This window comes from Durio zibethinus, chromosome 5 (assembly GCF_047325235.1).
Source record: "Durio zibethinus cultivar Kanyao isolate XHJ-2024 chromosome 5, ASM4732523v1, whole genome shotgun sequence".
Lineage (NCBI taxonomy): Eukaryota > Viridiplantae > Streptophyta > Magnoliopsida > Malvales > Malvaceae > Durio > Durio zibethinus.
Genome location: NC_143166.1, coordinates 17,192,596 through 17,264,684, shown reverse-complemented (window position 1 = coordinate 17,264,684; position 72,089 = coordinate 17,192,596).

Here is a 72,089-nt window from a genome sequence, read left to right as displayed (position 1 = left end):
TCGAATTTTTAGCTGAATTTTTTTGTGCCTGCCAAAAAAAATACAAGGATCACGTCTACCAAGTTTGGGGCCAAAACCCCTTCCGAAAAAATTTTAAAAAATCCCAAACCGTAAAAAGTTTCAAAAATCGTGAAAAATAGAAAACGAGTCGTCTTGCCATGAAACTTCACATGAAGGCTTAAGGGACCATTGTATGAATTTACAAGCCATAAAAATGGCATTGGCACATAGAAATATGAAGATGTGCCTAAACCCACCTACCACCCTATGGATCCACGGCTTGCACATCCCGTCTCTCTGGCTGACGTACTGATCGCCCGCCTGCTCGCCCGCTCGTTTTGTCAATCGGCTTAGGTATACAGAGTTCTTTCCCAGTCTAAGATTGGACCAGACTGAGGGTTACCATAGTAGGATCGACAGCTTGCAGAGGGGGACCCGGCCAATCCTCGGCTTGCGCATCCCGCCCCTCTGGCCGGCTGAGCACCCGTACACTCGTTCCGTGGGTTGATTTAGGCATACGGAGTTCATTCCCAGTCAAAGCATACGAAGTTCATTCCCAGTCTAAAATCGGACCAGACCGAGGGTTGCGACAGGACATGCTGGGCTCGGGCATGTGCTGGTGCCACATTTTTCTTCGTCGGGGCACCATCACCGGAGCATCGCCGGAGAACCTGACCGGCAGCATTGGGGTTCTAACGTTCGGGGGGGCCGGGGGTGTGCGCACATGATGTGCGATGGGTGCTGGTACTTGGCCCTTATATTGGCCTCCTATCCCTCATCAAACCTCGAGAACTCACACCCCCTTAAGGAGCATTTGAGATTTTACAGGTTTGCTGCCAGTAGCCATTCAAGTGTATGAAATGGGGACACTTTTTTCAAATCGTCACAAAATCTTGTTCACTTCGAGTTTTTAGCTGAAGTTTTTTGTGCATGCCAACAAAAATACAAGGATCACGTCTACCATGTTTGGGGCCAAAAATCCTTCCGAAAAAATTTTAAAAAATCCCGAACCGTAAAAAGTTTCAAAAATCATGAAAAATAGAAAACGAGTCGTCTTGCCATGAAACTTCATGTGAAGGCTTAAGGGACCATTGTATGAATTTACATGCCATAAAAATAGCATTGACATGCAGAAATATGAATATGTACCTAAACCCACCTATCACCCTATCGATCCATAGCCTGCGCAACCCGTCTCTCTGGACGACGTAGTGCCCACCTGCCCGCCACCCCGCTCGTTTCGTCGGTTGGGTTAGGCATACGGAGTTCATTCCCAGTCTAAGATCGGACCAAATGGAGCATTTCGGTAGTAGGATCGGTAGCACGCAGAGGGGGTCTCAGTCGATCCCGCGCTTGCGCATCCCGCCCCTCTGGCCAGCTGAGCGTCTGAATGCTCATTTCGTGGGTTGACATAGGCATACGGAGTTCATTCCCTATCTAAGCATACAGAGTTCATTCCCAGTCTAAGATTGGATCGGATCGAGGGTTACGACAGCACATGCTGGGCTCGGGCATGTGCTGGTGCCACATTTTTCTTCGTCGGGGCACTATCACCGGAGCATCACCGGAGAACCTGACCAACGGCATTGGGGTTCCGGCGATCGAGGGGTCGGGGGGGTGTGCGCAAATGATATGTGAAGGGTGCTGGTAATTGGCCCTTATATTGGCCCCCTCTCCCTCATCAAACCTTGAGAACTCACACCCCTTTAAAAAGCATTTGAGGTTTTACAGGTTGCTGCCAGTAGCCATTAAAGTGTCTAAAATGGGGACACTTTTTTTGAATGGTCACAAAATCTTGTACACTTCGAGTTTTTAGCTGAATTTTTTTATGCATGCCAACAAAAAATACAATGATCATGTCTACCAACTTTGGGGCAAAAAATCCTTAGGAAAAAATTTTAAAAAATCCCGAACCGTAAAAAGTTTCAAAAATCATGAAAAATAGAAAACGAGTCGTCTTGCCATGAAACTTCACGTGAAGGCTTAAGGGACCATTGTATGAATTTACAAGCCATAAAAATGTCATTTGGCATGCAAAAATATAAAGATGTGCCTAAACCCACCTACCACCCTATCGATGCACGGCTTACGCATCCCGTCTCTCTGGTCGGCGTAGTGCCTGCCCGCCCGTCCGCTCGTTTTGTCGATTGGGTTAGGCATACGGAGTTCATTCCCAGTCTAAGATCGGACTAAATGGAGCATTCCGATAGTAGGATCGATAGCACGTAGGGGGGTCTCGGCCGATCCCGGGCTTGCGCATCCCGCCCCTCTGGCCAGCTGAGCGTCTGAACGCTCATTTCGTGGGTTGACTTAGGCATACAGAGTTCATTCCCTATCTAAGCATACAGAGTTCATTCCTAGTCTAAGATTGGATCAGCTTGAGGGTTGCGATAGCACATGCTGGGCTCGGGCATGTGCTCGTGCCGCATTTTGCTTCGTCGGGCCACCATCACCGGAGCATCACCGGAGAACCTGACTGACGGCATTGGGGTTCCGGCGATCGGGGGGGCCGGGGGGTGTGCGCACATGATTTGCGATGGGTGCTGGTACATGGCCCTTATATTGGCCCACTATCCCTCATCAAACCTCGAGAAGTCACACCCCCTTAAAGAGCATTTGAGATTTTACAGGTTTGCTGCCAGTAGCCATTAAAGTGTCTGAAATGGGGACACTTTTTTCAAGTGGTCACAAAATCTTGTACACTTCGAGTTTTTAGCTGAATTGTTTTGTGCAAGCCAACAAAAATACATGGATCATGTCTACCAAGTTTGCGACCAAAAGTCCTTCAGAAAAAATTTTCAAAAATCTCGAACCGCAAAAAGTTTTGAAAATCATGAAAGATAGAAAACGAGTCGTCTTGCCATGAAACTTCACGTGAAGGCTTAAGGGACCATTGTATGAATTTACAAGCCATAAAAATGGCATTTGCACGCAGAAATATGAAGAAGTGCCTAAACCTACCTACCACTCTATCGATCCATGGCTTGCGCATCCCGTCTCTTTGGCCGGCGTAGTGCCCGCCCATTCGTTTCGTCGGTTGGCTTAGGCATACAGAGTTCATTCCATGTCTAAGATTAGACCAGACCGAGGGTTGCGACAGCAGGATCGGCAGGACATAGAAGGGGACCCGACTGACCCCCAACTTGCGCATCTCACCCCTCTGGCTAGCTGAGTGCCCGCACGCTCGTTCCATGGGTTGTCTTAGGCATACGGAGTTCAATCCCAGTCTAAGCATACAGAGTTCATTCCCAGTCTAAGATCAGACCGGACCGAGGGTTATGACAACAGCTGCTAGGCTCGGGCATGTGCTGGTGCCGCATTTTTCTTCGTTGGGGCACCATCGCCTGAGCATCATCGGAGAACCTGACCGGCGGCATTGGGGTTCCGACGATCAGGGGGGCCGGGGGGGTGTGCGCACATGATGTGCGATGGGTGCTGGTACATGGCCCTTATGTTGGCCCGCTATTCCTCATCAAACCTCGAGAACTCACACCCCCTTAAAGAGCATTTGAGATTTTACAGGTTTGCTACCAATAGCCAGTAAAGTGTCTGAAATGGGGACACTTTTTTCAAATGGTAACAAATCTTGTACACTTCGAGTTTTTAGCTGAATTTTTTTATGCATGCCAACAAAAATACAAGGATCACTTCTACCAAGTTTTGGGCCAAAACTCCTTCCGAAAAAATTTTAAAAAATCTTGAACCACAAAAAGTTTCGAAAATCATGAAAAATAGAAAACGAGTCGTCTTGCTATGAAACTTCACGTGAAGGCTTAAAGGACCATTGTATGAATTTACAAGCCATAAAAATGGCATTGGCATGTAGAAATATGAGGATGTGCCTAAACCCACCTACCAGCCTATCGATCCACGGCTTGCACATCCCGTCTCTCTGGCCGGCGTAGTGCCCGCTCGCCCGTCCGCCCGTTTCGTCAGTTGTCTTAGGCATACGAAGTTCATTCCCAGTATAAGATTAGGCCAGATTGATGGTTACGGCAGCTGGATCGACAGCTAACAGAGGGGGACTCGGCCGATCCCCGGCTTGCGCATCCCGCCCCTCTGGCCAGCTGAGCACCCGCACGGTCGTTTCATGGGTTGACTTAGGCATACGGAGTTCATTCCCAGTCTAAGCATACGAAGTGCATTTCCAGTCTAAGATCGGATCAAACCGAGGGTTGCGGCAGCACATGTTGGGCTCGGGCATGTGTTGGTGCCGCATTTTTCTTCGTCGGGGCACCATCGCCGGAGCATCATCGGAGAACCTAACCGGAGCTATAGGGTTCCAGCGATAGGGGGGCCGAAGGGGGCTATGCCCACATGATGTGCAAAGGGTGCTGGTAGTTGGCCCTTATATTGGCCCCTATCCCTCATCAAACCTCGAGAACTCGCACCCCCTTAAAGAGCATTTGAGATTTTACAGGTTTGCTGACGGTAGCCGTTAAAGTGTCTGAAATGGGGACACTTTTTTCAAATGGTCACAAAATCTTGTACACTTTGAGTTTTTACCTGAATTTTTTTGTGCATGCCAACATAAATACAAGGATCACATCTACCAAGTTTGGGGCCAAAACTCATTCCGAAAAAATTTAAAAAAATCCTAAACCATAAAAAGTTTTGAAAATCGTGAAAAATAGAAAACGAGTCGTCTTGCCATGAAACTTCACGTTAAGGCTTAACGGACCATTGTATGAATTTACAAGCCATAAAAATGACATTGGCATGCAAAAATATGAAGATGTGCCTAAACCCACCTACCACCCTATCGATCCACGGCTTGCGCATCCCGTCTCTCTGGCCGGTGTAGTGCCCGCCCTCCCGCCCGCCCGCTCGTTTCGTCGATTGGCTTAGGCATACATAGTTTATTCCCAGACTAAGATCGATCCGAACTGAGGGTTGCGGCAGCAGGATCGGCAGCATGCAGAGGGGGACCCGACCGATCCCTGGCTTGCGTATCCCGCCCCTCTGGCCGGCTGAGTACCTGCACGCTCATTTCGTGGGTTAACTTAGGCATACGAAGTTCATACCCAGTCTAAGATCGGATCGGACCGAGGGTTGCGGCAGCACATACTGGGCTTGGGCATGTGCTGGTGCCATATTTTTCTTCACTGGGGCACCATCACCGGAGCATCGTCGGAGAACCTGACCGGTAGCATTGGGGTTCCGGTGATCGGGGGGGCTGAGGGGGGTGTGCGCACATGATGTGCGATGGGTACTAGTACTTGGCCCTTATATTGGCCCCCTATCCCTCATCAAGCCTCGAGAACTCACACCCCCTTAAAGAGCATTTGAGATGTTACAGGTTTGTTGCCAGTAGCCATTAAAGTGTCTGAAATGGGGACACTTTTTTCAAATGGTCTCAAAATCTTGTACACTTCGAGTTTTTAGCTGAATTTTTTTGTGCATGCCAACAAAAATACAAGGATCACGTCCACCAAGGTTGGGGCCAAAACTCCTTTCAAAAAAATTTTAAAAGACCCCGAACCGTAAAAAGTTTCAAAAATCATGAAAAATAGAAAACGAGTCGTCTTGCCATGAAACTTCACGTGAAGGCTTAAGGGACCATTGTATGAATTTACATGCCATAAAAATGGCATTGGCATGCAAAAATATGAAGATGTGTCTCAACCCACCTACCACCGTATCGATTCACGGCTTGCGCATCCCGTCTCTCTGGTCGGCATAGTGCCCACTCGCCCGCCCGCTCGTTTTGCCAGTTGGCTTAGGCATACAGAGTTCATTCCCAGTCTAATATCGAACCAAACTGAGGGTTCCAGCTGCAGGATCGACAGCACGTAGAGGGGCACCCAGTTGATCCTCGGCTTGCGCATCCCACCACTCTGGCCGGCTTAGCGCCCGCACGCTCGTTTCATTGGTTGACTTAGGCATACAGAGTTCATTCCCAGTCTAAGATCAGACTGGACTGAGGGTTACGGCAGCACTTGCTAGGCTTGGGCATGTGCTGGTGTGACATTTTTCTTCGTCAGGGCACCATCGTCGGAGCATCGCCAGAGAACCTGACCGACGGCATTGGGGTTCCGACGATCGGGGGGGTCGGGGTGGAGGAGTGCACACATGATGTGCAATGGGTGCTGGTACTTGGCCCTTATATTGGCCCCCTATTCCTCATCAAACCTCGAGAACTCACACCCCTTTAAAGAGCATTTGAGATTTTACAAGTTTGCTGCCAGTAGCCATTAAAGTGTCTGAAATGGGGACACTTTTTTCAAATGGTCACAAAATCTTGTACACTTCGAGTTTTTAGCTGAATTGTTTTGTGCATGCCAATAAAAATACAAGGATCACGTTTACCAAGTTTGGTCCCAAAACTCCTTCCGAAAAATTTTTAAAAAATCTCAAACCTTAAAAAGTTTCAAAAATTGTGATAAATAGAAAACAAGTCGTCTTGCCATGAAACTGCACGTGAAGGCTTAAGGGACCATTGTATGAATTTACAAGCCATAAAAATGGCATTGGCAGAAAAAAATATGAAGATGTGCCTAAGCCAACCTACCACCCTATCGATCCACGGTTGCGCATCCCGTCTCTCTTGCTGGCGTAGTGCCCGTCCGCCCGCCCGTTCGATTCGTCGGTTGGCTTAGGCATACGGAGTTCATTCCCAGTCTATGATAGGACCGGATCGAGGGTTGTGGCAGCAGGATTGGCTGCACGTAGAGGGGGACCCGACCAAACCCTGGCTTGCGCATCCCGCCCCTCTGGTCGGTTGGGTACCCGTACGCTCATTTCGTGGGTTAACTTAGGCATACGGAGTTCATTCCTAGTCTAAGCATACGGAGTTCATTCCCAGTCTAAGATCGAACCGGACCGAGGGTTGCGGTAGCACATGCTGGGCTCCGGCGTGTGTTGGTGCTGTATTTTTCTTCACTGGGGCACCATCGCTGGAGCATCGCCAGAGAACCTGACCGGCGGCATTGGGGTTCCGGTGATCGGGGGGGCCGGGGGGTGTGTGCACATGATGTGCGATGAGTGCTGGTACTTGGCCCTTATATTGGCCCCCTATCCCTCCTCAAACCTTGAGAACTCACACCCTTTTAAAGAGCATTTGAGATTTTACAGGTTTGCTGCCAGTAGCCATTAAAGTGTCTGAAATGGGGACACTTTTTTCAAATGGTCCCAAAATCTTGTACACTTCGAGTTTTTAGCTGAATTGTTTTGTGCATGCCAATAAAATTACAAGGATCACGTCTACCAAGTTTGGGGCCAAAACTCCTTTCGAAAAAATTTTAAAAATTCTCGAACCGTAAAAAGTTTTGAAAATTATGAAAAATAGAAACGAGTCGTCTTGCCATGAAACTTCATGTGAAGGCTTAAAGGACCATTGTATGAATTTACAAGCCATAAAAATGGAATTGGCATGCAGAAATATGAAGATGTGCCTAAACCCACCTACCACCCTATCGATCTACAGCTTGCGCATCCCGTCTTTCTGGCCGGCGTGGTGCTCACCCGCTCGTTCGGCCGCTCGTTTCGTCGGTTGGCTTAGGCATACGGAGTTCATTCCCAATCTAAGATTAGACTGGACTGAGGGTTGCGGTAGCAGGTTCTGTAGCCCGTAGAGGTGGACCTGGTCGATCCCTGGCTTGTGCATCCCGCCCCTTTGGCCGACTGAGCGCCCGCACGCCCGTTTCGTGGGTTGCCTTAGGCATACAGAGTTCATTCGCAGTCTAAGCATACGGAGTTCTTTCCCCGTCTAAGATCATACCAAATCGATGGTTGCGGCAGCACATGCTGGGGTCGGGCATATGCTGGTGCCACTTTTTTTTTCGTCGGGGCACCATCGCCGAAGCATCACCGGGGAACCTAACCGGCGGCATTGGGGTTCCGTCGATCGGGGGGCCAGGGGGTGTGCGCGCATGATGTGCGATGGGTGCTGGTACTTGGCCCTTATATTGGCCCCCAATCCCTCATCAAACCTCGAGAACTCACACCCCCTTAAATAGCATTTGAGATTTTACAGGTTTGCTGCCAGTAGCCATTAAAGTATCTGAAAGGGGGACACTTTTTTCAAATGGTCACAAAATCTCGTACACTTCGATTTTTTAGCTGAATTTTTTTGTGCAAGCCAAAAAAAATACAAGGATCACGTCTACCAAGTTTGGGGGAAAAAATCCTTCCGAAAAAATTTTAAAAAATCTCGAACCGCAAAAAGTTTTGAAAATCGTGAAAAATAGAAAACGAGTCGTCTTGCCATGAAACTTCATGTGAAGGCTTAAGGGACCATTGTATGAATTTAAAAGCCATAAAAATGGCATTGGCACACAGAAATATGAAGATGTGCCTAAACCCACCGACCACCCTATCGATCCACAGCTTGCGCATCAAATCTCTCTCGTCGGCGTAGTGCCCGCCCGCCCGCCCGCCCGCTCGTTTCGTCGGTTGGCTTAGGCATACGGAGTTCATTTCCAGTCTAAGATTGGACCAAACTGAGGGTTGTGGCAGCATGCAGAGGGGGACCCGACCGATCCACAGCTTACGCATCCCGCCCCTATTGCCGGTTGAGCGCCCGCACGCTCATTTCATGGGTTGACTTAGGCATACGGAGTTCATTCCCAGTCTAAGCATACGGAGTTCATTCCCAGTCTAAGATCAGACCAGACTGAGGGTTGCGGCAGCACATGGTGGGCTCGGGCATGTGCTGATGCAGCATTTTTCTTCGTCGGGGCACCATCGTCGAAGCATCACCGGAGAACCTGACCGGCGGCATTGGGGTTCCGGCGATCGGGGGGGCCGAGGCGGTGTGCGCACATGATGTGTGGTGGCTGCTGGTGCTTGGCCCTTATATTAGCCCCTTATCCCTCATCAAACCTCAAGAACCCACACCCCCTTAAGGAGCATTTGAGATTTTATAGGTTTGCTGCCAGTAGCCATTAAAGCGTCTAAAATGGGGACACTTTTTTCAAATGGTCACTAAATCTTGTACACTTTGAGTTTTTAGGTGAAATTTTTTGTGCCTACCAACAAAAATACAAGTATCACGTCTACCAAGTTTGGGCCCAAAAATCCTTCCAAAAAAATTTAAAAAAATCCTGATCCGTAAAAAGTTTCGAAAATAATGAAAAATAGAAAACGAGTCGTCTTGCCATGAAACTTCATGTGAAGGCTTAAGGGACCATTGTATGAATTCACAAGCCATAAAAATGGCATTGGCATGCAGAAATATGAAGATGTGCCTAAACCCACCAACCACCCATCGATCCACGGCTTGCGCATCCCGTCTCTCTGGCCAGCATAGTGCCCGCCCGTCCGCCCGCTCATTTCATCGGTTCGCTTAGGCGTATAGAGTTCATTCCCAGTCTAAGATCAGACGGATAGAGGGTTGCAGCAGTAGGATTGATATCACGTAGAGGGGGACCCGACCGATCCCCGGTTTGCGCACCCCACCCCTCTGGCCGGCTGAGCACCCGCACGCTCATTTCGTGGGTTCACTTAGGCATACGGAGTTCATTCCCAGTCTAAGCATACGGAGTTCATTCCTAGTCCAAGATCGGACTGGACCGAGGGTTACGGCAGCACATGCTAGGCTCGAGTATGTGTTGGTGCCGCATTTTTCTTCGCCAGGGCACCATCACCAGAGCATCACCGGAGAACCTGTCCGATGGCATTGGGGTTCCGGTGATCGGGGGGGCCGGGGGGGTGTGCGCACATGATGTACGATGGGTGGTGCTACATGGCCCTTATATTGGCCCCCTATCCCTCATCAAACCTTGAGAACTCACACTCCCTTAAAGAGCATTTGAGATTTTACAGGTTTACTGCCAGTAGCCATTAAAGTGTCTAAAATGGGGACACTTTTTTCAAATGGTCACAAAATCTGGTACACTTTGAGTTTTTAGCTGAATGTTTTTTGTGCATCAAACAAAAATACAAGGATCACGTCTACCAAGTTTGGGGCCAAAACTCCTTCCGAAAAATATTAAAAAATCTTGAACCGTAAAAAGTTTCGAAAATCATGAAAAATAGAATACGAGTCACCTTGCCATTAAACTTCACGTGAAGGCTTAAGGGCCCATTGTATGAATTTACAAGCCATAAAAATGGCATTGGCATGCAAAAATATGAAGATGTGCCTAAACCCACCTACCACCCTATCGATCCACGGCTTGCGCATCCCGTCTCTCTAGCCGGCATAGTGCCCGCCCGCCTGCCCGCTCGCTCGTTTCGTCGGTTGGCTTAGGCATACGGAGTTCATTCTAGTCTAAGATCAAATAGGATTGAGGGTTGCACCAGCAGGATCGGCAGCACCCAAAAAGAGACCCGACCAATCCCTGGCTTGCACAGCCCGCCCCTCTGGCCGGCTGAGCACCTGCACGCTCGTTTCCTGGGTTGACTTGGGCATACGGAGTTCATTCCTAGTCTAAGCATACAGAGTTCATTCCCAGTCTAAGATCAAACCAGACTGAATGTTGCGACAGCACATGCTGGGCTCGGGCATGTGTTGGTGCCGTATTTTTCTTCGTCGGGGCACCATCGTCGGAGCATCACCGAAGAACCCGACCGGCGGCATTGGGGTTTCGGCGATCGGGGGGTGTGCACACAAGATGTGCAATGGGTGCTGGTACTTGGCCCTTATATTGGCCCCCTATCCCTCATCAAACCTCGAGAACTCACACCGCCTTAAAGAGCATTTGAGATTTTACAGGTTTGCTGCGAGTAACCATTAAAGTGTCCGAAATAGGGACACTTTTTTCATATGGTCACAAAATCTTGTACACTTCTAGTTTTTAGCTGAATTCTTTTGTGCATGCCAAAAAAAATACAAGGATCACGTCTACCATGTTTGGGGCCAAAACTTCTTCCGAAAAAATTTTAAAAAATCTCAAACCATAAAAAGTTTTGAAAATCGTGAAAAATAGAAAACGAGTCGTCTTGCCATGAAACTTCACGTGAAGGCTTAACGGACCATTGTATGAATTTACAAGCCATAAAAATGGCATTGGCACATAGAAATATGAAGATGTGCCTAAACCCACCTACCACCCTATCGATCCACGGCTTGCGCATCCCGTCTCTCTGGTCGGCGTAGTGCCCGCCCGTCCGCCCGCCCACTCGTTTCGTCGGTTGGCTTAGGCATACAGAGTTCATTCCCAGTCTAAGATCAGACCAGACTAAGGGTTGCGACAGTAGGATCGGCAGCACGGAGAGGGGGACCCGATCGATCCCCGGCTTGCGCATCTCGCACCTCTGGCTGGCTAAGCACCCGCACGCTTGTTTCATGGGTTCACTTAGGCATACGAAGTTCATTCCCAATCTAAGCATACGGAGTTCATTCACAGCCTAAGATCAGACCGGACTGAGGGTTACGACAGCACATGCTAGGCTCGGGTATGTGTTGATGTCACATTTTTTTTCGTCGGGGTACCATCGTCGGAGCATCACCGGAGAACCTGTTTGGCGGCATTAGGGTTCCAGCGATCGGAAGGATCGAGGGGGTGTGCGCACGTGCGATGGTTGCTGGTACTTGGCCCTTATATTGGCCCCCTATCCCTCATCAAACCTTGAGAACTCACACCCCCTTAAAGAGTATTTTTGTTTGATGCACAGAAAAATTCAGCTAAAAACTCGAAGTGTATAAGATTTTGTGACCATTTGAAAAAAGTGTCCCCATTTCAGACATTTTAATGGCTACTGGCAGCAAACCTATAAAATCTCAAATGCTCTTTATGGGAGTGTGAGTTCTCGAGGCTTGATGAGGGATAGGGGGCCAATATAAGCTCCAAGTACCAACATCCATCGTACATCATGTGCGTAAACCCCCCCGACCCCCCCAATCATCGGAACCCCAATGGTGTCGATCAGGTTCTTCGGTGATGCTTCAGTAATTATGCCCCGACGAAGAAAAATATGGCACCAGCACATGCCCGAGCCCAGCATATGCTGTCGTAACCCTCGGATCAATCCGATCTTAGACTAGGAATGAACTCCATATGCCTAGAAATAAACTTGGTATGCCTAAGTCAACCCATGAAATCAGCGTGTGGGCGCTCAATAGGCCAGAGGGGCGGGATGCGTAAGTAGGGGATCGGTCGGGTCCCCCTCAGCGTGCTACCGATCCTGCTACTGCAACCCTCGGTCTGGTCTGATCTTAGACTAGGAATGAACTCTGTATGCCTAAGCCAACCGACGAAATGAGCGGGTGGGTGGGTAGACAGGCACTACGTCGACCAAAGAGACAGGATGTGTAAGCCGTGGATCGATAGGGTAGTAGGTGTGTTTAGGGACACCTACATATTTCTACGTGCCAATGCCATTTTTATGCCTTGTAAATTCATACAATGGTCCCTTAAGCCTTCATGTGAAGTTTCATGGCAAGACGACTTGTTTTCTATTTTTCATGATTTTCAAATCTTTTTACGGTTCGGGATTTTTTAAAATTTTTTCAGAAGGAGTTTTGGGGCCAAACTTGTTAGACGTGATCCTTGTATTTTTATTGGCATGCACAAAAAAATTCAGCTAAATACTCGAAGTGTACAAGATTTTGTGACCATTTGAAAAAAGTGTCCCCATTTTAGACACTTTAATGGCTACTGGCAGCAAACCTGTAAAATCTCAAATGCTCTTTAAGGGGGTGTGAGTTCTCAAGGTTTAATGAGGGATAGGGGGCCAATATAAGGGCCAAGTACCAGCACCCATCACACATCATATGCGCACACCCACCCCGACCCCACCGATTGTCGAAACCCAAATGCCGCCGGTCAGGTTCTCTGGTGATGGTCCGGCGATGGTGTCCCGACGAAGAAAAATGCGACACCAACACATGCCCGAGCCCAACATGTGCTGCCGCAACCCTCGGTTCAGTTCGATCTTAGACTGGGAATGAACTCCATATGCTTAGACTGGGAATGATCTCCGTATGCCTAAGTCAACCCATGAAATGAGCGTGCGGGTGCTCAGCAGGCCAGAGGGGCAGGATGCGCAAGCGGGGATCGATCGGGTACCCGTCTGTATGCTACCAATCCTGCTATGAGGACCCTCAGTCCGTTCCGATCTTAGACTAGGAATGAACTCCGTATGCCTAAGCCAACCGACGAAACGAGCTAGCGGGCTGGCGCTCGGGCACTACGTCGACCAGATAGACGGGATGCGCAAGCCGTGGATCGATAGGGTGGTAGGTGGGTTTAGGGAAATCTTCATATTTCTGCATGCCAATGCCATTTTTATGGCTTGTAAATTCATACATTGGTCCCTTAAGCCTTCACGTGAAGTTTCATGGCAAGACGACTCGTTTTCTATTTTTCACGATTTTTGAAACTTTTTGAGGTTGGGGATTTTTTAAAATTTTTTCAGAAGGTGTTTTGGCCCCAAACTTGGTAGACGTGATCCTTGTATTTTTGTTGGCAAGCACAAAAAAATTCAGCTAAAAACTCGAAGTATACAAGATTTTGTAACCATTTGAAAAAAGTGTCCCCATTTTAGACACTTTAATGGCTACTGGCTGCAAACCTGTAAAATCTCAAATGCCACAACCCTCGGTCTGGTCTGATCTTAGACTAAGAATGAACTCTGTATGCCTAAGCCAACCGATGAAATGAGCACACGGGCAGGCAGGCGGGCACTATGCTGGCCAGAGAGATGGGATGCGTAAGTCGTGGATCGATAGAGTGGTATGTGGGTTTAGGCACATCTTCATATTTCTGCATGCCAATGCCATTTTTATGGCTTGTAAATTCATACAATGGTCCTTTAAGCCTTCACGTGAAGTTTCATGGCAGGACGACTTGTTCTCTATTTTTCATGATTTTCCAAACTTTTTGTGGTTTGGCATTTTTTAAAATTTTTTCGGAAGGAGTTTTCGCCCCAAACTTGGTAAATATGATCCTTGTATTTTTGTTGGCATGCACAAAAAAATTCAGCTAGAAACTCGAAGTGTACAAGATTTTGTGACCATTTGAAAAAAGTGTCCTCATTTCGGGCACTTTAGTGGCTGCTGGCAGCAAACCTATAAAATCTCAAATGCTCTTTAAGGGGGTGTGAGTTCTCAAGGTTTGATGAGGGATAGGGGGCCAATATAAGGGCCAAGTACCAGCACCCATCGCACATCATGTGTGCACACCCACCTCGACCCCACTGATCGTCGGAACCCCAATGCCGTCGGTCAGGTTCTCCAGCGATGCTCCGACGATGGTGCCCTGACGAAGAAAAATATGGCATCAGCACATGCCCGAGCGCAGCATGTGCTACCGAGACCCTCGGTCTGGTCTGATCTTAGACTGGGAATGAACTCTGTGTGCTTAGACTGGGAATGAACTCCGTATGCCTAAGTAAACCCATTAAATAAGCGTGCGGGCGCTTAGCCGGCCAGAAGGGCGGGATGCGCAAGCCGGGGATCGGCCGGGTCCCCCTCTACGTGCTACCGATCATTCTACTACAACCCTTGGTCTGATCTGATCTTAGACTGGGAATGTACTCCGTATGCCTAAGCCAACCGATGAAACGAGCGTACGGGGGGGCAGGCGGGTGGGCACTATGCCGGCCAGAGAGATGGGATGCGCAAGCCATGAATCGATAGGGTGGTAGGTGGGTTTAGGCACATCTTCATATTTCTATGTGCCAATGCCATTTTTATGGCTTGTAAATTCATACAATGGTCCCTTAAGCCTTCTCGTGAAGTTTCATGGCAAGACAACTCATTTTCTATTTTTCACGATATTCAAAAATTTTTGCGGTTCAGAATTTTTTAAAATTTTTTTGAAAGGTTTTTGGCCCCAAACTTGGTAGACATGATCCTTGTATTCTTGTTGGCATGCATAAAAAAATTCAGCTAAAAACTAGAAGTGTACAAGATTTTGTGACCATTTGAAAAAAGTGTCCCCATTTAAGACACTTTAATGGCTGCTGGCAGCAAACCTGTAAAGTCTCAAATGCTCTTTAAGGGGGTGTGAGTTCTCGAGGTTTGATGAGGGATTGGGGGCCAATATAAGGGCCAAGTACCAGTACCCATCGCACATCATGTGCGCACACCCCCCAGGCCCCCCAATTGTCGAAACCCCAATGCCGTCGGACAGGTTCTCCGGTAATGCTCCGACGATGGTGCCCCGACGAAAAAAAATACGGCACCAGCACATGCTCGAGCCCAGCATGTGCTGCTGTAACCCTCGATCCGGTCTGATCTTAGACTTGGAATGAACTCCCGATCTTAGACTGGGAATGAACTCCGTATGCCTAAGTCAACCCATGAAATGAGCGTGCGGGCGCTCAGCCAGCTAGAGGCGTGGGATGCGCAAGCCGAGGATCAGCTGGGTCCCCCTCTGCTTGCTACCGATCCTGCTGTCACAAACCTCGGTCTGGTCTAACCTTAGACTTGGAATGAACTTCGTATGCCTAAGCCAACTGATGAAACGAGCGGGCGGGAGGGCGGGCGGGCGGGCACTATGTCAGCCAAAGAGACGGGATGCGCAAGCCTTGGATCGATAGGGTGGTAGGTGGGTTTAGGCACATCTTTATATTTCTACGTGCCAATGCCATTTTTATGGCTTTTAAATTCATCCAATGGTCCCTTAAGCCTTCACGTAAAGTTTCATTGCAAGACGACTCATTTTTTATTTTTCATGATTTTTGAAACTTTTTATGGTTCGGGATTTTTTTAAATTTTTTTGGAAGGATTTTTGGCCCCAAACTTGGTAGAGGTGATCCCTGTATTTTTTTTGGCATGCACAAAAAAATTCAGCTAAAAACTCAAAGTGTACAAGATTTTGTGACCATTTGGAAAAAGTGCCCCCATTTTCAAAGGCTTTAATGGCTACTGGCAACAAACCTGTAAAATCTCATATGCTCTTTAAGGTGGTGTGAGTTCTCAAGGTTTGATGAGGGATAGCGGGCCAATATAAGGGCCAAGTACCACCACCCATCACACATTATGTGCGCACACCCCCCTGGCCCCCCGATTGTCGGAACCCCAATGCCGCCGGTCAGGTTCTCCGGCGATGGTGCCCCGACGAAGAAAAATGCGGCACCACCACATGCCTGAGCCCAGCATGTGCTGCCGCAACCCTTGCTCCAGTCCGATCTTAGACTGGGAATGAACTCCATATGCTTCAACTGGGAATGAACTCCGTATGCCTAAGTCAACCCATGAAACGAGCGTGCGAGCACTTAGCCGGCCAGAGGGGCAGGATGCGCAAGCCGGGGATCAGCCGGGTCCCCCTCTGCATGCTGCCGATCCTGCTGTCGCAACCCTCGATCCAATCTTAGACTGGGACTGAACTCCGTATGCCTAAGCCAACCGACGAAATGAGCGGGCGGATGGGTAGGTGGGCACTACGCCGGCCAGAGAGACGGAATGCGAAAGCCGTGGATCGATAGGGTGGTAGGTGGGTTTAGGCACATCTTCATATTTTTGCATGCCAATGCCATTTTTATGGCTTGTAAATTCATAGAACGGTCCCTTAAGCCTTCTCGTGAAGTTTCATGGCAAGACGACTCATTTTCTATTTTTCACGATTTTTGAAACGTTTTAAGGTTTGCGACTTTTTAAAATTTTTTCGGAAGGAGTTTTGGCCCTAAACTTGGTAGACGCAATCCTTGTATTTTTTTTCACATGCACAAAAAAACTCAACTAAAAACTCGAAGTGTACAAGATTTTGTGACCATTTGAAAAAAGTGTCCCCATTTCAGACACTTTAATGGCTACTGGCAGTAAACCTGTAAAATCTCAAATGCTCTTTAAGGGGGTGTGAGTTCTGGAGGTTTGATGAGGGATAGGGGGCCAATATAAGGGCCAAGTACCAGCACCCATTGCACATCATGTGCGCACACCCCCCAGCCCCCCGATCGTCGTAACCCCAATGCCGCCGGTTAGGTTCTCCGGTGATGGTGCCCCGGTGAAGAAATATACGGCACCAGCACATGCCCGAGCCCAGCTTGTGCTACCGTAACCCTTGCTCCAGTCCGATCTTAGACTGGGAATGAACTCTGTATTTCTAAGCCAACCGATGAAACGAGCGGGTGGACGAGCGGGCACTACGCCGGCCAAAAGAGACGAGATGCGCAAGCCATGGATCGATAGGGTGGTAGGTGGGTTTAGGCACATCTTCATATTTCTGCATGCCAATGCCATTTTTATGGCTTGTAAATTCATACAATGGTCCCTTAAGCCTTGACGTGAAGTTTCATGGCAAGACGACTCGTTTTCTATTTTTCATGATTTTTAAAACTTTTTACGGTTTGGGATTTTTTAAAATTTTTTCGAAAGGATTTTTGGCCCCAAACTTGGTAGACGTGATACTTCTATTTTGTTTGGCATCCACAAAAAAATTCAGCTAAAAACTCAAAGTGTACAAGATTTTGTGACCATTTGAAAAAAGTGTCCCCATTTCAGACACTTTAATGGCTACTGGCAGCAAACCTATAAAATCTCAAATGCTCTTCAAGGGGGTTTGAGTTCTCAAGGTTTGATGAAGGATAGGGGGCCAATATAAGAGCCAAGTACCAGCACCCATCGCACATCATGTGCGCACACCCCCCGGCCCCTCGATCGCCGGAACCCCAATATCGTCAGTCAGGTTTTCCGGCGATGCTCTGACGATGGTGCCCCGGTGAAGAAAAATGTGGCGCCAGCACATGCCTGTGCCCAGCATGTGCTGCCGTAATCCTCGGTCCGGTCTGATCTTAGATTGGGAATGAACTCCATATGCTTAGACTGGGAATGAACTCCGTATGCCTAAGTCAACCCACGAAATGAGCGTACGGGCGCTCAGCCAACCAGAGGGGTGGGATGCGCAAGCCAGGGATCGGTCGGGTCCCCCTCTACGTGCTACCGATTCTGCTGCCACAACCCTCAGTTCAGTCTAACTTAGACTAGGAATGAACTCTGTATGCCTAAGCCAACCGACGAAACGAGCGGGCGGGTAGGCGGACGGGCACTACGTCGGCCAGATGACTCGTTTTCTATTTTTCATAACTTTCAAAACTCTTTACGGTTCGGGATTTTTTAAAATTCTTTCAGAAGGAGTTTTGGCCCCAAACTTGGTAGACGTGATCCTTGTATTTTTGTTGGCATGCACAAAAAAATTCAGCTAAAAAATCGAAGTGTACAAGATTTTGTGACCATTAGAAAAAAGTTTCCCCATTTCAAACACTTTAATGGCTACTGGCAGCAAACCTGTAAAATCTCAAATGCTCTTTAAGAGGGTGTGAGTTCTCGAGGTTTGATGAGGGATAGGGGGCCAATATAAGGGCCAAGTACTAGCACCCATCGCACATCATGTGCGCACACCCGCCCCGGCCCCCCCGATCACTGGAACCCCAATGCCGTTGGTTAGGTTCTCCGGCGATTCTCCGGCGATTATGCCTCGACGAAGAAAAATGTGGCACCAGCACATGCTCGAGCCTAGCATGTGCTGTCGCAACCCTCGGTCCGGTCTGATCTTAGACTGGGAATGAACTCCGTATGCTTAGACTGGGAATGAACTCTGTATGCCTAAATCAACCCACGAAACTAGCGTGTGGGTGCTCAACCGGCCAGAGGGGTCGGATGTGCAAGCCGGGGAACGGTCGGGCCCCCCTCTGCATGCTGCTGATCCTGCTGTTGCAACCCTCAGTCCGGTCCGATCTTAGACTGGGAATGAACTCCGTAAGCCTAAGCCAACTGACGAAATGAGCAGGCGGCCGGGCACTACGCCGGCTAGAGAGACGGGATGCGCAAGCCATGGATCGATAGAGTGGCAGGTGGGTTTAGGCACATCTTCATATTTCTGCATGCCAATGCCATTTTTATGGCTTGTAAATTCATACAATGGTCCTTTAAGCCTTCACGTGAAGTTTGATGGCAAGACAACTCGTTTTCTATTTTTTATGATTTTAAAAACTTTTTGCGGTTCAGGATTTTTTCAAATTTTTTCGGAAGGAGTTTTTGCCCCGAACTTGGTAGACGTGATCCTTGTATTTTTGTTGACATGCCCAAAAATATTAAGCTAAAAACTCGAAGTGTACAAGATTTTGTGACCATTTGAAAAAAGTATCCCCATTTCAAACACTTTAATGGCTACTGGCAGCAAACCTGTAAAATCTCAAATGCTCTTTGAGGGGGTGTGAGTTATCGAGGTTTGATGAGGGATAGGGGGCCAATATAGGGGCCAAGTACCAGCACCCATTGCACATCATGTGCGCACACCCCCCCGACCCCCACGATTGTCGGAACCCCAATACCACCAGTCAGGTTCTCCAACGATGCTCCGACGATGATGCCTCGGTGAAGAAAAATGCAGCACCAGCACATGCCCGAGCCAGGCATATGCTGCCGCAACCCTCGATCATGTTCGATCTTAGACGGGGAATGAACTCCGTTTGCTTAGACTGGGACTGAACTCCGTATGCCTACGTCAACCCACGAAATGAGCGTACGAGTGCTCAGCCGACCAGAGGGGCGGGATGTGCAAGCCGGGGATCGACCGGGTCCCCCTCTACGTGTTGCCGATGCTGCTGCCGCAACCTTCGGTCCAGTCTGATCTTAGACTGGGAATGAACTCCGTATGCCTACATCAACACACAAAACGAGCGAGCGGGCGGGCGAGCGGGCACTGCACTGGCTAGAGAGACGGGATACGCAAGCCGTGGATCGATAGGGTGGTAGGTGGGTTTAGGCACATCTTCATATTTCTGTGTGCCAATGCCATTTTGTGGCTTGTAAATTCATACAATGGTCCCTTAAGCCTTCATGTGAAGTTTCATGGCAAGGCGACTCGTTTTCTATTTTTTACGATTTTGGAAACTTTTTACGGTTCGAGATTTTTTTAAATTTTTTCGGAAGGAGTTTTGGCCCCAAACTTGGTAGACATGATCGTTGTATTTTTGTTGGCATGCAAAAAACAATTCAGCTAAAAACTCAAAGTGCACAAGATTTTGTGACCATTTGAAAAAAGTGTCCCCATTTCAGACACTTTAATGGCTACTGGCAGCAAACCTGTAAAATCTCAAATGCTCTTTAAGGGGGTGTGAGTTCTCGAGGTTTGATGAGGGATAGAGGGCCAATATAAGGGCCAAGTACCAGCACCCATCGCACATCATGTGCGCACACCCACGTCGACCTCCCCGATCGCCAGAACCCCAATGCCGTTGGTCAGCTTCTCCGGCGATGCTCCATCGATGGTGCCCCGATGAAGAAAAATATGGCACCAGCACATGCCTGAGCCCAGCATGTGCTGTCGCAACCCTCGGTCCAGTCTGATCTTAGACTGTGAATGAACTCCTTATGGCTAAGCCAATCGACGAACCGAGTAGGCGGGCGGGCGGGCACTACGTCAGCCAGAAAGACAGGATGCGCAAGCCGTGGATCGATAGGTGGTAGGTGGGTTTAGGTACATCTTCATATTTCTGCATGCCAATGCCATTTTTATGGCTTGTAAATTCACACAATGGTCCCTTAAGCCTTCACATGAAGTTTCATGGCAAGACGACTCGTTTTTTCTTTTTCACAATTTTTGAAACTTTTTGCGGTTTGAGATTTTTTAAAATTTTTTCAGAAGGAGTTTTGGCCCCAAACTTGGTAGAGGTGATCGCTGTATTTTTGTTGGCATGCACAAAAAAATTCAACTAAACACTCGAAGTGTACAAGATTTTGTGACCATTTGAAAAAAGTGTCCCCATTTCAGACACTTTAATGGCTACTGGCAGCAAACCTATAAAATCTCAAATACTCTTTAAGGGGGAGTGAGTTCTCGAGTTTTAAGGAGGGATAGGGGGCCAATATAAGGTCCAAGTACCAGCACCCATCACAGATCATGTCCGCACACCCCCCCGGCCCCCCCGATTGTTGGAACCCCAATGCTACCGGTCAGGTTCTCTGGTGATGCTCCGGCGATGGTGCCCCGACGAAGAAAAATGCGGCACCAGCACATGCCCAAGCCCAGCATGTGCTATCGCAACCCTCGGTCTTGTCCAATCTTAGACTGGGAATGAATTCTGTATGCTTATAATGGGAATGAACTCCGTATGCCTAAGTTAACCCACGAAACGAGCGTACGGGCGTTCAGCCGGCCAGAGGGGCGGGAAGCATAAGCCGTGGATCGGTCGGGTCCCCCTCTATGTTGCGGCTGATCCTACTGTCGCAACCCTCGGTCTGGTCCGATCTTAGACTGGGAATGAACTCTGTATGCCTAAGCCAACCGACGAATCGAGCGGGCGGGCGGGCGTGCAGGCACCACGTCGGCCGGAGAGACGGGATGCGCAAGCCGTGGATTGATAGGGTGGTAGGTGGGTTTAGGTACATCTTCATATTTCTGCGTGCCAATGCCATTTTTATGGCTTGTAGATTCATACAATGTTCCTTGAAGCCTTCACGTGAAGTTTCATGGCAAGACGACTCATTTTCTATTTTTCTCAATTTTTGAAAGTTTTTGCGGTTCATGATTTTTTGTTGGCATGCACAAAAAAATTCAGCTAAAAACTCGAACTGCACAAGATTTTGTGACCATTTGAAAAAAGTGTCCCCATTCCAGACACTTTAACGGCTACTGGCAGCAAACCTGTAAAATCTCAAATGCTCTTTAAGGGGGTGTGAGTTCTCGAGGTTTGATGAGGGATAGGGGGCCAATATAAGGGCCAGGTACCAGCACCCATCGCACATCATGTGTGCACACCCCCCGGCCCCCCGATCGCCGGAGCCCCAATGCCACCGGTTAGGTTCTCCAACGATGCTCCGACGATGGTGCCCCGACGAAGAAAAATGCAGCACCTGTACATGCTCGAACCTAGCATGTGCTACCACAACCCTCGGTCCGATCCGATCTTAGACTGGGAATGAACTCCGTATGCTTAGACTGGGAATGTACTCCGTATGCCTAAGTCAACCCACGAAATGAGCGTGCGGGTGCTCAGTCGGCCAGAGGGGCGAGATGCGTAAGTCGGGGATCGATCGGGTCCCTCTCTACATGCTGCTGATCCTGCTAGTGCAACCCTCAGTCCGATCTGATCTTAGACTGGGAATGAACTCCGTATGCCTAAGCCAACCGACGAAACCAGCGGATGGGCGGACGGGCGGGGACTGTGCCGACCAGAGAGACGGGATGCGCGAGCCGTGGATCGATAGGGTGGTAGGTGGGTTTAGGCACATCTTCATATTTCTGCATGCCAATGCCATTTTTATGGCTTGTAAATTCATACAATGGTCCTTTAAGCCTTCACGTGAAGTTTGATGGCAAGACAACTCGTTTTCTATTTTTCATGATTTTCAAAACTTTTTGCGGTTCAGGATTTTTTCAAATTTTTTCGGAAGGAGTTTTTGCCCCAAACTTGGTAGACGTGATCCTTGTATTTTGGTTGACATGCCCAAAAAAATTAAGCTAAAAACTCGAAGTGTACAAGATTTTGTGACCATTTGAAAAAAGTATCCCCATTTCAAACACTTTAATGGCTGCTGGCAGTAAACCTGTAAAATCTCAAATGCTCTTTAAGGGGGTGTGAGTTATCGAGGTTTGATGAGGGATAGGGGGCCAATATAGGGGCCAAGTACCAGCACCCATTGCACATCATGTGCGCACACCCGCCCGGCCCCCACGATCGTCGGAACCCCAATACCGCCAGTCAGGTTCTCCGACGATGCTCCGGCGATGATGCCTCGGCGAAGAAAAATGTAGCACCAGCACATGGCCGAGCCCAGCATGTGCTGCCGCAACCCTCGGTCCGATTCGATCTTAGACTGGGAATGAACTCCGTTTGCTTAGACTGGGACTGAACTCTGTATGCCTAAGTCAACCCACGAAATGAGCGTACGGGTTCTCAGCCGACCAGAGGGGCGGGATGTGTAAGCCGGGGATCGGCCGGGTCCCCCTATACGTGCTGCCGATGCTGCTGTCGCAACCCTCGGTCCAGTCTGATCTTAGACTGGGAATGAACTCCGTATGCCTACGTCAACCCACGAAACGAGCGAGCGGGCGGGTGAGCGGGCATTGCACTGACCAGAGAGACGAGATACGCAAGCCGTGGATCGATAGGGTGGTAGGTGGGTTTACGCACATCTTCATATTTCTGCGTGCCAATGCCATTTTTGTGGCTTGTAAATTCATACAATGGTCCTTTAAGCCTTCATGTGAAGTTTCATGGCAAGGTGACTCGTTTTCTATTTTTCACGATTTTGGAAACTTTTTACGGTTCAAGATTTTTTAAAATTTTTTCGGAAGGAGTTTTGGCCCCAAACTTCGTAGACGTGATCGTTGTACTTTTGTTGGCATGCAGAAAACAATTCAGCTAAAAACTCAAAGTGCACAAGATTTTGTGACCATTTGAAAAAAGTGTCCCCATTTCAGACACTTTAATGGCTACTGGCAGCAAACCTGTAAAATCTCAAATGCTCTTTAAGGGGGTGTGAGTTCTCAAGGTTTGATGAGGGATAGGGGGCCAATATAAGGCCAAGTACCAGCACCCATCGCACATCATGTGCGCACACCCACGTCGACCTCCCCAATCGCCAGAACCCCAATGCCGTTGGTCAGCTTCTCCGGCGATGCTCCATCGATGGTGCCCCGATGAAGAAAAATATGGCACCAGCACATGCCTGAGCCCAGCATGTGCTGCCGCAACCCTCGGTCTAGTCTGATTTTAGACTGTGAATGAACTCCTTATGCCTAAGCCAATCGACGAAACGAGTAGGCGGGCAGGCGGGCGGGCACTACGTGGGCCAGAAAGACAGGATGCGCAAGCCGTGGATCGATAGGTGGTAGGTGGGTTTAGGTACATCTTCATATTTCTGCATGCCAATGCCATTTTTATGGCTTGTAAATTCACACAATGGTCCCTTAAGCCTTCACATGAAGTTTCATGGCAAGACGACTCATTTTTTCTTTTTCACAATTTTTGAAACTTTTTGCGGTTTGAGATTTTTTAAAAGTTTTTCAGAAGGAGTTTTGGCCCCAAACTTGGTAGAGGTGATCGCTGTATTTTTGTTGGCATGCACAAAAAAATTCAGCTAAACACTCGAAGTGTACAAGATTTTGTGACCATTTGAAAAAAGTGTCCCCATTTCAGACACTTTAATGGCTACTGGCAGCAAACCTATAAAATCTCAAATACTCTTTAAGGGGGAGTGAGTTCTCGAGTTTTGAGGAGGGATAGGGGGCCAATATAAGGGCCAAGTACTAGCACCCATCACAGATCATGTCCGCACACCCCCCCCGGCCCCTCCGATCGTCGGAACCCCAATGCTGCCGGTCAGGTTCTCTGGTGATGCTCCGACGATGGTGCCCCGACGAAGAAAAATGCGGCACCAGCACATGCCCAAGCCCAGCATGTGCTGTCGCAACCCTCGGTCCTGTCCAATCTTAGATTGGGAATGAACTCCGTATGCTTATAATGGGAATGAACTCCGTCTGCCTAAGTTAACCCACAAAACGAGCGTGCGGGCTTTCAGCCGGCCAGAGGGGCGGGATGCACAAGCCAGGGATCGATCGAGTCCCCCTCTACGTGCTGCCGATCCTGCTACCGCAACCCTCGGTCCAATCCGATCTTAGACTGGGAATGAACTCCATATGCCTAAGCCAATCGACGAAACGAGCGGGCGGGCGAGCACTGTGCCGGCCAGAGAGATGGGATGTTCAAGCCGTGAATCGATAGGGTGGTAGGTGGGTTTAGGCACATCTTCATATTTCTGCACGGCAATGCCATTTTTATGGCTTGTAAATTCATAGAATGGTCCCTTAAGCCTTCACGTGAAGTTTCATGGCAAGACGAAAGACGACTTGTTTTTTATGTTCCACGATTTTTGAAACCTTTTGCTGTTCGGGATTTTTTAAAATTTTTTTGGAAGGAGTTTTGGCCCAAACTTGGTAGACGTGATCCTTGTATTTTTGTTGGCATGCACAAAAAAATTCAGCTAAAAACTCAATGTGTACAAGATTTTGTGACCATTTGAAAAAAGTGTCCCCATTTCAGACACTTTAATTGCTACTGGCAGCAAACCTGTAAAATCTCAAATGCTCTTTAAGGGGGTGTGAGTTCTCGAGGTTTGATGAGGGGTAGGGGGCCAATATAAGGGCCAAGTACCAGCACCCATCGCACATCATGTGCGCGCACACCCCCTCGCCACCCCCCCGATCGTCGAAACGACAATGCCGTCGGTCAGGTTCTCCGACGATGCTCCGACGATGGTGCCCCGGTGAAGAAAAATGCGGCACCAACACATGCTCGAGCCCAGCATGTGCTGCCGCAACCTTCGGTCCGGTTCGATCTTAGATTGGGAATGAGCTCCGTATGCTTAGACTGGGAATGAACTCCGTATGCCTAAGTCAACCCACGAAACGAGCGTGCGGGAGCTCAACCGGCCAGAGGGGCGGGATGCGCAAGTCGGGGATCGATCGGGTCCCCCTCTGGGTGCTGCTGATCCTATTGCTGCAACCCTTGAACCGATCGATCTTAGACTGGGAATGAACTCCGTATGCCCAAGCCAACTGACGGCATGATAGTAGACAGGCGGGCGGCCGGGCACTATGTAGGCCAGAGAGACGGGATGCGCAAGCCGTGGATCGATAGGATGGTAGGTGGGTTTAGGCACTTCTTCATATTTCTACGTGCCAATGCCATTTTTATGGCTTGTAAAGTCATACGATGGTCCCTTAAGCCTTCACGTGAAGTTTCATGGCAAGACGATTCGTTTTCTATTTTTCTCAATTTTTGAAACATTTTGCGGCTCAGGATTTTTTAAAATTTTTTCAGAAGGAGTTTTGGCCCCAAACTTGGTAGACGTGATCCTTGTATTTTTGTTGGCATGCACAAAAAACTTCAGCTAAAAACTCAAAGTGTACAAGATTTTGTGACCATTTGAAAAAAGTGTCCCCATTTCAGACACTTTAATGGCTACTGGCAGTAAACCTGTAAAATCTCAAATGCTCTTTAAGGGGGTGTGAGTTCTCGAGGTTTGATGAGGGATAGGGGGCCAATATAAGGGCCAAGTACCAGCACCCATCGCACATCATGTGCGCACACCCCCCGGCCCCCCATCGCCGAAACCCCAATGCCGTCGGTCAGGTTCTCCGACGACGCTCCGACGATGGTGCCCCGACGAAGAAAAATATGGCATCAACACATGCCCGAACCCAGAATGTGCTATCGCAACCCTCGGTCTGGTCCGATCTTAGGCTGGGAAAGAACTCCGTATGCTTAGACTGGGAATGAACTCCGTATGCTTAGACTGGGAATGAACTTCGTATGCCTAAGGCAACCCATGAAATGAGCGTACGGGTGCTCAGTCGGCCAGAGGGGCGGGATGCGCAAGCAGGGGATCGGTCGAGTCCCCCTCTACGTGCTGGCAATCCTACTACCACAACCTTTGGTCCAGTCCGATCTTAGACTGGGAATGAACTCCGTATACCTAAGCCAACCGACGAAACGAGCGGGCGGGCGGGCAATACGCCGGCCAGAGAGACGGGATGCGCAAGCCGTGGATCGATAGGGTGGTAGGTGGGTTTAGGCACATCTTCATATTTCTGTGTGCCAATGCCATTTTTATGGCTCATAAATTCATACAATGGTCCCTTAAGCCTTCACGTGAAGTTTCATGGTAAGACGACTCATTTTTTATTTTCAATGATTTTTGAAACATTTTACGGTTCGGGATTTTTTAAAATTTTTTCGGAAGGAGTTTTGGCCCCAAACTTGGTAGACGTGATCCTTTTATTTTTTTTTGGCATGCACAAAAAAATTCATCTAGAAACTCAAAGTGTATAAGATTTTGTGACCATTTGAAAAAAGTGTCCCCATTTCAAACAATTTAATGGCTACCGGCAGCAAACCTGTAAAATCTCAAATGCTCTTTAAGGGGGTGTGAGGTCTCGAGGTTTGATGAGGGATAGGGGGCCAATATAAGGGCCAAGTACCAGCACCCATCCCACATCATGTGCGCATACCCCCCGGCCCCCCCGAACGCCGAAACCCCAATGCCGCCGGTCAGGTTCTCCGGTGATGCTCCAGCGATGGTGCCCCGACGAAGAAAAATGCGGCACCAACAAATGCCCGAGCCCAGTGTGTGGTACTGCAACCCTCGGTCCGGTCCGATCTTAGGCTGGGAATGAACTCCGTATGCTTAGTCTGGGAATTAACTTCGTATGCCTAAGTCAACCCACAAAACAAGCGTATGGGTGCTCAGCCGGCCAGAGGGGCGGGATGCGTAGGCCAGGGATCAGCCAGGTCCCCCTCTGCATGCTGTTGATCCTGCTACTGCAACCCTCGATCTAGTCCAATCTTAGACTGGGAATGAACTCCGTCTGGCTAAGCCAACCGACGAAACGAGCGAGCGGGAGAGCACTACGCCGGCCAGAGAGACGGGATGCGCAAGCTGTGCATCGATAGGGTGGTAGGTGGGTTTAGGCAGATCTTCATATTTCTATGTGCCAATTCCATTTTTATGGCTTGTAAATTCATACAATGGTCCCTTAAGCCTTCACGTGAAGTTTCATGGCAAGACGACTCATTTTCGATTTTTCACGATTTTTGAAACTTTTTACGGTTCAGGATTTTTTAAAATTTTTTTGGAAGGATTTTTCAACCCAAACTTGGTAGAGGCGATCCTTGTATCCTTCTTGGCATTCATAGAAAAATTCAGCCAAAAACTCGAAGTGTACAAGATTTTGTGACCATTTGAAAAAAGTGTCCCCATTTCAGACACTTTAATGGCTACTGGTAGCAAACTTGTAAAATCTCAATTGCTCTTTAAGGGGGTGTGAGTTCTTGAGGTTTGATGAGGGATAGGGTGCCAATATAAGGCCCAAGTACCAGCACCCATCGCACATGACGTGCGCACACCCCGCGCCCCCCTTGATCGTCGGAACCCCAATGCCGCCGATCAGGTTCTCCGGCGATGCTCCGACGATGGTGCCCCGACGAAAAAAAATGCGGCACGAACACATGCCCGAGCCCAGCATGTGCTGCTGCAACCCTTGATCTGGTCTGATCTTAGACTGGGAATGAACTCTGTATGGTTAGACTGGGAATCAACTGCGTATGCCTAAGTCAACCCATGAAACGAGCGTACGGGTGCTCAGTCGGCCAGAGGGGCGGGATGTGCAAGCTGGGGATCGACCGGGTCTGCCTCTGTGTGCCACTGATCCTACTATCGTAACCCTCGATCCAGTCTGATCTTAGGCTGGGAATGAACTCCGTATGCCTAAGCCAACCGACGAAATGAGCAGGCGGGCGGGCACAACGCCGGCCAGAGAGACGGGATGCGCAAGTCGTGGATCGATAGGGTGGTAGGTGGGTTTAGGCAAATCTTCATATTTATGCATGCCAATGCCATTTTTATGGCTTGTAAATTCATACAATATTCCCTTATGCCTTCACGTGAAGTTTCATGGCAAGACGACTTGTTTTCTATTTTTCACGATTTTTGAAACTTTTTGCGGTTCGGGATTTTTTAAAATTTTTTCGGAAGTACTTTTGGCCCCAAACTCGGTAGACGTGATCCTTCTATTTTTGTTGGCAAGCATAAAAAAATTCGGCTAAAAACTCGAAGTGTACAAGATTTTGTGACCATTTGAAAAAAGTGTCCCCATTTCAGACACTTTAATGGCTACTGGCAGCAAACTTGTAAAATCTCAAATGCTCTTTAAGGAGGTGTGAGTTCTCAAGGTTTGATGAAGGATAGGGGACCAATACAAGGGCCAAGTACCAGCACCCATCGCACATCATGTGCGCACACCCCCCCGGACCCCTCGATCGTCGGAACCCTAATGCCGCCGGTCAAGTTCTCCTGCGATGCTCCGACGATGGTGCCCCCACGAAGAAAAATGCGGCACCAACACATGCTCGAGCCTAGCATGTGCTATCGCAACCCTCGGTCTGGTCCGATCTTAGACTGGGAATGAACTCCGTATGCTTAGACTGGGAATGAACTCCGTATGCCTAAGTCAACCCGAGAAACAAGCGTGCGGGTGCTCAGCCGACAGGAGGGGCAAGATACGCAAGCCGGGGATCGATTGGGTCCCCCTCTGCGTGCTGCTGATCCTACTGCCACAACCCTTGGTCTGGTCTGATCTTAGACTAGGAATGAACTCCGTAAGCCTAAGCCAACCGACGAAACCAGCGGGGGGCACTACGTCGGCCAGAGAGACGGATGCACAAGTTGTGGATCGATAGGGTGGTAGGTGGGTTTAGGCGCATCTTCATATTTTTGCATGCCAATGCCATTTTTATGGCTTGTAAATTCATACAATGGTCCCTTAAGCCTTCACGTGAAGTTTCGTGGCAAGACGACTCGTTTTCTATTTTTCATGATTTTCAAAACTTTTTGTGGTTCAGGATTTTTTAAAATTTTTTTGGAAGGATTTTTGGACCCAAACTTGGTAGATGTGATCCTTGTATTTTTGTTCGCATGCACAAAAAAATTCAGCTAAAAACTCGAAGTGTACAAGATTTTGTGACCATTTGAAAAAAGTGTCCCCATTTCAAACACTTTAATGGCTACTGGCAGCAAACCTGTAAAATCTCAAATGCTCTTTAAGGGGGTGTGAGTTCTCAAGGTTTGATGAGGCATAGTGGGCCAATATAAGGGCCAAGTACTAGCACCCATCGCACATCATATGCGCACACCCCCCGGCCCCCCTGATCACCGGAACCCTAATGCCACCGGTCAGGTTCTCCGGCGATGGTGCCCCGGTGAAGAAACATGTGGCACCAACACATGTCCGAGCCCAGCATGTGCTGTCGTAACCCTCGATCCAATCTGATCTTAGACTGGGAATGAACTCTGTATGCTTAGACTGGGAATGAACTCCGTATGCCTAAGTCAACCCATGAAATGAGCGTGTGGGTGCTCAGTCGGCCAGAGGGGCGGGATGCATAAGCTGGGGATCGACCGGGTCCCCCTCTGCGTGCTACCGATCCTGCTACCGCAACCCTCAAATTGGTCAGATCTTAGACTAGGAATGAACTCCATTTGCCTAAGCCAACCGACGAAATGAGCTGGAGAGCGGGCGGGCGGCCACTACGTCGGCCTGAGAGACGGGTTGCACAAGTCGTGGATCGATAGGGTGGTAGGTGGGTCTAGGCACATCTTCATATTTTTGTGTCCCAATGCCATTTTTATGGCTTGTAAATTCATACAATGGTCCCTTAAGCCTTCACATGAAGTTTCATGGCAAGACGACTCGTTTTCTATTTTTTACGATTTTTGAAGCTTTTTACGGTTCGAGATTTTTTTTAATTTTTTTGAAAGGAGTTTTGGCAACAAACTTGGTAGACGTGATCCTTGTATTTTTTTTGGCATGCACAAAAACATTTAGCTAAAAACTCGAAGTGTACAAGATTTTGCGACCATTTGAAAAAAGTGTCCCCATTTCAGACACTTTAATGGCTACTGGCAACAAACCTGTAAAATCTGAAATGCTCTTTAAGGGGGTGTGAGTTCTCAAGGTTTGATGAGGGATAGGAGGCCAATATAAGGGCCAAGTACCAGCACCTATCCCACATCACCTGCGCAAACCCCCCCTCACCCCCCCGATCGTCGGAACCACAATGCCGTCGATCAGGTTCTCCAACGATGCTTCAACGATGGTGCCCCGATGAAGAAAAATGCGGCACCAACACATGCTCGAGCCCAGCATGTGCTGCCGCAACCCTTGGTCCAGTTCGATCTTAGACTGGGAATGAGCTCGTATGCTTAGACTGGGAATGAACTCTGTATGCCTAAGTCAACCCATGAAACGAACGTGCGAGTGCTCAGCTAGTCAGAGGGGCGGGATGCGCAAGCCGAGGATCGACCGGGTCCCCCTCTGGGTGCTGCCGATCCTGTTGCTACAACCCTTGAACCGGTCGATCTTAGACTGGGAATGAACTCTGTATGCCTAAGCCAACCGATGGCATGATGGTAAACGGGCGGGCGGGCGGGTACTACATAGGCCAGAGAGACGGGATGCGTAAGCCGTGGATCGATAGGATGGTAGGTGGGTTTAGGCACTTCTTCATATTTCTACATGCCAATGCCATTTTTATGGCTTGTAAAGTCATACAATTGTCCCTTAAGCCTTCACGTGAAGTTTCAAGGCAAGACGATTCGTTTTCTATTTTTCTCGATTTTTGAAATGTTTTGTGGCTCAGGATTTTTTAAAATTTTTTCAGAAGGAGTTTTGGCCCCAAACTTGGTAGACGTGATCCTTGTATTTTTTTTGGCATGCACAAAAAACTTCAGCTAAAAAATCGAAGTGTACAAGATTTTGTGACCATTTGAAAAAAGTGTCCCCATTTCAGACACTTTAATGGCTACTGGCAGCAAACCTGTAAAATCTCAAATGCTCTTTAAGGGGGTGTGAGTTCTTGAGGTTTGATGAGGGATAGGGGCCAATATAAGGGTCAAGAACCAGCACCCATTGCACATCATGTGCGCACACCCCCCGGCCCCTCCGATCGTCGGAACCCCAATGCCGCCGGTCAGGTTCTCCGGCGATGCTCCGGTGATGGTGCCCCGACGAAGAAAATGTGGCACCAACAAATGCCCGAGCCCAGCATGTGCTGCCGTAACCTCGGTTCAGTCCGATATTAGACTGGGAATGAACTTCGTATTATTAGACTGGGAATGAACTCCGTATGCCTAAGTCAACCCACGAAACGAGCGTACGGATGCTCAGCCGGCCAGAGGGGCGGGATGCGTAAGCCGAGGATCGACCGGGTCCCCCTCTACGTGCTGCTGATCTTGCTGCTGCAACCCTCAGTTCGGTCCAATCTTAGACTGGGAATGAACTCCGTATGCCTAAGCCAACTGACGAAACGAGCGGGCGGGCGGGCACTATGCTGGCTAGAGAGACGGGATGTGCAAGCCATGGATCGATATGGTGGTAGGTGGGTTTGGGCACATCTTCATATTTTTGCATGCCAATGCCATTTTTATGGCTTGTAAATTCATACAATGGTCCCTCAAGCCTTCACGTGAAGTTTCATGGCGAGACGACTCGTTTCTATTTTTCATGATTTTTGAAACTTTTTGCGGTTTGGGATTTTTTAAAATTTTTTCAGGAGTTTTGGCCCCAAAATTGGTAGAGGTGATCCTTGCATTTTTGTTGGCGTGCATAAAAAAATTCAGCTAAAAACTCGAAGTGTACAAGATTTTGTGACCATTTGAAAAAAGTGTCCCCATTTCAGACACTTTAATGGCTACTGGGAGCAAACCTTCTAAATCTCAAATGCTCTTTAAGGGGGTGTGAGTTCTTGAGGTTTCATGAGGGATAAGGGGTCAATATAAGGGCCAAGTACTAGCACCCATTGCCGGAACCCTAATGTCGTCGGTCAGGTTCTCCGACGATGGTGCCCCGACGAAGAAAAATGCGGCACCAACACATACTCGAGCCCAGCATGTGCTGCCGTAACCCTCGATCCGGTCTGATCTTAGACTGGGAATGAACTCCGTATGCTTAGACTGGGAATGAACTCCGTATGCCTAAGTAAACCTATGAAACGAGTGTGCGGGCGCTTAGTCGACCAGAGGGGCGGGATGGGCAAGCTGGGGATGGATCGGGTCCCCCTCTGTATGCTGTCGATCCTGCTACCGCAACCCTCATTCCGGTTTATCTTAGACTGGGAATGAACTCCGTATGCCTAAGCCAACCGACAAAACGAGCGAGCAGACGGGCGGGCAGGCACTACGCTGGCCAAAGAGACGGGATGCGCAAGCCGTGGATAGATAGGGTGGTAGGTGGGTTTTAGCACATCTTCATATTTCTACGTGCCAATGCCATTTCCATGGCTTGTAAATTCATACAATGGTCCCTTAAGCCTTCACGTTAAGTTTCATGGCAAGATGACTCGTTTTCTATTTTTCATGATTTTTGAAACTTTTTACGATTCAAGATTTTTAAAATTTTTTCGGAAGGATTTTTGGCCCCAAACTTGGTAGAAGTGATCCTTGTATTTTTTTTGGCATGAACAAAAAAATTAAGCTAAAAACTCGAAGTGTACAAGATTTTATGACCATTTGAAAAAAGTTTCCCCATTTCAGACACTTTAATGGCTACTGGCAGCAAACCTGTAAAATCTCAAATGCTCTTTATAGGGGTGTGGGTTCTCGAGGTTTGATGAGGGATAGGGGGCCAATATAAGGGCCAAGTACCAGCACAAATCACACATCATGTGTGCACACCCCCCCGGCCCCCTCGATCGTCGGAACCCAAATGCCGTCGGTAAAGTTCTCCGACGATGCTCCGGCGATGGTGCCCCGACAAAGAAAAATGCGGCACCAGCACATGCCCGAGCCCAGCATGTGTTGCCGTAACCCTCGGTCCGGTCCGATCTTAGACTACGAATTAACTTCGTATGCTTAAACTGGGAATGAACTCTGTATGCCTAAGTCAACCCATGAAACGAGCGTGCGGGCGCTCAACCGACCAGAAGGGCGGGATGTGCAAGTTGAGGATCAATCGGGTCCCCCTCTGCATACTGTCGATCTTACTGCCACAACCCTTGATCCGGTCTGATCTTAGAATCGAAATGAACTCCGTATGCCTATGCCAACCGACGAAACGAGCGGGCGGGCGGACAGGCGGGCAATACACCGGCCAGAGAGAAGGGATGCGCAAGCCATGGATCGATAGGGTGGTAGGTGGGTTTAGGCACATCTTCATATTTATGTGTGCCAATCCTATTTTTATGGCTTGTAAATTCATACAATGGTCCCTTAAGTCTTCACGTGAAGTTTCATGGCAAGACGACTCGTTTTCTATTTTTCACGATTTTTGAAACTTTTTGCGGTTCGGGATTTTTTAAATTTTTTTCCGAAGGAGTTTAGCCCCAAACTTGGTATACATGATCCTTGTATTTTTGTTGGCATGCACAAAAAAATTTAGCTAAAAACTCGAAGTGTACAAGATTTTGTGACCATTTGAAAAAAGTGTTCCCATTTTAGACACTTTAATGGCTACCGGCAGCAAACCTGTAAAATCTCAAATGCTCTTTGAGGGGATGTGAGTTCTCATGGCTTGATGAGGGATAGGGGCCAATATAAGGGCCAAGTACCAGCACCCATCGGTGGAACCCTAATGCCGTCGGTTAGGTTCTCTGGCGTTGCTTCGACGAAGAAAAATGTGGCACTAGCACATGCACGAGCCCAACATGTGCTATCGTAACCCTCGGTCCGGTCCGATCTTAGACGGGGAATGAACTCCGTATGCTTAGACTAGGATTGAACTCCGTATCCTAAGTCAACCCACGAAATGAGCGTTCGGGCACTCAACCGACCAGAGGGGCGGGATGCGCAAGCCGAGGATCGGACGGGTCCCCTGCTGCATGCTACCGATCCTGCTGCCGTAACGCTTGGTCTCTAATCTTAGACTGGAAATGAACTCTGTATGCCTAAGCCAACTGACGAAACGAGCGGGCAGGTGGGCAGGCAGGCACTACGTCGGCCAGAGAGACGGGATGCGAAAGCCGTGGATCGATAGGGTGGTAGGTGGGTTTAGGTACTTCTTCATATTTCTACATGCCAATGCCATTTTTATGGCTTGTAAATTCATACAACGGTCCCTTAAGCCTTCACGTGACGTTTCATGGCAAGACAACTCGTTTCTATTTTTCACGATTTTTAAAACTTTTTACGGTTCATGATTTTTTAAAATTTTTTTGGAAGGAGTTTTGGCATCAAACTTGGTAGACATGATCCTTGTATTTTTGTTGGCATGCACAAAAAAATTCAGCTAAAAACTTGAAGTGTACAAGATTTTGTGACCATTTGAAAAAAGTGTCCCCATTTGAGACACTTTAATGGCTACTGGTAGCAAACCTGTAAAATCTCAAATGCTCTTTAAAGGGGTGTGAGTTCTCGAGGTTTGATGAGGGATAGGGGACCAATATAAGAGCCAAGTACCGGCACCCATCACACATCATGTGCGCACACCCCCCCGGCCCCCCGATCGTCGAAACCCTAATGCCGTCGGTCAGGTTCTTCGGTGATGCTCCGACGATGGTGCACCGACGAAGAAAAATGCAGCACCAATACATGCCCGAGCCCAGCATGTGCTATCGCAACCCTCGGTTCAGTCCGATCTTAGACTGGGAATGAAATTTGTATGCTTAGACTGGGAATGAACTCTGTATGCCTAAGTCAACTCATGAAACGAGCGTGCGGGTGCTCAACCGGCCAGAAGGGCGGGATGCGCAAGCTGGGGATCGATCGGGTCCCCCTCTGCTTGCTGCCGATCCTGCTGTTGCAACCCTCAGTCTGGTCTGATCTTAGACTGGGAATGAACTCTGTATGCCTAAGCCAACCGATGAAACGAGCGGGCGGGCACTACGCTGGCCAGAGAGACGGGAAGCATAAGCCGTGGATCGATAGGGTGGTAGGTGGGTTTAGGCACATCTTCATATTTCTGCATGCCAATGCCATTTTTATGGCTTGTAAATTCATACAATGGTCCCTTAAGCCTTTGCGTGAAGTTTCATGGCAAGACGACTCGTTTTCTATTTTTCACCATTTTTGAAACTTTTAGTGGTTCGGGATTTTTTAAAATTTTTTTGGTAGGAGTTTTGGCCCAAAACTTGGTAGACGTGATCCTTGTATTTTTTTTGGCATGGACAAAAAAATTCAGCTAAAAACTCAAAGTGTACAAGATTTGTGACCATTTGAAAAAAGTGTCCCCATTTTAGACACTTTAATTGCTACTGGCAGCAAACCTGTAAAATCTCAAGTGCTCTATAAGAGGGTGTGAGTTCTCGAGGTTTGATGAGGCATAGTGGGCCAATATATGGGCCAAGTACCAGCACCCATGGCACATCATGTGCACACAGCCCCCTGTCCCCCCCGATCGCCAAAACCCTAATGCCGTCGGATAGGTTCTCCGGCAATGCTCCGACGATGGTGCTCCGACGAAGAAAAATACGGCACCAGCACATGCCCGAGCCCAGCATGTGCTACCACAACCCTCAGTCCAGTTCGATCATAGACTGGGAATGAACTCCGTATGCTTAGACTGGGAAAGAACTATGTATGCCTAGGTCAACCTATGAAACGAGGGTGCGGGCGCTCAACCGGCCAGAGGGGCGGGATGCAACCCTCAGTTCGGTCTGATCTTAGACTGGGAATGAACTTCGTATGCTTAAGCCAACTGATGAAATGAGCGGGCGGGCGGGCGGGCACTACACCGGCCAGAGAGACGGGATGCGCAAGTCATGGATCGATACGGTAGTAGGTGGGTTTAGGCACATCTTCATATTTCTTCGTGCCAATGCCATTTTTATGGCTTGTAAATTCATACAATGGTCCCTTAAGCATTCACGTGAAGTTTCATGGAAAGATGACTCGTTTTTTATTTTTCATGATTTTTGAAATTTTTTGCGTTTCGAGATTTTTTAAAATTTTTTCGGAAGGAGTTTTGGCACCAAACTTGGTAGATGTGATCCTTGTATTTTTGTTGCCATGCACAAAAAAATTCAGCTAAAAACTGGAAGTGTACAAGATTTTGTGACCATTTTAAAAAAGTGTCCCCATTTCAGACACTTTAATGGCTACTGGCAGCAAACCTGTAAAATCTCAAATGCTCTTTAAGGGGGTGTGAGTTTACAAGGTTTAATGAGGGATAGGGGGCCAATATAAGGGCCAAGTACCAGCACCCATCACACATCATGTGCGAACACTCCCCCGGCCCCCCCGACTATCGGAACCCTAATGCCACCGGTCAGGTTCTCCGACGATGCTCCGACGATGGTGCCCCGACGAAGAAAAATGCAGCACCAACACATGCCTGAGCCCAGAATGTGCTGCTGCAACCCTTGGTCCAGTCCAATCTTATACTGGGAATGAACTCCGTATGCTTAGACTGGGAATGAACTCTGTATGCCTAAGTCAACCCACGAAACGAGCGCGCGGCTGCTCAGCCGACTAGATGGGCGGGATGCGTAAGCCGGGGATCGTTCAGGTCCCCTTCTACGTGCTGCCGATCCAGCTACCGCAACCCTCGGTCCAGTCCGATCTTAGACTGGGAATGAACTCCGTATGCCTAAGCCAACTGACGAAACAAGCGGGTGGGTGGGCAGGCGGGCACTACGCCGGCCAGAGAAATGGGATGCGCAAGCCGTGGATCGATAGGGTGGTTGGTAGGTTTAGGCACATCTTCATATTTCTGCGTGCCAATGCCATTTATATGGCTTGTAAATTCATACAATGGTCCCTTAAACCTTCACGTGAAGTTTCATGGCAAGACGACTTGTTTTCTATTTTTCATGATTTTTGAAACTTTTTGCGGTTCGGGATTTTTTAAAATTTTTTTGGAAAGAGTTATGGCCCCAAACTTGGTAGACGTGATCCTTGTATTTTTTTTGGTATGCACAAAAAAATTCAGCTAAAAACTTGAAGTGTACAAGATTTTGTAACCATTTGAAAAAAGTGTCCCCATTTCAGACACTTTAATTGCTACTGGCAGTAAACCTGTAAAATCTCAAATGCTCTTTAAGAGGGTGTGAGTTCTCGAGGTTTGATGAGGGATAGGGGGCCAATATAAGGGCCAAGTACCAGCACCCATTGCACATCATGTGCGCACACCCCCTCCCCAACCCCCCCGATCGCCGGAACCCCAATGCCGCTGGTCAGGTTCTCCGACGATGGTGCCCTGGCGAAGAAAAATGCGGCACCAACACATACTCGAGCCCAGCATGTGCTGCCGTAACCCTCAATCCGGTCCAATCTTAGACTGGGAATGAACTTCGTATGCTTGACTGGGAATGAACTCTGTATGCCTAAGTCAACCCACAAAACGAGCGTGCGGGTGCTCAGCTGACTAGAGGGGCGGGATGCGTAAGCCGAGGATCGATCGGGTCCCCCTCTGCGTGCTGCAAATCCTGCTGTCGCAATCCTTGGTGCGGTCCGATCTTAGATTGGGAATGAACTCTGTATGCCTAAGCCAACCTATGAAACAAGTGGGCGGGCAGGCAGACGGGCACTACGCTAGCCAGAGAGACGGGATGCGCAAGCCGTGGATCGATAGGGTGGTATGAGGGTTTAGGCATATCTTCATATTTCTGCATGCCAATGCCATTTTTGTGGCTTGTAAATTCATACAATGGTCCCTTAAGCCTTCACGTGAAGTGTCATGGCAAGATGAATTTACAAGCCATAAAAATGGCATTGGCATGCAGAAATATGAAGATGTGCCTCAACCTACCTACCACCCTATCGATCCACGGCTTGCGCATCCCGTCGCCCTGGCCGGCGTAGTGCCCGCTCGCCTGCTCATTTCATCGGTTGTCTTAGGCATATGGTGTTCATTCCCAGTCTAAGATCGGACCAGACTGAGGGTTGCAGCAACAGGATCGGTAGCACGTAGAGGGGGACCCAACCGATCCTCGGCTTGCGCATCCCACCCCTCTGGTCGGCTGAGCACCCGCACGCTCGTTTCGTGTGTTGACTTAGGCATACGGAGTTCATTCCTAGTCTAAGCATACGGAGTTCATTCCCAGTCTAAGATCGGACTAGACCGAGGGTTGCGGCAGCACATGCTGGGCTCGGGCATGTGTCGGTGCCGTATTTTTCTTCGCTGGGGCACCATCGCTGGAGCATCGTCAGAGAACCTGACAGACGGCATTTGGGTTTCGGCGATCGGGGGGTCGGGGGGGTGTGCGCACATGAGGTGCGATGGGTGCCGGTACTTGGCCCCTATATTGGCCCCCTATCCCTCATCAAACCTCGAGAACTCACACACCCTTAAAGAGCATTTGAGATTTTACAGGTTTGCTGCCAGTAGCCATTAAAGTGTCTGAAATGGGGATACTTTTTTCAAATGGTCACAAAATCTTGTACACTTCGAGTTTTTAGCTGAATTTTTTTTTGCATGCCAACAAAAATACAAGGATCACATCTACCAAGTTTGGGGGCCAAAACTCCTTTCGAAAAAATTATAAAAAATCCCGAACCATAAAAATTTTTGAAAATCGTGAACAATAGAAAACGAGTCGTCTCGCCATGAAACTTCATGTGAAGGCTTAAGGGACCATTGTATGAATTTACAAGCTGTAAAAATGGCATTGGCATGCAGAAATATGTAGATGTCCCTAAACACACCTACCACCCTATCGATCCACGGCTTACGCATCCTGTCTCTTTGGCCGACGTAGTGCTCGCCCGCCCGCTCGCCCGCTCATTTTACGTCGGTTGGCTTAGGCATATGGAGTTCATCCTCAGTCTAAGATCAGACCGGATTGAGGATTGCGGCACCAAGATCGGTAGCAAGATCGGCAGAGGGGCACTCGATCGATCCCCGACTTACGCATCCCACCCCTCTGGCCGGGTGAGCGGCCGCACGCTCATTTCATGGGTTGACATAGGGATACAGAGTTCATTCCCAGTCTAAGATCGGATCAAACCGAGGGTTACGGCAGCATATGCTGGACTCGAGCATGTGCTGGTGCCGCATTTTTCTTCGCCGGTGCACCATCGTCGGAGCATCATCGGAGAACCTGACAGGTGGCATTGGGGTTTCGGCGATCGGTGGGGTCAGGGGGGGTGTGCGCACATGATGTGTGATGGGTACTGGTACTTCGCCCTTATATTGGCCCCCATCCCTCATCAAACCTCGAGAACTCACACCCCCTTAAAGAGCATTTGAGATTTTACAGGTTTGCTGCCAGTAGCCATTACAGTGTCTGAAATGAGGACACTTTTTTCAAATGGACACAAAATCTTGTTCACTTCGAGTTTTTACCTGAATTTTTTTGTGCATGCCAACAAAAATACAAGGATACGTCCAGCAAGTTTGGGACCAAAACTCCATCCAAAAAAATTGTAAAAAATCCCGAACCGTAAAATGTTTCAAAAATCTTGAAAAATAGAGAATGAGTCGTCTTGCCATGAAACTTCACGTGAAGGCTTAAGGGACCGTTGTATGAATTTACAAGCCATAAATATGGCATTGGCACGTAGAAATATGAAGATGTGCCTAAACCCACCTACCACCCTATCGATCCATAGCTTGCGCATCCCGTCTCTTTGGCCGACGTAGTGCCCGCTCGCCTGCCTGCCCGCTTGTTTCGTCGGTTGGCTTAGGCATACGGAGTTCATTCCCAGTCTAAGATCGAACCAGACCGAGGGTTGCGGTAGTAGGGCCGGTAGCACGCATAGGGTGACCCGATCGATCCTCGGCTTGCGCATCCCGCCCCTCTGGTCGGCTGAGCAGCCGCACGCTCGTTTTATGGGTTGACTTAGACATACGAAATTCATTCCCAATCTAAGCATACAGAGTTCATTCCCAGTCTAAGATCGGATGAGACCGATGGTTGCGGCAGCACATGCTGGGCTCGGGCATGTGCTGGTGCCCCATTTTTCTTCGTCGGGGCACCATCGTCAGAGCATCGTCGGAGAAACTGATCGACGGCATTGGGGTTCCGACGATCGGGGGGGCCGAGGGGTGTGCACACATGATGTGCGATGGGTGCTGGCACTTGGCCCTTGTATTGGCCCCCTATCCCCGATCAAACCTTGAGAACTCACACCCCCTTAAAGAGCATTCGAGATTTTACAGGTTTGCTGCCAATAGCCATTAAAGTGTCTGAAATGGGGACACTTTTTTCAAATGGTCAAAAAATCTTGTACACTTCAAGTTTTTCCTGAATTTTTTTGTGCATGCCAACAAAATACAAGGATCACGTCTACCAAGTTTGGGACCAAAACTCCTTTCGAAAAAATTTTAAAAAATCCCAAACCGCAAAAAGTTTCAAAAATCATGAAAAATAGAAAACGAGTCATCTTGCCATGAAACTTCACGTGAAGGCTTAAGGGACCATTGTATGAATTTACAAGCCATAAAAATGGCATTGGCATGCAGAAATATGAAGATGTGCCTAAACCCACCTACCACCCTATCGATCCACTGCTTGTGCATCCCGTCTCTCTGGCCGGCGTAGTGCCCGCCCGCATGCCCGCTCGTTTTGTCGGTTGGCTTAGGCATATGGAGTTCATTCCTAGTCTAAGATTAGATTGGATCGAGGGTTGCGGTAGCAGGATCGACAACACGCAGAGGGGGGACCCAGCCGATCCCTAGCTTGCGCATCTCGCCCCTCAGGTCGGCTGAGTGCTCGCACGCTCGTTTCATGGGTTGACTTAGGCTTACGGAGTTCATTCCTAGTCTAACTATATGGAGTTCATTCCCAGTCTAAGATCAGACTGGACCGAGGGTTGCGGCAGCACATGCTGGGCTCTGGCATGTGCTGGTGCCACATTTTTCTTCACCGTGGCACCATCGCCGGAGCATCGCCGGAGAACCTGACTGGCGGCATTGGGGTTCCGACGTCGGGGGGGCCGGGGGGTGTGCGCACATGATGTACGATGGGTGCTGGTACTTGGCCCTTATATTGGCCTCCTATCCCTCATCAAACCTTGAAAACTCACACCCCCTTAAAGAGCATTTGAGATTCTATACGTTTGCTGCCAGTAGCCATTAAAGTGTCTGAAAATGGGACACTTTTTTCAAATGGTCACAAAATCATGTACACTTCGAGTTTTTAGCTGAATTTTTTTTTGCATGCCAAAAAAAATACAAGGATCACATCTACCAAGTTTGGGGCTAAAACTCCTTCCAAAAAACTTTTAAAAAATCCCGAACCGCAAAAAGTTTCAAAAATCATGAAAAATAGAAAACGAGTCATCTTGCCATAAAACTTCACGTGAAGGCTTAAGGGACCATTGTCGGAATTTACAAGCTATAAAAATGGCATTGGCACGCAGAAAAGATGAAGATGTACCCAAACCCACCTATCACCCTATCGATCAACGGCCTGCGCATCCTGTCTCTCTGGCCGTCGTAGTGCCCGCCTGCCCGCTCGTTTCGTCTGTTGGCTTAGGCATACGGAGTTCATTCCCAGTCTAAGGTCAGACCAGACCGAGGGTTACGACAGTAGGATCGGCAGCACGCAGAGGGGGACCTGACCGATCTCCGACTTGCTTATCCCGCCCCTCTGGCCGACTGAGCACCCGCACGCTCGTTTCGTGGGTTGACTTAGGCATACGAAGTTCATTCCCAGTCTAAGCATACGGAGTTCATTCCCAGTCTAAGATCAGACCAGACCGAGGGTTACGGTAGCACATTATGGGCTCAGGCATGTGTTGGTGTCGTATTTTTCTTCACCGGGGTACCATCGTCGGAGCATCGTCGGAGCATCGTCGGAGAACCTGATTGGTGGCATTGGGGTTCCGGTGATCGAGGGGGCCGGGTGGGGTGTGCGCACATGATGTGTGATGGGTGCTGGTACTTGGCCCTTATGTTGGCCCCCTATCCCTCATCAAACCGCAAGAACTCACAACCCCTTAAAGAGCATTTGAGATTTTACAGGTTTCCTGCCAGAAGCAATTAAAGTGTCTGAAATGGGGACACTTTTTTCAAATGGTCACAAAATCTTGTACACTTCGAGTTTTTAGCTGAATTTTTTTTTGCCTGCCAACAAAAATACAGGGATCACGTCTATCAAGTTTGGGGCATGAAATCCTTCCAAAAAAGTGCTAAAAAATCTCGAACTGCAGAAAGTTTTAAAAATCGTGAAAAATAGAAAACGAGTCATCTTACCATGAAACTTCACGTGAAGGCTTAAGGGACCATTGTATTAATTTACAAGCCATAAAAATGGCATTGGCATGCAGAAATATGAAGATGTGCGTAAACCCACCTACCACCCTATCGATCCATAACTTGTGCATCCCATCTCTCTGGTCGGCGTAGTGGCCGCCCACCCGCCCGCCTGTTCGTTTCGTCGGTTGGCTTAGGCATACAGAGTTCATTCCCAGTCTAAGATCGGAGCAGATTGAGGGTTGCGGTAGTAGGATCAGCAGCACGTAGAGGGGGATTCAGCCGATCCCCGGCTTGTGCATCTCGCCCATCTGGTCAGCTGAGCGCCCACACGCTCGTTTCGTGGGTTGACTTAGGCATACAGAATTCATTCCCAGTCTAAGCATACAAACTTCATTCCCAGTCTAAGATCGGACTAGAACGAGGGTTCCGACAGCACATGCTGGGTTCGGGCATGTGTTGGTGCCGCATTTTTCTTTGCCGGGGTAGCATCACTGGAGCATCACCGGAGAACCTGACCGGCGGCATTGGGGTTCCGATGATCGGGGGGCCCGGGGGGGTGTGCGCACTGATGTACGATGGGTGCTGGTACTTGGCCCTTATATTGGCCCCCTATCCCTCATCAAACCTCGAGAACTCACAACCCCTTAAAGAGCATTTGAGATTTTACAGGTTTGCTGCCAGTAGCCATTAAAGTGTCCCAAATGGGGACACTTTTTTCAAATGGTCACAAAATCTTGTACACTTCGAGTTTTTAGCTGAATTTTTTTTTGCATGCCAACAAAAATACAAGGATCACGTCTACCAAGTTTGGGGCCAAAACGCCTTCTGAAAAAATTTTAAAAAATCTCAAACCCCAAAAAGTTTCAAAAATCTTGAAAAATAGAAAACGAGTCATCTTGCCATGAAACTTCACGTGAAGGCTTAAGGGACCACTGTATGAATTTACAAGCCATAAAAATGACATTGGCAAGCAGAAATATGAAGATGTGCCTAAACCCACCTACCACCCAATCGATCCATGGCTTGCGCATCCCGTCTCTCTGGCCGACGTAGTGCCCGCCCACCTGTCTGCCCGCTCGTTTCGTCGGTTGGCTTAGGCATACGGAGTTCATTCCTAGTCTAAGATCATATCAGACTAAGGGTTGTTACAGTCGGATCGACAGCACGCAGAGGGGGACCCGATCGATCCTCGGCTTGCGCATCCAGCCCCTCTGGCCGGCTAAGTGCCTGCACGCTCGTTTCATGGGTTGACTTAGGCATACGGAGTTCATTCCAAGTCTAAGCATACGGAGTTCATTCCCAGTCTAAGATCGAACTAGACCGAGGGTTGCGGCAGCACATGCTGGGCTCAGGCATGTGCTGGTGCCGTATTTTTCTTCACTAGGGCACCATCGCCGGAGCATCGCTGGAGAACCTGACTGACGGCATTGGGGTTCCAGTGATCGGGGGGGCCGGGGGGTGTGCGCACATGATGTGCGATGGGTGCTGGTACTTGGCCCCTATATTGGCCCCCTATCCCTCATCAAACCTCAAGAACTCACATCCTCTTAAAGAGCATTTGAGATTTTACAGGTTTGCTGCCAGTAGCCATTAAAGTGTATGAAATGGGGACACTTATTTCAAATGGTCACAAAATCTTGTACACTACGATTTTCTAGCTGAATTTTTTGTGCATGTGAACAAAAATACAAGGATCACATCTACCAAGTTTGGGGCCAAAACTCTTTCCGAAAAAATTTTAAAAAATCTTGAATCGCAAAAAGTTTCAAAAATCGTGAAAAATAGAAAACGAGTCGTCCTGCAATGAAACTTCACGTGAAGGCTTAAGGGACCATTGTATGAATTTACAAGCCATAAAAATGGCATTGGCATGCAGAAATACGAAGATGTGCCTAAACCCACCTACCACCCTATCGATCCATGGCTTGCGCATCCCGTCTCTCTGCCCGGCATAGTGCCCGCCCACTCATTTCATCGGTTGGCTTAGGCATACGGAGTTCATTCCCAGTCTAAGATCAGACCGGACCAAGGGTTGTGGTAGCAGGATCAACAGCACGCAGAGGGGGACCCGACCGATCCCCGGCTTATGCATCTTGCCCCTCTGGCCGACTGAGGGCTCGCTCGCTCGTTTCGTGGGTTGACTTAGGCATACGAAGTTCATTCCCAGACTAAGCATAAGGAGTTCATCCCCAGTCTAAGATCGAACCGGACCAAGGGTTGTGACAGCACATGTTGGGCTCGGGCATGTGCTGGTGCCACATTTTTCTTCGTCGGGGCACCATCACCGAAGCATTGTCGGAGAACCTGACCGGTGGCATTTGGGTTCCGACGATCGGGGTTGCCGGGGGGTGTCCGCACATGATGTGCGATGGGTGCTGGTACTTGGCCCTTATATTGGCCCCCTATCCCTCGTCAAACCTTGAGAACTCACACCCCCTTAAAGAGCATTTGAGATTTTACAGGTTTGCTGCCAGAAGCCATTAAGGTGTCTGAAATGGGGACACTTTTTTCAAATGGTCACAAAATCTTGTACACTTCGAGTTTTTAGCTGAATTTTTTTATGCAGGCCAACAAAAATACAAGGATCAAGTCTACCAAGTTTGGGGCTAAAACTCTTTTCGAAAAAATTTGAAAAAATCCCGAACCACAAAAAGTTTCAAAAATCGTGAAAAATAGAAAACGAGTCGTCTTGCCATGAAACTTGACGTGAAGGCTTAAGAGCCACTGTATGAATTTACAAGCCATAAACATGGCATTGGCACATAGAAATATGAAGATGTGCCCAAACCCACCTACCAGCCTATCGATCCACGGCTTGTGCATCCCGTCTCTCTGGTGGACGTAGTGCCCGCCCGCCCGCCCACTCATTTCATCAGTTGGCTTAGGCATACGAAGTTCATTCCTAGTCTAAGATCAGACCAGACCAAAGGTTGCGACAGCACATGCTGGGCTCGGGCATTTGTTGGTGCCGTATTTTTCATCACCAGGGCACCATCGCCGGAGCATCATTGGAGAACCTGACCGGCGGCATTGGAGTTCCGACGATCGGGGGGGCCGAGGGGTGTGTGCACATGATGTGCGATGGGTGCTGGTACTTGGCCCTTATATTGGTGCCCTATCCCTTATCAAACCTCGAGAACTCACACCCCCTTAAAGAGCATTTGAGATTTTACAGGTTTGCTACCAGTAGCCATTAAAGTGTCTGAAATGGGGAAACTTTTTTCAAATGGTCACAAAATCTACTACACTTCGAGTTTTCAGCTGAGTTTTTTTGTGCATGACAACAAAAATACAAGGATCACGTCTACCAAGTTTGGGGCCAAAACTCCTTCCAAAAAAATTTTAAAAAATCCCGAACCGCAAAAAGTTTCAAAAATCATGAAAAATAGAAAACGAGTCGTCTTGCCATGAAACTTCACGTGAAGGCTTAAGGGACCACTGTATGAATTTACAAGCCATAAAAATGGCATTGGCACATAGAAATATGAAGATGTACCTAAACCCACCTACCACCCTATCGATCCACGACTTGCGTATCCCATCTCTCTGTCCGACGTAGTGCCCGCCTTCCCGCCCGCCTGCTTGTTTCGTCGGTTGGCTTAGGCATATGGAATTCATTCCTAGTCTATGATCAGACAGGATCGAGGGTTGCGACAGCAGGATCTGCAGCACGCAAAGGGGGACCCGACCGATCCCCAGCTTGCGTATCCCGCCCCTCTGGCCGGCTAAGCACCCGCACACTCGTTTCGTGGGTTGACTTAGGCATACGAAGTTCATTCCCAGTCTAAGATCGGACCGGACCGAGGGTTGCGGCAGCACATGTTGTGCTCGGGCATGTGTTGGTGCCGCATTTTTCTTTGCCGGGGCACCATCGTCGAAGAACCTGACTGGCGGCGTTGGGGTTCCGACGATCGGGGGGTCGGGGGGGTGTGCGCACATGATGTGCGATGGTTGCTGGTACTTGGCCCTTATATTGGGCCCTTATCCCTCATCAAACCTCGAGAACTCACACCCCCTTAAAGAGCATTTGAGATTTTACAAGTTTGCTGCCAGTAGCCATTAAAGTGTCTGAAATGGGGACACTTTTTTCAAATGGTCACAAAATCTTGTACACTTTGAGTTTTTAGCTGAATTTTTTTGTGCATAACAACAAAAATACAAGGATCACGTCTACCAATTTTTCTGGCAAAACTCCTTCCAAAAAAATTTTAAAAAATCCTGAACCGCAAAAAGTTTCAAAAATTGTGAAAAATAGAAAACGAGTCGTCTTGCCATGAAACTTCACGTGAAGGCTTAAGGGACCATTGTATGAAATTAAAAGCCTTAAAAATGACATTGGCATGCAGAAATATGAAGATGTGCCTAAACCTACCTACCACCCTATCGATCCACGGCTTGCGTATCCTGTCTCTCTGGCCGGCGTAGTGCCCGCTCGCCTACCCGCCCGTTCGTTTCGTCGTTTGGCTTAGGCATACGGAGTTCATTCCCAGTCTAAGATTGGACCAGACCACGGGTTGCGGTAGCAGGATCGGCAGCACGTCGAAGGGGACCCGACCGATCCTCGACTTGCGCATCCCGCCCCTCTGGCCTGCTAAGCACCCGCACGATCGTTTCGTGGCTTGACTTAGGCATAGGGAGTTCATTCCCAGTCTAAGCATACGGAGTTCATTCCCAGTCTAAGATCAGATTGGACCGAGGGTTACGGCAACACATGCTGGGCTCGAGCATGTGTTGGTGCCGCATTTTTCTTCGTCGGGGCACCATCGCTGGAGAACTTGACCGGCGGCATTGGGGTTCCGGCGATTGGGGGGGTCGGGGGGGTGTGCGCACATTATGTGTGATGGGTGCTGGTACTTGGCCCTTATATTGGCCTCCTATCCCTCATCAAATCTTGAGAACTCACATCCCCTTAAAGAGCATTTGAGATTTTACAGGTTTGCTACCAGCAGCCATTAAAGTGTCTGAAATAGGGACACTTTTTTCAAATGGTTAAAAAATCTTGTACACTTCGAGTTTTTAGCTGAATTTTTTTGTGCATGCCAACAAAAATACAAGGATCACGTCTACCAAGTTTTGGGCCAAAACTCTTTCTGAACCGTAAAAAGTTTCAAAAATCATGATAAATAGAAAACGAGTCGTCTTGCCATGAAACTTCACGTGAAGGCTTAAGGGACCATTGTATGAATTTACAAGCCATAAAAATGTCATTGGGACACAAAAATATGAAGATGTGCCTAAACCCACCTACCACCCTATCAATCCATGGCTTGCGCATCCCGTCTCTCTGGCCGGCGTAGCGCCCGCTCGCCCGCCCGCTCGTTTCGTCAGTTGGCTTAGGCATACATAGTTTATTCCAAGTCTAAGATCGGACTGTACTGAGGGCTACGGCAGTAGGATCGACAGCACACAGAGGGGGACCAGGCTGATCCCCGGCTTGCGCAGCACGCCCCTCTGGCCGGTTGAGCACCCGCACGCTTGTTTCAAGGGTTGACTTAGGCATACGAAGCTCATTCCCAGTCTAAGCATACGGAGTTCATTTCCAGTCTAAGATTGGACTGGACCGAGGGTTTCGGCAGCACATGCTAGGCTCGGGCATGTGTTGGTGCGGCAATTTTCTTCACCGGGGCACCATCGCCAGAGCATTGCTGGAGAACCTGACCGGCGGCATTGGGGTTCCGACGATCGAGGGGTGTGCGCATATGATGTGCGATGGGTGCTGGTACTTGGCCCTTATATTGGCCCCTCATCCCTCATCAAACCTCAAGAACTCACACCCCCTTAAAGAGCAATTGAGATTTTACAGGTTTGCTGCCGGTAGCCATTAAAGTGTCTGAAATGGAGACACTTTTTTCAAATGGCCAAAAAATCTTGTACACTTCGAGTTTTTAGCTGAATTTTTTTGTGCATGCCAACAAAAATACAAGGATCACGTCTACCAAGTTTGGGGCTAAAACTCCTTCCGAAAAAATTTTAAAAAATCCTGAACCGCAAAAAGTTTCAAAAATCGTGAAATATAGAAAATGAGTCATAGGGACCATTGTATGAATTTACAAGCCATAAAAATGGCATTGGCATGCAGAAATATTAAGATGTGCCTAAACCCACCTACCACCCTATCGATCCAAGCCTTGCGCATCCCGTCTCTCTGGCCGGCGTAGTGCCCGCCCGCCCGCCCGCCCGCCCGCTCGTTTCGTTGGTTCGCTTAGGCATACGGAGTTCATTCCCAATCTAAGATCGGACCAAACCGAGGGTTGCGGCAGCAGGATTGGCAGCACACAAAGGGGGACCCGACTGATCCCCAGGTTGCGCATCCCGACCCTCTGGCCGACTGAGCACCCACACGCTCGTTTTGTGGGTTGACTCTAGCATACGGAGTTCATTCCCAGTCTAAGCATACGAAGTCCATTCCCAGTCTAAGATTAGATCGGACCGACGGTTGCGGCAGCACATTCTGGGCTCGAGCATGTGTTGGTGCGGCATTTTTCTTCACCGGGGCACCATCACCGGAGCATCATCGGAAAACCTGACCGACGGCATTGGGGTTCCGACGATCGGGGGGTGTGCACACTTGATGTGTTATGGGTGCTGGTACTTGGCCCTTATATTGGCCCCCTATCCCTCATCAAACCTCGAGAACTCACACCCCCTTAAAAAGCATTTGAGATTTTACAGGTTTGTTGCCAGTAGCCATTAAAGTATCTAAAATGGGGACACTTTTTTCAAATGGTCACAAGATCTTGTACACTTTGATTTTTTAGCTGAATGTTTTTGTGCATGCCAAAAAAAATACAAGGATCATGGCTACCAAGTTTGGGACCAAAAGTCCTTCTGAAAAATTTTTAAAAAATCTCGAACCGTAAAAAGTTTTGAAAATCGTGAAAAATAGAAAACGAGTCGTCTTGCCATGAAACTTCATGTGAAGGCTTAAGGGACCATTGTATGAATTTACAAACCATAAAAATGGCATTGGCATGTATAAATATGAAGATGTGCCTAAACCCACCTACCACCCTATCGATCCACGGCTAACGCATCCCGTATCTCTGGCCGACGTAGTGCCTGCCCGCCTACCCGCCCGCTCGCCCGTTCGTTTCGTCGGTTGGCTTAGGCATACGGAGTTCATTCCCAGTCTAAGATCAGACCAGACCATGGGTTGCGGCAGCAAGATCGACAGCACTCAAAAGGGGATCCGGTCGATCCCTGACTTGCGCATCCCGCCCCTCTGGCCGGCTGAGCACCCGCACGCTTATTTCATGGGTTGACTTTGGCATGCGAAGTTCATTCCCAGTCTAAGCATACGGAGATCATTCCTAGTCTAAGATCGGACTGGACCGAGGCTTGCGGCAGCACATACTAGGCTCGGGCATGTGTTGGTGCCACATTTTTCTTCACTGGGGCACCATCGCTGGAGAACCTTACCGACGGCATTGGGGTTCCGGTGATCGGGGGGTGTGCGCACATGATGTGCGATGGGTGCTGGTACTTGGCCCTTATATTGGCCCCCTATCCCTCATCAAACCTCAAGAACTCACACCCCCTTAAAGAGCATTTGAGATTTTACAGGTTTGCTGCCAGTAGCCATTAAAGTGTCTGAAATGGGGACAATTTTTTCAAATGGCCACAAATCATGTACACTTCAAGTTTTTAGCTGAAGTTTTTTGCGCATGCCAAAAAAAATACAAGGATCACGTCTACCAAGTTAGGGGCCAAAACTCCTTTCGAAAAAATTTTAAAAAATTCGAAACCGTAAAAAGGTTTGAAAATCGTGAAAAAGAGAAAACGAGTCGTCTTGCCATGAAACTTCACGTGAAGGCTTAAGGGACCATTGTATGAATTTACAAGCCATAAAAATGGCATTGGCACGCAAAAATATAAAGATGTGCCTAAACCCACCTACCACCCTATTGATCCACGCCTTGCACATCCCGTCTCTCTCGCCGGTGTAGTGCCCGCTCACCCGCCCGCCTGTTCATTTCGTCGGTTGGCTTAGGCATACAAAGTTCATTCCCAGTCTAAGATCGGACCAGATCGAGGGTTGGGGCAGCAGATCGGCAGCATGTAGAGGGGGACCCAGGCAATCCCCGGCTTGCGCATCCTTCCCCTCTGGCCGGCTGAGCACCCGCACGCTCGTTTCGTGGGTTGACTTAGGCATACGGAGTTCATTCCCAGTCTAAGAATACAGAGTTCATTCCCAGTCTAAGATTGGACCAGACCAAGGGTTGCGGCAGCACATGCTGGGCTCAGGCATGTGTTGGCACCACATTTTTCTTCGTCGGGGCACCATCGCCGGAGCATCGCCGGAGAACCTGACCGACGGCATTGGGTTCTGGTGATCGGGGGGGCCAGGGCGAGTGCGTACATGATGTGTGATGGGTGTTGGGACTCGGCCCTTATATTGGCCCCCTATGCCTCATCAAACCTCGAGAACTCACACCCCCTTAAAGAGCATTTGAGATTTTACAGGTTTGCTTCCAGTGGCCATTAAAGTGTCTGAAATGGGGACACCTTTTTCAAATGGTCACAAAATCTAGTACACTTCGAGTGTTTAGCTGAATTTTTTTGTGCATGCCAAAAAAAATACAAGGATCACGTCTACCAAGTTTGGCATCAAAACTCCCTCCGATAAAATTTTAAAAAATCCTGAACCGTAAAAAGTTTTGAAAATCATGAAAAATAGAAAACGAGTCGTCTTGCCATGAAACTTGACGTGAAGGCTTAAGGGACCATTGTATGAATTTACAAACCATAAAAATGGCATTGGCATGCAGAAATATGAAGGTGTGCCTAAACCCACTACCACACTATCGATCCATGGCTTGCGCATCCCGTCCCTCTAGCCAGCGTAGTGCCCTCCCGCCCGCCCGTTAGTTTCATCGATTGGCTTAGGCATACGGAGTTCATTCCCAGTCTAAGATCACACCGGACCAAGGGTTGTGGCAGTAGGATCGACAGCACGCAGAGGGGGACTTGGTCGATCCCCGGCTTACGCATCCCGCCCCTCTGGCCAGCTGAGCACCTGCACGCTCGTTTCATGGGTTGACTTAGGCATATGGAGTTCATTCCCAGTCTAAGCATACGGAGTTCATTCCCAGTCTCAGATCGGATCAGACCGAGGGTTACGACAGCACATGCTGGGCTCGGGCATGTGTTGGTGCCATATTTTTCTTCACCGGGGCACCATCGTCGGAGCATCGTCGGAGAACCTGACAGGCGGTATTGGGTTCCCACAATTGGGGGGGCCAGAGGGGGGTCTACGCATATGATGTGTGATGGGTGCTGGTACTTGGCCCTTATATTGGCCCCCTATCCCTCATCAAACCTCGAGAACTCACACTCCCTTAATGAGCATTTGAGATGTAATAGATTTGCTGCTAGTAGCCATTAAAGTGTCTGAAATGGGGACACTTTTTTCAAATGGTCACAAAATCTTGTACACTTCGAGTTTTTAGCTGAATTTTTTTGTGCATGCCAAAAAAAATACAAAGATCACGTCTAAAAAGTTTGTTGCCAAAACTCCTTCCGAAAAAATTTTAAAAAATCCCAAACCAAAAAAAGTTTCAAATATCGTGAAAAATAGAAAACAATTCGTCTTGCCATGAAACTTCATGTGAAGGCTTAAGGGACCATTGTATGAATTTACAAGCCATAAATATGGCATTGGCATGCAAAAATATGAAGATGTGCCTAAACCCACCTACCACCCTATCGATCCACAGCTTGCGCATCCCGTCTCTCTAGCTGGCATAGTGCCTGCCCGCTTGCCGGCTCGTTTCATCGGTTGGCTTAGGTATACGGAGTTCATTCTCAGTCTAAGATCAGATTAGACCGAGGGTTGCGGCAGCAGGTTGGACAGCATGCAGAGGAGGACCCGACCGATCCCCAACTTGCGTGTCCTGGCCCTCTGGCCGGCTGAACAGCCGCACGCTTGATTCGTGGGTTGACTTAGGTTCCATATTTTTCTTCGTCGGGGCACCGTCACCGGAGCATCGCTGGAGAACTTAACCGACGGCATTGGGGTTCCGATGATCGGGGGGGCCGGGGGGGTGTGCGCACATGATGTGCGATGGGTGCTGGTACTTGGCCCTTATATTGGCCCCCTATCCCTCATCAAACCTCGAGAACTCACACCCCCTTAAAGAGCATTTGAGATTTTACAAGTTTGCTGCCAGTAGCCATTAAAGTGTCTAAAATGGGGACACTTTTTTCAAATGGTCACAAAATCTTGTAGACTTCCAGTTTTTAGCTTAATTTTTTTGTGCATACCAATAAAAATACGAGGATCATGTCTGCCAAGTTTGGGGCCAAAACTCCATCCGAAAAAATTTTAAAAAATCTCGAACCGTAAAAAGTTTCAAAAATCTTGAAAAATAGAAAACGAGTCGTCTTGTCATGAAACTTCACGTGAAGGCTTAAGGGTCCATTGTATGAATTTCCAAGATATAAAAATGGCATCGGCACATAGAAAAATGAAGATATGCCTAAACCCACCTACCACCCTATCGATCCATGGCTTGCGCATCCCGTCTCTCTGGCTGGTATAGTACCCGCCTGCCTGCTCGTTTCATCGGTTGGCTTAGGCATACAGAGTTCATTCCAACTCTAAGATCAGATCAGACCGAGGGTTGCAGCAGCAGGATCGACAGCACGTAGAGGGGGACCCGATCGATCCTCGGCTTGAACATCCCGCCCCTCTGGCCGGCTGAGCACCCACACGCTCATTTCATGGGTTGACTTAGGCATACGGAGTTCATTCGTAGTCTAAGCTTACGGAGTTCATTCCCAGTCTACGATCGGACTAAACCAAGGGTTGCGGCAGCGCATGCTGGGCTCGAGCATGTGTTGGTTCCACATTTTTCTTCGCCAGGGCACCGTCGCCGGAGCATCGTCGGAGAACCTGACCGACGACATTGGGGTTCTGACGGTCAGGGGGGCCCGGGGGTGTGCGCACATGATGTGCGATGGGTGCTGTTACTTGGCCCTTATATTGGCCCCCAATCCCTTATCAAACCTCGGGAACTCACACCCCCTTAAAGAGCATTTGACATTTTACAGGTTTGCTGCCAGTAGCCATTAAAGTGTCTGAAATGGGGACCCTTTTTTCAAATGATCACAAAATCTTGTACACCTTGAGTTTTTAGCTGGAATTTTCTGTGCATGCCAATAAAAATACAAGGATCATGTCTACCAAGTTTGGGGCCAAAACTCATTCTGAAAAAATTTTAAAAAATCTCGAACCATAAAAAGTTTTCAAATCATGAAAAATAGAAAACGAGTCGTGTCACCATGAAACTTCACGTGAAGGCTTAAGGGACCATTGTATGAAATTACAAGCCATAAAAATGGTATTGGCACATAGAAATATGAAGATATGCCTAAACCCACCTACCACCCTATCGATCCACGGCTTGCGCATCCCGTTTCTCTGGTCGACGTGGTGCCCGCCCGCCCGCCCGCCCGCCTGCTCGTTTCGTCTGTTGGCTTAGGCATACAGAGTTCATTCCCAATCTAAGATCGGACCGGACCAAGGGTTACAATAGTAGGATCGACAGCACGCAAAGGGGGACCCGGTCGATCCCCGACTTGCACATCCCGCCCCTCTGGCTGGCTGAGCACCTGCACGCTCGTTTTATAGGTTAACTTAGGCATACATAGTTCATTCCCAGTCTAAGCATACGGAGTTCATTCCCAGTCTAAGATCGGACCGTACCTAGGGTTACGGCAGCACATGCTGGGCTCGAGCATGTGTTGGTGCCGCATTTTTCTTCATTGGGGCACAATCGACAGTGCATCGTCAGAGAACCTGATCGACGGCATTGCGGTTCCGACGATCGGGGGGGCCGGGGGGTGTGCGCACATGATGTGCGATGGGTGCTGGTACTTGGCCCTTATATTGGCCCCCAATCCCTCATCAAACCTCGAGAACTCACACCCCCTTAAAGAGCATTTGAGATTTTACAGGTTTGCTGCCAGTAGCCATTAAAGTGTTTGAAATGAGGACACTTTTTTCAAATGATCACAAAATCTTGTACACTTCGAGTTTTTAGCTGAAATTTTCTGTGCATGCCAATAAAAATACAAGGATCATGTCTACCAAGTTTGGGGCCAAAACGCATTCTGAAAAAATTTTAAAAAATCCCAAACCGTAAAAAGTTTCAAAAATCGTGAAAAATAGAAAACGAGTCGTCTTGCCATGAAACTTCACGTGAAGGCTTAAGGGACCATTGTATGAATTTACAAGCCATAAAAATGGCATTGGCACGCAAAAATATGAAGATGTGCCTAGACCCACCTATCACCATATCGATCCACGGCTTGCGCATCCCGTCTCTCTGGCTAGCGTAATACCCTCCCCCCCGCTCGTTTCATCGGTTGGCTTAGGCATACGGAGCTGATTCCCAATCTAAGATTGGACCAGACCGAGGGTTGTGGTAGCAGGATCGGTAGCACGCTGAGAGGGACCCGATCGATCCTCGGCTTGCGCATCCCGCCCCTCTGGCCGGCTGAGCACCAGCACGCTCGTTTCGAGGGTTGACTTAGGCATACGGAGTTCATTCCTAGTCTAAGCATACGGAGTTCATTCCCAGCCTAAGATCAGACCGGCCGAGGGTTACGGCAGCACATGCTGGGCTCGGGCATGTGCTGGTGCCGTATTTTTCTTCGTCGGGGCACCGTCGCTGGAGCATCGTCGGAGAACCTGATCGGAAGCATTGGGGTTCCGGTGGTCGGAGGGGCTGGGGGGTGTGCGCACATTATGTGCGATGGGTGCTGGTACTTGGCCCTTATATTGGCTCCCTATCCCTCATCAAACCTCAAGAACTCACACCACCTTAAAGAGCATTTGAGATTTTTTCAAATGGTCAAAAAATCTTGTACACTTCGAGTTTTATTTGAATTTTTTATGCATGCCAAAAAAAATACAAGGATCACGTTTACCAAGTTTGGGGCCAAAACTCCTTCCGAAAATATTTTAAAAGATCCCGAACCGTAAAAAGTTTTAAAAATCATGAAAAATAAAAAATGAGTCATCTTGACATGAAACTTCACGTGAAGGCTTAAGGGACCATTTTATGAATTTACAAGCCATAAAAATGGCATTGGCACATAGAAATATGAAGATGTGCCTAAACACACCTGCCACCCTATCGATCCACGGCTTGTGCTTCCCGTCTCTCTGGCTGACGTAGTGCCCGCCCGCCCGCTCGTTTTGTCAGTTGGCTTAGGCATACAGAGTTCATTTCCAGTCTATGATCAGATCGAATCGAGGGTTGTGGCAGCAGGATCGACAGCACGCAGTGGGGGATCCGAGCGATCCCCGGCTTGCGCATCTTGCCCCTCTGGCCGGCTGAGCGCCCCCACGCTAATTTCGTGGGTTGACTTAGGCATACGGAGTTCATTCCTAGTCTAAGCATATGGAGTTCATTCCCGATCTAGGATCGGACCGAATTGAGGGTTGCGGCAGTGCATTCTGTGCTCGTGCATGTGCTGGTGTCGCATTTTTGTTCGTCGGGGCACCATCGCCGGTGAACTTGACCGGTGGCATTGGGGTTCCGGTGATCGAGGGGGCCGAGGGGGTGTGCACACATAATGTGCGATGGGTGCTAGTACATGGCCCTCATATTGGCCCCCTATCCCTCACCAAACCTCGAGAACTCACACCCCCTTAAAGAGCATTTGAGATTTTACAGGTTTGCTGCCAGTAGCCATTAAAGTATCTGAAATGGGGACACTTTTTTCAAATGGTCACAAAATCTTGTACACTTCGAGTTTTTAGCTGATTTTTTTGTACATTTCAACAAAAATACAAGGAGAACGTCTACCAAGTTTGGGGCCAAAACTCCTTTCGAAAAAATTTAAAAAAATCTTGAACTGTAAAAAGTTTGAAAAATCGTGAAAAATAGAAAACGAGTCGTCTTGCCATGAAACTTCACATGAAGGCTTCAAGGACCATTGTATGAATTTACAAGCCATAAAAATGGCATTGGCACCTAGAAATTTGAAGATGTGCCTAAACCCACCTACCAACCTATCGATCCATGGCTTAGCATCCCATCTCTCTGGCCGACGTAGTGCTCGCCTGCCCGCCCGCTCGTTTCGTCGGTTGGCTTAGGCATACGGAGTTCATTCTCAATCTAAGATCGGACCAGACCGACGGTTGCAGTAGCACATACTGGGCTCGGGCATGTGCTGGTGCCGTATTTTTCTTTATCGGGGCACCATCGCCGGAGCATCGCCGGAGAACCTGACCGGTAGCTTTGGGGTTCCGACGATCGGGTGGGCCGGGGGGTGTGCGTACATGACGTGCGATGGGTGCTGGTACTTGGCCCTTATATTGGCCCCCTATCCCTCATCAAACCTCAAGAAGTCACTCCCCTTTAAAGAGCATTTGAGATTTTACAGGTTTGCTACCAGTAGCCATTAAAGTGTTTAAACTGGGGACACTTTTTTCAAATGGTCACAAGATCTTGTAGACTTCAACTTTTTAGCTAAATTTTTTTGTGCATGCCAACAAAAATACAAAGATCACGTCTACCAAGTTTGGGGCAAAAACTGCTTCCAAAAAAATTTTAAAAAATTCTGAACCGCAAAAAGTTTTGAAAATCGTGAAAAATAGAAAACGAGTCGTCTTGCCATGAAACTTCATGTGAAGGCTTAAGGGACCATTGTATGAATTTACAAGCCATAAAAATGGCATTGGCACACAGAAATATGAAGATGTACCTAAAATCACCTACCACACTATCGATCCACGGCTTGCGCATCCCGCCTCTCTAGTCGGCATTTCGTCGGTTGGCTTAGGCATAGGGAGTTCATTCCCAGTCTAAGATCAGACCGGACCAAAGGTTACGGCAGCATGATCGACAGCACGTAGAGGGGGACCCGACCGATCCTCGGCTTGCGCATCCTGCCCCTCTGGCCGACTGAACGCCCGCACGCTTGTTTCGTGGGTTGACTTAGGCATACGGAGTTCATTCCCAGTCTAAGATCGGACCAGACCGAGGGTTGAGGCAGCACATGCTGGGCTCGGGCATGTGCTGGTGACACATTTTTCTTCACCGGGGCACCATCGTCTGAGCATCACCAGAGAACCTGACTGGCGGCATTGGGGTTCCGGCGATCGGGGGGGCCGGGGGGGTGTGCACACAAGATGTGCAATGGGTGTTGGTACTTGGCCCTTATATTGGCCCCCTATCCCTCATCAAACCTCAAGAACTCACACCCCCTTAAAGAGCATTTGAGATTTTACAGGTCTGCTGCCAGTAGCCATTAATGTATCTGAAATAAGGACACTTTTTTCAAATGATAACAAAATCTTGTACACTTCGAGTTTTTAGCTGATTTTTTTGTGCATGCCAACAAAAATACAAGGATCACGTCTACCAAGTTTGGGGCCAAAACTCCATCCAAAAGAATTTTAAGAAATCCAAAACCGTAAAAAGTTTCAAAAATCATGAAAAATAGAAAACGAGCCGTCTTGCCATGAAACTTCACGTGAAGGCTTAGGGGACCATTGTATGAATTTACAAGCCATAAAAATGGCATTGGCACACAGAAAGAGGAAGATGTGACTAAACCCACCTACCACCCTATCGATCCACGGCTTGCGTATCCCGTCTCTCTGGCTGGTGTAGTGCCCACCCACCCGCTCGTTTCATCGGTCGGCTTAGGCATACGGAGTTAATTCCCAGACTAAGCATACGGAGTTCATTCACAGTCTAAGATCAGGTCAGATCGAAGGTTACGATAGCACATGCTGGGCTCGAGCATCTGTTGGTGCCGTATTTTTCTTCATCGGGGTACCATCGTCAGAGCATCGTCGGAGAACCTGATCGGCGGCACTGGGGTTCCGGAGATCGGGGGGCCAGGGGGTGTACGCACATGATGTGTGATGGGTGCTGGTACTTGGCCCTTATGTTGGCCCCCTATCCCTCATCAAACCTCGAGAACTCACACCCCCTTAAAGAGCATTTGAGATTTTATAGGTTTGCTGCCAGTAACCATTAAAGTGTCTGAAATGGGGACACTTTTTTCGAATGGTCACAAAATCTTCTACACTTCGAGTTTTTCGTTGAGTTTTTTTGTGCATGCCAAAAAAAATACAAGGATAGCATCTACCAAGTTTGGATCCAAAAATCCTTCCAAAAAAAATTTAAAAAATCCCGAACCGTAAAAAGTTTTAAAAATCATGAAAAATAGAAAATGAGTCGTCTTGCCATGAAACTTCACGTGAAAGGCTTAAGGGACCATTCTATGAATTTACAAGCCATAAAAATGGCATTGGAATGCAAAAATATGAAGATGTGCCAAAACCCACCTACCACCCTATCGATCCATGGCTTGCGCATCCCATCTCTCTGGCCGGCGTAGTGCCCTCTTGTCCGCCCTCCCGCTCGTTTCGTCGATTGGCTTAGGCATACGGAGTTCATTCCCAGTCTAAGAATGGACCAGACTGAAGGTTTTGGTAGAAGGATCGGTAGCACGTAGAGGTGGACCCGCCTATCCCCGGTTTGCGCATCCCGCCCTCTGGCCAGCTGAGCACCCACACGCTCGTTTCGTTTGTTGACTTAAGCATACGGCGTTCATTCCCAGTCTAAGCATACGGAGTTCATTCCCAGTCTAAGATCGAACTGGACCGAGGGTTGCGACAGCACATGCCGGGCTAGGGCATGTGTTGGTGCTGCATTTTTCTTCATCGGGGCACCATCGTCGGAGCATCGTCGAAGAACCTGACCGGCGGCATTGGGGTTCCGGCGATCGAGGGGGCCGGGGGGTGTGCGCACATGATGTGCGATGGGTGCTGGTACTTTTCCCATATATTGGCCCCCTATCCTTCATCAATCCTCGAGAAGTCACACCCCCTTAAGAGCATTTGAGATTTTACGGTTTGCTGCCAGTAACCATTAAAGTGTCTGAAATGGGGACACTTTTATCAAATTGTCACAAAATCTTGTACACTTCAAGTTTTTAGCTGAATTTTTTTGTGCATGCCAACAACAATACAAGGATCACGTCTACCAAGTTTGGGGCCAAAAATCCTTCCAAAAAAATTTTAAAAAATCCTGAACCGTAAAAAGTTTCCAAAATCGTGAAAAAGAGAAAACGAGTCGTCTTGCCATGAAACTTCACGTGAAGGCTTAAGGGACCATTGTATGAATTTACAAGCCATAAAAATGGCATTGGCATGCAGAAAAATGAAGATGTGCCTAAACCCACCTACCACCCTATCAATCCATGGCTTACGCATGTCGTCTCTCTGGCCGGTGTAGTGCCCGCCCGCCCGCCCGCCCGCTCGTTTCGTCGGTTGGCTTAGGCATATGGAGTTCATTCCCAGTCTAAGATCAGACTGGACCGAGGGTTACAGCAGTAAGATCGGTACCGCGTAGAGGGGGACCCGGTCGATCCCCAGCTTGCACAGCCCGCCCCTCTGGCCGGTTGAGCACCGGCACGCTCATTTCGTGGGTTGACTTAGGCATACAGAGTTAATTCCCAGTCTAAGCATATAGAGTTCATTCCCAGTCTAAGATCGGACCGGACCGAGGGTTGCGGCAGCACATGCTGGGCTCGGGCATATGTTGGTGCCGTATTTTTCTTGACCGGGGCACCATCGTCGGAGCATCGCCGGAGAACCTGACAGGCGGCATTGGGGTTCCGACGATCGGGGGGGCCGGGGGGTGTGCGAACATGATGTGCGATGGCTGCTGGTACTTGGCCCTTATATTGATCCCCTATCCTTCATCAAACCTCGATAACTCACAGCCCCTTAAAGAGCATTTGAGATTTTACAGGTTTGCTGCCAGTAGCCGTTAAAGTGTCTGAAAATGGGGACACTTTTTTCAAATGGTCACAAAATCTTGTACACTTCGAGTTTTTAGCTGAATTGTTTTCTGCATTTCAACAACAATATAAGTATCACGTCTACCAAGTTTGGGGCTAAAACTCCTTCCGAAAAAATTTTAAAAAATCCCAAACTGCAAAAAGTATCTAAAATGGTGAAAAATAGAAAACGAGTCATCTTGCCGTGAAACTTCACGCGAAGGCTTAAGGCACCATTGTACGAATTTACAAGCCATAAAAACGGCATTGGCACACAGAAATATGAAGATGTGCCTAAACCCACCTACCACCCTATCGATCCACGGCTTGCGCATCCCGCCCCTCTGGCCGGCTGAGCACCCACACGCTCGTTTCGCGGGTTGATTTAGGCATATGGAGTTCATTCCCAGTCTAAGCATACGAAGTTCATTCCCAGTGTAAGATCGGACCGAAACCGAGGGTTGCGGCAGCACATGCTGGGCTCGAGCATGTGTTGGTGCCGCATTTTTCTTCACCGGGGCACCATCATCGGAGCATCCCCAGAGAACCTGACCGGCGGCATTGGGGTTCCGACGATCGGGGGGGCCAGGGGGTGCGCGCACATGATGTGCGATGGGTGCTGGTACTTGGCCCTTATATTGGCCCCCTATCCCTCATCAAACCTTGAGAACTCACACCCCTTTAAGGTGTATTTGAGATTTTACAGGTTTGCTGCCAGTAGCTATTAAAGTGTCTGAAATGGGGAAACTTTTTTCAAATGGTCACAACATCTTGTACAATTCGAGTTTTTAGCTGAATTTTTTTGTGCATGCCCAAAAAAATAAAAGGATCACATCTACCAAGTTTGGGGCCAAAACTCCTTCTGAAAAAATTTTAAGAAATCTCGAACCGCAAAAAGTTTCAAAAATCATGAAAAATAGAAAACGAGTCGTCTTGCCATGAAACTTCACGTGAAGGCTTAAGGGACCATTGTAAGAATTTACAAGCCATAAAAATGGCATTGGCATGCAAAAATATGAAGATGTGCCTAAACCCACCTACCACCTTATCGATCCGCGGCTTACGCATCCCGTCTCTCTGGCTGGCGTAGTGCACGCCCGCCCGCCCGCCCGCTTGTTTCGTTGGTTGGCTTAGGCATACGGAGTTCATTCCCAGTCTAAGATTAGATCAGATCGAGGGTTGCGGCAGCAAGATCGGTAGCATGTAGAGGCGGACCCGATCGATCCCGGGCTTGCGCATTCTGCCCCTCTGGCCAGCTGAGCACCCGCGCGCTCGTTTCATGGGTTGACTTAGGCATACAGAGTTCATTCCATTCTAAGCATACGGAGTTCATTCCCAGTCTAAGATCGAACTAGACCGAGGGTTGCGACAGCACATGCTGGGCTCGAGCATGTGTTGGTGCCGTATTTTTCTTCGTCGAGGCACCATCACCGGAGCATCGCCAGAGAACCTGACTGGCAGATTGGGGTTCCGACGATTGAGGGGGCTAGGGGGTGTGCGTACATGATGTGCGATGGGTGCTGGTACTTGGCCCTTATATTGGCCCTTATCCCTCATCAAACCTTGAAAACTCACACCCCCTTAAAGAGCATTTGAGATTTTACAGGTTTGTGCGCACATGATGTGCGATAGGTGCTGGTACTTGGCCCTTATATTTGCCTCCTATCCCTCATCAAACCTCGAGAACTCACACCCCCTTAAAGAGCATTTGAGATTTTACAAGTTTGCTGCCAGTAGCCATTAAAGTGTCTGAAATGAGGACACATTTTTCAAGTGGTCACAAAATCTTGTACACTTCAAGTTTTTAGTTGAATTTTTCTATGCATGCCAAAAAAATACAAGGATCATGTCTACCAAGTTTGAGGCCAAAACTACTTCAAAAAAAATTTTAAAAAATCCTGAACCGTAAAAAGCTTCGAAAATCATGAAAAATAGAAAAGGAGTCGTCTTGCAATGAAACTTCACGTGAAGGCTTAAGGGACCATTGTATGAATTTACAAGCCATAAAAATGGCATTGGCACACAGAAATATGTAGATGTGGCTAAACCCACCAACCACCCTATCGATCCACGGCCTGCGCATCCCGTCTCTCTGGCGGGCGTAGTGCCCGCCCGTCCGCCTGCCCGCTCGTTTCATCGGTTGGCTTAGGCATACAGAATTCATTCCCAGTCTAAGATCAGACCAGACCGAGGGTTGCGGTAGCAGGATCGGCAGCACACAGAGGGGGACCTGGCCGATCCCCAGCTTGCGTATCCCCGCCCCTCGGTCGGCTGAGCACCACACTCTCGTTTCGTGAGTTGACTTAGGCATGCCGAGTTCATTCCCAATCTAAGCATACGGAGTTCATTCCCAATCTAAGATCGGACCAAACCGAGGGTTGCGGCAGCACATGCTGGGCTCGAGCATGTGTTGGTGCCAAATTTTTCTTCGTCGGGGCACCATCGTCGGAGAACCTGACAGACGGAATTGATGTTCCGACGATCGGGGGGTCGGGGTGGGGTGTGTGCACATGATGTGCGATGGGTGCTGGTAGTCTGCCCTTATATTCGCCTCCTATCCCTCATCAAACCTTGAGAACTCACACCCCCTTAAAGAGCATTTGAGATTTTACAGGTTTGCTGCCAGTAGCAATTAAAGTGTCTGAAATGGGGACACTTTTTTCAAATGGTCACAACATCTTGTACACTTCGAGTTTTTAGCTGAATTTTTTTGTGCATGCCAAAAAAAATACAAGGATCATGTCTACCAAGTTTGGGTCCAAAACTCCATCCGAAAAAATTTTAAAAAATCTGGAACCGCAAAAAGTTGCAAAAATCGTGAAAAATAGAAAACGAGTCGTCTTGCCATGAAACTTCAGGTGAAAGCTTAAAGGACCATTGTATGAATTTACAAGTCATAAAAATGGCATTGGCATGCAGAAATATGAAGATGTACCTAAACCTACCTACCACCCCATCGATCAACGGCTTGCGCATCCCGTCTCTCTGACCGGAGCAACGCCAGAGAACCTGATCGGGGGGGCCGGGGGGTGTGTGTGCACATGGTGTGCGATGGGTGCTGGTATTTGGCCCTTATATTGGCCCCCTATCCCTCATCAAACCTCAAGAACTCACACCCCCTTAAAGAGCATTTGAGATTTTACAGGTTTGCTGCCAGTAGCCATTAAAGTGTCTGAAATGGGGAGACTTTTTTCAAATGCTCACAAAATCTTGTACACTTCGAGCTTTTAGCCAAATTTTTTTGTGCATGCCAAAAGAAATACAAGGATCATGTCTACCAAGTTTGGTTCGTAAAATCCTTCCGAAAAAATTTTAAAAAATCCCGAACCGCAAAAAGTTTCAAAAATCGTGAAAAATAAAAAACGAGTCGTCTTGCCATGAAACTTCACGTGAAGGCGTAAGGGACCATTGTATGAATTTACAAGCCATAAAAATGGCATTGGCACACAGAAATATGAAGATGTGCCTAAACCCACCTACCACCCTATCGATCCACGGCTTGCGCATCCCGCCTTTTTGGGCGGCGTAGTGCCCACGCGCCCGCCCGCCCGCTCGTTTCATCGGTTGGCTTAGGCATACGGACTTCATTCCCAGTCTAAGAACGGATCAGACCGAGGGTTACGGTAGTAGGATTAGCAGCACGCAGAGGGGGACCCGACCGATCCCCAACTTGCGCATCCAGCCCTTCTGGCCGGCTGAGCACCCGCACGCTCGTTTCATGGGTTGACTTAGGCATATGGAGTTCATTCCCAGTCTAAGCATACGGAGTTCATTCCCAGTCTAAGATCGGATCGGATCGAGGGTTGCGACAGCACATGCTGGGCTCGGGTATTTGTTGGTGCTGCATTTTTCTTCGTTGGGGCACCATCGCCGGAGCATCATCGGAGAACCTGACAGGCGGCATTGGGGTTTCGACGATCGGGGGGCCAGAGGGGGTCTGCGCACATGATGTGCCATGGGTGCTGGTACTTGGCCCTTCTATTGGCCCGTTATCCCTTATCAAACCTTAAGAACTCACACCCCCTTGAAGAGCATTTGAGATTTTACAGGTTTGCTGCCAGTAGCAATTAAAGTGTCTGAAATGGGGACACTTTTTTCAAATGGTCACAAAATCTTGTACACTTCGAGTTTTTAGCTGAATCTTTTTATGCATGCCAACAAAAATACAAGGATCATGTCTACCAAGTTTGGGGCCAAAACTCATTCCGAAAAAATTTTAAAAAATCCCGAACCGGTAAAAGTGTCAAAAATTGTGAAAAATAGAAAACGAGTCGTCTTGCAATGAAACTTCAGGTGAAGGCTTAAGGGACCATTGTATGAATTTACAAGCCATAAAAATGGCATTGGCACGCAGAAATATGAAGATGTGCCGAAACCCACCTACCTCCCTATCGATACACGGCTTGCGCATCCCATCTTTCTGGCTGGGGTAGTGCCCACCCGCCCGACTGCCCGCTCGTTTAATCGGTTGTCTTAGGCATTCAGAGTTCATTCCCAGTCTAAGATCGAACCTGACAAAGGGTTGTGGTAGTAGGATTGGCAGCACGCAGAGGGGGATCCGACCGATCCCCGGCTTGCGCATCCCGCCCCTCTGGCCGACTGAGCACCCGTAGGCTCGTTTCGTGGGTTGACTTAGGCATGCAGAGTTCATTCCCAGTGTAAGCATACGGAGTTCATTCCCAGTCTAAGATCGGATCAGACCGAGGGTTACGGCAGCACATGCTGGGCTCGGGTATTTGTTGGTGCTGCATTTTTCTTCATTAGGGCACCATCGTCGGAGCATCATCGGAGAACCTGACCGGCGGCATTGGGGTTCCGACGATCGGGGGGGCCGGGGGGTGTGCGCACATGATGTGCGATCGGTGCTGGTACTTGACCCTTATATTGGCCCCCTATCCCTCATCAAACCTTGAGAACTCAAACCCCCTTAAAGAGCATTTGAGATTTTACAGGTTTGCTGCCAGTAGCCATTAAAGTGTCTGAAATGGGGACACTTTTTTCAAATGTTCACAAAATCTTGTACACTTCGAGTTTTTAGCTGAATTCTTTTGAGCATAGCAACAAAAATACAAGGATCATGTCTACCAAGTTTGGGACCAAAACTCCTTCTGAAAAAATTTTTAAAAATCCCGAACCGCAAAAAGTTTTCAAAATTGTGAAAAATAAAAAATGAGTCGTCTTGCCATGAAACTTCACGTGAAAGCTTAAGGGACCATTGTATGAATTTACAAGCCATAAAAATGGCATCGGCATGCAAAAATATGAAGATGTGCCTAAACCCACCTACCACCCTATCGATCAACGGCTTGCGCATCCTGTCTCTCTGGCCGACGTAGTGCCAGCCCGCCCGCCCGCCCGGTCGTTTCGTCGGTTGGCTTAGGCATACAAAGTTCATTCCTAGTCTAAGATCAGACTGGACCGAGGGTTGCGTCAGCAGGATTGGCTGCACGCAGAGGGGGACCTGGTCGATCCCCGGCTTGCGCATCCCGCCCCTCTGGCCGGCTAAGCACCCGGACGCTCATTTCCTGGGTTGACTTAGGCATACGGAGTTTATTCCCAGTCTAAGCATATGGAGTTAATTCCCAGCCTAAGATTGAACTGGATCGAGGGTTGCGGCAGCACATATTGGGCTCGGGCATTTGTTGGTGTCGTATTTTTCTTGACTGGGGCACTATTGCCAGAGCATCATCAGAGAACCTGACTCGTGGCATTAGGGTTCCGGTGATCAGGGGGTCAGGGGTTGTGCGCACATGATGTGCGATGGGTGCTGCTACTTGGTCCTTACATTGGCCCATTATCCCTCATCAAACCTCGAGAACTCACACCCCCTTAAAGAGCATTTGAGATTTTACAGGTTTACTGCCAGTAGCCATTAAAGTGTCTGAAATGGGGACACTTTTTTCAAACAGTCACAAAATCTTCTACACTTTGATTTTTTAGCTGAAGTTTTTTGTGCATGCCAACAAAAATACAGGGATCACGTCTACCAAGTTTGGGGTCAAAACTCCTTCTGAAAAAATTTTAAAAAATCCCGAACCGTAAAAAGTTTCAAAAATCATGAAAAATAGAAAACGAGTCGTCTTGCAATGAAACTTCAGGTGAAGGCTTAAGGGACCACTGTTTGAATTTACAAGCCATAAAAATGGCATTGGCACGCAGAAATATGAAGATGTGCCTAAACCCACCTACCACCCTATCAATCCATGACTTGCTCATCCCGTCTCTCTGATCGGTGTAGTGCCCGCCCGCCCGCTCGACCACTCATTTCGTCGGTTGGCTTAGGCATACGGAGCTCATTCCCAGTCTAAGATTGGATCAGACTGAGGGTTGTGGCAGCAGGATCGACAACATGCAGAGAGGGACCCGACCGATACCTGGCTTGCGCATCCCACCACTCTGGCCGGCTGAGCACCCGCACGCTCATTTCATGGGTTGACTTAGGCATACAGAGTTCATTCCCAGTCTAAGATCGGACTGGATTGAGGGTTGCGGCAGCACATGCTTGGCTCGGGCATGTGTTGGTGCCACATTTTTCTTCATCGGAGCATCGCCGGAGAACCTGACCGATGGCATTGGGGTTCCAACGATCGGGGGGTCGGGGTGTGTGCACACATGATGTGCGATGGGTGCTGGTACTTGGCCCTTACATTGGCCCCTATCCCTCATCAAACCTCGAGAACTCACACCCTTTTAAAAAGCATATGAGATTTTACAGGTTTGCTGCCAGTAGCCAATAAAGTGTCTGAAATGGGGACACTTTTTTCAAACGGTCACAAAATCTTGTACACTTCGAGTTTTTAGCTGAATTTTTTTGTGCATGCTAAAAAAAATACAAGGATCATGTATACCATGTTTGGGGCCAAAACTCGTTGCAAAAAAAATTTAAAAAGTCCTGAACCGTAAAAAGTTTCCAAAATCGTGAAAAATAGAAAACGAGTCGTCTTGCCATGAAACTTCACATGAAGGCTTAAGGGACCATTGTATGAATTTACAAGCCAGAAAAATGGCATTGGCATGCAAAAATATGAAGATGTGCCTAAACCCACCTACCACCCTATCGATCCATGGCTTGCGCATCCTGTCTCTCTAGCCGACGTAGTGCCCGCCCGCTTGTTTCGTTGGTTGGCTTAGGCATACGGAGTTTATTCCCAGTCTAAGAGCAGACCGGACCGAGGGTTGCAGCAGTAGGATTGGCAGCACGTAGAGGGGGACCCGACCGATCCCCGGCTTGCGCATCCCGCCCCTCTGGCAGGCTGAGCACTCGCACACTCGTTTCGTGAGTTGACTTAGGCATATGGACTTCATTCCCAGTCTAAGCATACGGAGTTCAATCCCAATCTAAGATCAGACCAGACCGAGGTTTGCGACGGCACATGCTGGGCTCGGGCATGTGTTGGTGCAGCATGTTTCTTCGCTGGGGCACCATCGCCGGAGAACCTGCCCGGCAGCATTGGGGTTCTGACGATCGGGGGGGTCGGGGGGGTGTGCGCACATGATGTACGATGGGTGCTGGTACTTGGCCCTTATATTGGCCCCCTATCCCTCATCAAACCTCGAGAACTCACACCCCCTTAAAGAGAATTTGAGATTTTATAGGTTTGCTGCCTGTAGCCATTAAAGTGTCTAAAATGGGGACACTTTTTTCTAACGGTCACAAAATCTTGTACACTTCGAGTTTTTAGCTGAATTTTTTTATGCATGCCAACAAAAATACAAGGACCATGTCTACCAAGTTTGGGGCAAATCTCCTTCCGAAAAAATTTTAAAAAATCCTGAACCGTAAAACGTTTCAAAAATCGTGTAAAATAGAAAACGAGTCGTCTTGCCATGAAACTTCACGTGAAGGCTTAAGGGACCATTGTATTAATTTACAAGCCATAAAAATGGCATTGGCACGCAGAAATATGAAGATGTGCCTAAACCCACCTACCACCCTATCGATCCACGGCTTGCGCATCCCGTCTCTCTCGTCGGTGTAGTGCCCGTCCGCCCGCCTGCCCGCTCGTCTCATCAGTTGGTTTAGGCATACGGAGTTCATTCCTAGTCTAAGATCAAACAGGACTGAGGGTTGTCGCAGCAGGATCGACAGCACACAGAGGGGGACCCAGCCGATCCCCGGCTTGCGCATCTTGCCCCTCTGGCCGGTTGAGCACCCGTACTCTCATTTTGTGGTTTGAATTAGGCATACGGAGTTCATTCCGAATCTAAGCATTCAGAGTTCATTCCCAGTCTAACATTAGACCAGACCGAGGGTTACGACAGCACATGCTGGGCTTCGCCATGTGTTGGTGCCGCATTTTTCTTCATCGGTGCACCATCACCAGAGCATCATCGGAGAAACTAACCGACGGCATTGGGGTTTCGGTGATCGGGGGGGCTGCGGGGGCTGGGGGGGCTGTGCGCCCATAATGTGTGATGGGTGCTGGTACTTGGCCCTTATATTGGCCCCCTATCCGTCATCAAACCTCAAGAACTCACACCCCCTTCAAGAGCATTTGAGATTTTACAGGTTTGCTGCCAGTAGCCATTAAAGTGTCTGAAATGGGGACACTTTTTTCAAATGGTCACAAAATCTTGTACAGTTTAAGTTTTTAGCTGAATTTTTTTATGCATGCCAAAAAAAATACAAGGATCACGTCTACCAAGTTTGTTGCCAAAACTCCATCTGAAAAAATTTTAAAAAATCTCGAACCGTAAAAAGTTTCGAAAATCATGAAAAATAGAAAACGAGTCGTCTTGCCATGAAACTTCACGTGAAGGCTTAAGGGACCATTGTATGAATTTACAAGCCATAAAAATGGTATTGGCATGCAGAAATATGAAGATATGCCTAAATCTACCTACCACCCTATCGATTCACGGCTTGCGTATCCTGTCTCTTTGGCCGGCGTAGTGCCTGCCCGCCCGCCTGCTCATTTCGTCGGTTGACTTAGGCATACGGAGTTCATTCCCAGTCCAAGATCAGACCAAACTGAGGGTTGCAGCAGCAGGATCGGTAGCACGTAGAAGGGGACCCGACCGATCCCCGGCTTACGCATCCCGCCCCTCTGGCTGGCTGAGCACCCGTACGTTCATTTCGTGGCTTGACTTAGGCATATGGAGTTAATTTCCAGTTTAAGCATATGGAGTTCATTCCCACACTAAGATCAGACCGAGGGTTGTGGCAGCACATGCTGGGCTCGGGCATGTGTTGGTGCCGTATTTTTCTTCATCGGGGCTCCATCGTCGGAGAACCTAACCGACGGCATTGGGGTTCTGACGATCAGGGGGGTCGGAGGGGTGTGCGCACATGATGTGCGATGGGTGCTGGTACTTGGCCCTTATATTGGCGCCCTATCCCTCATCATACCTCGAGAACTCACACCCCCTTAAAGAGCATTTGAGATTTTACAGGTTTGCTGCAGTAGCCATTAAAGTGTCTGAAATGGGGACACTTTTTTCGAATCATCGCAAAATGTTGTACACTTCGAGTTTTTAGCTGAATATATTTTGTGCATGCCAACAAAAATACAGGGATCACATCTACCAAGTTTGGGGCAAAAACTCCTTCGAAAAAAAATTTAAAAAATCCTGAACCGTAAAAAGTTTTGAAAATCGTGAAAAATAAAAAATGAGTCGTCTTGCCATGAAACTTCACGTGAAGGCTTAAGGGACTATTGTATGAATTTACAAGCCATAAAAATGGCATTGGCACACAGAAATATGAAGATGTGCCTAAATGCACCTACCACCCTATCGATCCACGGTTTGCGCATCCTGTGTCTCTGGCCGGCATAGTGCCCGCCCGCCCGCTTGTTTCATCGATTGGCTTAGGCATGCGAAGTTCATTCCCAGTCTAAGATTGGACCAGACCGAGGGTTTTGGCAGCAGGATCGGCAGCACATAGAGGGGGACCCGACCGATCCCCGACTTGCGCATCCCGCCCCTCTGGCCGGCTGAGCACCCGCACGCTCGTTTCGTGGGTTGACTTAGGCATACGGAGTTCATTCCCAGTCTAAGCATACGGAGTTCATTCCCAGTCTAAGATCGAACCGGACCGAGGGTTGCGACAGCACATCCTGGGCTCGGGCATATGTTGGTGCCGCATGTTTCTTCTCCGGGGCACCATCGTCGGAGCATCGTCGGAGAACCTGACCGACAGCATTGGGGTTCCGACGATCGGGGGGGCCGGGGGGTGTGTGCGCACATCATGTTTGCTGACTTTTTTTTCAAATGGGGACATTTTTTTCAAATGGTCACAAAATCTTGTACCCTTCGAGTTTTTAGCTGACTTTTTTTGTGCAAGCCAAAAAAAATACAAGGATCACGTCTACCATGTTTGGGTCCAAAACTCCATTCGAAAAAATTTTAAAAAATCTCGAACCGTAAAAAGTTTCCAAAATCGTGAAAAATAGAAAACGAGTGTTCTTGCCATGAAACTTCACATGAAGGCTTGAGGAACCATTGTTTGAATTTACAAGCCATAAAAATGGCATTGGAACACAAAAATATGAAGATGTGCCTAAACCCACCTACCACCCTATCGATCCACGGTTTGCACATCCCGTCTCTCTGGCCGACGTAGTGCCCGCCCGCCCGCCTGCCCGCTCGTTTCGTCGATTGGCTTAGGCATACGGAGTTCATTCCCAGTCTAAGATCAGACTGGATCGAGGGTTGCGATAGCAGGATTGGCACTACGTAGAGGGGGACCCGGCCGATCCCCGGCTTGCGCATCCTGCCCCTTTAGGCGACTGAGCGCCCGCACGCTCGTTTCTTGGGTTGACTTAGGCATATGGAGTTCATTCCCAGTCTAAGCATACGGAGTTCATTCCCAATCTAAGATCAGACTGGATCGAGGGTTGCGGCAGCACATGCTGGGCTCAGACATGTGTTGGTGCCGTATTTTTCTTCGTCGGGGCACCATCGCTGGAGCATCGCCGAAGAACTTGATCGATGGCATCGGGGTTCCAGCGATCAGGGGGGTCGGGTGGGGGTGTGCACACAAGATGTGCGATGGGTGCTGGTACTTAACCCTTATATTGGCCCCCTATCCCTCATCAAACCTCCAGAACTCACACCCCCTTAAAGAGCATTTGGGATTTTACAGGTTTCCTGCCAGTAGCCATTAAAGTGTCTGAAATGGGGACACTTTTTTCAAATGGTCACGAAATCATGTACCCCTCGAGTGTTTAGCTGAATTTTTTTGTGCATGCCAACAAAAATTCAAGGATCACGTCTACTAAGTTTGTGTCCAAAACTCCTTCCAAAAAAATTTTATAAAATCCCGAACCGTAAAAAGTTTCGTAAATCGTGAAAAATAAAAAACGAGTCGTCTTGCCATGAAACTTCACGTGAACGCTTAACGGATCATTGTATGAATTTACAAGCCATAAAAATGGCATTGGCATGCAGAAATATGAAGATGCACCTTAACCCACCTACCACCCTATCGATCCACGGCTTGCGCATCCTATCTCTCTGGCCGGCGTAGTGCTCACCCGCCCGCTCATTTCATAAGTTGGCTTAGGCATACGGAGTTCATTCCCAGTCTAAGATCGGATCAAACTGAGAGTTGCAGCAGCAGGATCGGCAGCACGTAGAGGGGACCCGGCCAATCCCCGACTTACGCATCCCGCCCCTCTGGCCGGTCGAGCACCCGCACGCTCGTTTCATGGGTTGACTTAGGCGTACGGAGTTCATTCCCAGTCTAGGCATACGGAGTTCATTCCCAGTCTAAGGTCGAATCGGATCGAGGGTTACGGCAGCACTTGTGGGGCTCGTCCATACGTTGGTGCCGTATTTTTCTTCATCGGGGCACCATCACCGGAGCAACGC